Genomic DNA, 70,282 nt, shown 5'->3' on the forward strand with positions numbered 1-70,282 from the left:
CAAAACATGTTACAGATTAAACAGATCTCTGCAACGCCCTTCCCTTTCTTAGCCAAACACACAGACAGAGGCACAGCTACAGAAAAAAACCCTAATAAAACCTTGATACCCCCCTCCGGGCAGGCGAAATGGAGAAGTGAACAAAACCAGCAGCTGAGTCCCCCGGGCCGCAGTTAATCAACAGTTTTTATGCAAAACTACTACGAATCAGTGGCAAACGCAAAGGAGAAGCGATGTTGGTGGAGGGGGAGGAGGGGCCGAAGCTGTAGGTAAAAACCAGAACAGGAAAATGAAAAGCGAGCAATAACCCGGGCAGGCCAAAACGCACACCTCAAGCCCCCAAAACAAGTCAATATGATCGATCGGTTGCTTGATTAAACCTAATTGAAAACGAAAATGCACAACGCAAACAGAGAGGGAGAGCAACAAGAAAGAGAACTACAAAGCGAAAGGTAGAAAGAGAGAGAGAGAGAGAGAGAGAGAGAGCGAAACAGCAACTGGATCGTTCGATACGATACGATCCGCTGTCATGATCACTTGCTGCTGCCCCATGCTGCATGCACACGATCCCCGACCCGTCCCACGACCGATCCCATCCCATACGGCATGCCGTACCGTTCCGACATGTCCCATCTTGTCCGGTCCGCATCGGTTCGGTTCGGATATCGCTTCGTTTCGGCGCGCGGCCCGGTCCGGTTCGGTCAGATCTGCCCAAAGCCAATACAGAGAGAGAGACAGAACAGAAACCCGCCAGACGAGCTGCCACTACCACTACTACGACAACAGCGGCCACACGAACGACGTTACTACTCGCATAAGAATTTTGAAATCAAAACAAAAACGTAAAAGATCAACGCACAACGGAGGGAGTGAGAGCAAAGCTGATTTTTGGCGGGAGACTACTGTACCCCCGAACGAGGGCCCGAATCAGATGAACAAAACAAAACCAGCAAAAACCGTCGTGTGCACTGCCTGCACGCTTGTATGGGTGTATGGCGTGTGTAGAAGCACGAGAAGAACAACAAAATCAAAAAAGTGACCAAGAGAGAGAGAGAGAGAGAGCGCAGCAGCAAAGAGAGCGCACAGATTTGTTAACTAAGAGCAAGCAGCGAAAGAGAGCGTAAGAGTGATCGCAAGCAGTGTTACTGTGCTGCAAAGAGACGACACGATTTCATGCGATTTTGTAATGGATTTGAATTAGGAAGAACTTTGACAGAGGGGATTGGGAAGATCTTCGCGGTTAGGAAGCTATAGAACGGCGGGGAAGGGACTACAGAGGGTAAGGGCTATAAGGGTTTCATTTTAATATATGGCATCCTTGTCATAAAACAAATGCAAGATCGGTTAACAACCCTTTACTGTCAAGGCTTTAACAGAATCTACTGTCGCTCTACCGGTTCCATTCTTCCACTCTGTTGGCTAAGAAAAAAGCGCGCCAAAAAGTTGTTTTCCACTCTGAAGTCATAGTCCTTACAGGAAAATACAACGCAGATGGAGTGGACCCAAAGCAAGGTTTGCGCTGCCCTTCCCTGCCCCTCAGCGAGTGTAATAACCTCAAACGGGCTTGCAATCTCCTGCGCTCTCTCTCTGTCTCTCTGGCAGAATAAATTTCAGAGCAGAAACGAAAAGAGGAAATCGAAAAGCAGAAGAGCAAAACGAGGAGCAGGCGAACGTTACTTGTTTCTTGAAGGGTCCCCACGATCGCCCCACGACGTCAATTTGCAAGTTCTCCTTGGAGCCCAGGGACAGGGCCAGCACAAGCGAGACCCAAACTGCAACTGCGACAGAGAGAAACCAGTCAACTGATTCGCGATTTCGAGGGGGGTTCGAGCAGTAATCAATCGATTGGATGAGAGGTGAAAACTTTTGGACCTGCAGATGAACAAGGGTTAAACCAGTGTCACTGCACAACCGGAAGTATTGGTAGCTAAAAAGATCTTTGAAGAAACCTTCTAAGTAGCCAATTGAAGACTCCACCCTCGCAGCGTGCGAGCACCATTTGGTGGCAGAGAGTTTTATGGTAGTATGGCAGTACGTAAGACCGTGTCCCTCTGTGTTTTGATTTTACGGCACAGATGTTTTATTTGCCTCCAATATGCAGCAAGGAGAGCGATGCACAACGAAGGGAGAGGGCGATAGAGCAATCTCATGTTTACCCTGTCTCAGGCAGTCTCAGAGGAGCCTCCTTCTTCGTGTCTTTTAATGCCTTTAATCCTAGCAAATAAAATACAAAAGAGACAGAACGAAAGAGAGGGAGAGATAGAGAGAGAGAGAGAGAACGCTAGGACAAGTGTATGAAGGAATAAAGAAACAGAAAAGAAGAAGAGGAGAAAAACCAACGAAGAAAAGTGGCAGAGTCAGTCAGGGGCCCAACCTGGGGACGTGTCTCAGGCATAAAACAGAAAGTGTGCAACACACGCTCGAAGCCAAGCAAAAGACTCGGCGGAGGGATCGCCAGGAGGGTAGTGCAGCAGGAGGTGGAGTAGGTGGAGGCAGAGGATAGACCCATGTGGTGGTTGTGGTGGTACCCGAGACTGCGATTGCAATGAACTTCTAGCTGAAAGTCAATGAACTTATCCTGGGAGCAGCCTGGGTCTCGCTATGGCTATGGCTATGGCTATGGCTATGGGTCTGGGCCGGGGCCCGGGTCTCGCTGACTCTCAACAGTCGACTACGACTGCAACTCCAACTCCTACCATGATATCAACAGAGTGATCATCATGATTGTCTTCCTCTTGCACTGTACGTCATAATGAGCGTGGTTCGTGGCACACACCGAACACCGAACACCACACACCACACACCACACACTACACAGTGATGTGGCTTTGTGCCTAGCTGTACCACAGTCGGACGGCGACTCCTTCGTGGACATAATGAACTCGGTTTTGGGGTCTTGCTTGATACGTACGCAATTTTCAAATCGTGTTTGCCTCATGATCGTGGTCTCCCTCCCTCTCTCACTCTGTGTGTGCAGAATTCTAGCTGGTAAAGTTCCGCTTCCCAGTAAACGTAAAGTCTAGGGGTATATTGGGGCAAGCAGTGGGTACAAATAAATGATAGGAAGTGGTTATCAGATATTAAATTAGTTTTATTTATATATATTTAGAACTTATGGAACCACTGCCAGTTGCAGTCAGAGAATCATCCACTAAGACCCATTGGTCCTAGGTGATCCCCTAGTCGTTGTCCCTCACCCATCTTACTTACTAGTTTTCTATTTGATTTTGCAATTCGCTTGCCCATTGTCGTACATATATATACATTCTATATACATATATGATAATGATGTTGGTGATCGTGCCACTTTAGCAATGCTTTAGCTACGTACCCAGAGTTGAAGAACCTTTTGATTGGTTAACCATACACGACTAGTACGAGTAGCTGTGCAGGGCAGGGCAGCTCCATGGGCAATCCTGAAGTGCGGTGCGGCATGGTCGGAGCATTTAACTGTGCCATGTTCTGATCCTCCACAAACAGCACAAAACTCTGTTGCTTTTTGGGGCAGGGGCAGCGCTTGCATGCATAATATTGCCAAGATTTATGCAAAAAAAATTGATGGCAATTAGTCGTCGTCTTTTTCTCGGTTTCTTTATCTGTCTTCTTGGCTTCTTTCTCTTTACTCTCTGTATATATTTGTGCATAATGATTTTCGGTATCAAATTACATTGGTTAGGGGGGTTTTTAGTATGTATTTTATTTGCTGTTTGCTCTTGTCGACGCTGCTGCTGCTGCTGCTGCTGCTGCTGATGCTGCCTCCTCCTTCCTGCTTAATTTGATGCGCTCGTGCCGTCGTCTTCCTCTGCGTTTGTCCGTCCATAACCAGTCCATTCTGTCCCATGTTGTCCATGAACTGACTGTGCTCTGGTTGCTCTCTCGCACAACTTTGGCTTTCCTCTGCATCAGATTTAATAGCTCTTGACCGAAACGAAATTATTTACTAGGCCCATACAGTTCATAATGAGCGTTAATTCTTTAAGCTTGTTTGTGTGCTGCGAATCGGGGAATCGCAATGGGTTAGGGTTTAAGGGGTAGGGAGTGAGGAGTGAGGAGCAGTCCTGATCTAAGCTCAGTTAATGAGGATATTTGTCAGGGAATTAATCGAAATGATCTTTAGGAACGAAGACAATCGCTTAAGTTACTGGGTTTAAGCACAATGAAAGTACATATGAAGAATTTTGTTAGATATTTTAGTATAATTCCCCAATTCCCCTTCTTTTTGTACTTTCAAAAGTCCTTAACCCTGGATAATCATGATTAAGGGTTACAAATCCACAACCCTCGAAAATTTCACGCTGCAGCAATCCTCAAAGACTTATTCCAATGACCATCGATGGTTTTCTGAACCACTCTAAAGTTCCACCAAAGTTCCAATTGCATAACCCAAAATGTTCCAAACTTTATGTAACCCTGTCAAACCCCTTTCATATCTAAACGATCCACTCAAAAACCAACTAAAGAAGCAATCCTATACCATTTAGGCGACACGGGACTCATTATGCTGATGTTATTGTCACTCTACGGTTGCTGAAGGGGCTGCCGGAAGGGGGGCCATAATTCAAATGTGCGTTCGTACAGGTGTTCAATATTAACGGAAAACAACATCCACACACAAATAAACAAAGAAAGACACGCACACGCACGCACGTCTGCGTAGATAAAGGCACAGCCAAAGCAAACCCAAAGACAAAGCCAAAGCAACGCAAAGCAAAGACAAAGTAAACGCAGCGAGCAGCAATGTGTTGTTGCTGTTGTTGTTGTGCCAAGCAGCCCACAATACAAACAAACACACACACGCACAGGCACGCTCAACTGTGAATAAATCGAAGCCAGGCTCTGCGCTCTCTTCCGCTCTTGCTCTCTTGCTCTTTGCATTTGGCAGCGCTTCGGCATCGACTGCGCTCGGCGGGCATCGTTTTTGGTTGTCCGCTTAAGCCGTTTGCTGTGATTTAATACTTCGGCTTATCAGCTTTATTTTATATCCCCCACGCACTCTGTCTTGATCGCCTGCTTGTCCCTTGCTTAAATCCTTGAAGCCCACTACCCAACAGACGACAGTGTTGCCTCTTGGAAGGTGTGGTGGGACTGGAGTGCGAAAATTGCTTAGCGAAGAACTAAATTCACTTTTGCGGCAGTTCTAGTCTAATGTCTGTATTGGAACGCTTTCTCTGCCATCTCCCTTTTCTCTGCCTTAGGCACTCTCCCTCCGGCCAACTGTCGTCGCTGAAAGAGAAGTCCCAGAGAGCTGTAGTTCCCCACAGCTGAGGTTTACAAAACACGTCCATACGTCCAGCTGTTGTGGGTAGAGGTAGGGACTGGGTCTGGGTCTGGGACTGCAACTGGCATAGGGATAGGGGAATGGGTCGTCGTCGCTGTCTCTCGGTCGGACGTCGTAAGCGTGTATGACATGTGAGTTGCACGTTTTGTCGATTTTCAAATTGAGGCAACGTCTCTCCATCTCTCTTTTTTGTCTCTCACACTCTCTTTGGTTCTGTACGTCGCCGTCGCGACTGACTCGTGCAATCAAATTGAGGAGTTTCAGCTGGGCCCCGAGCTCCGTCCGTCCGTCGTATGTCCGGGGACCTGGCCCCGTCCGTGCAAGACCTATGGGTACCTGTCAGTCAAAATGCGTTTTACAACAGTTTTTCTTCTTTTTTTTTTGTGTCTTCTCTTTCTTCTCCTTCTTTTCCCCTCAACGTTTCGTTGCCCATTTGGTAACCCGTATCGTTGTTGTTGTTGTTGTAACACGATTTTATTTTCGTTTTCAATGTTTCCCTTTTTTTCCTACCTCTAAATCTATGAGCAATCTATCTTTTGAGTGCACCAACAACAACATCAATTTCGATTTTTTCCTTGTTGTTGTTGTCACTTTTGTTGTCTACTTTTGAGGTTTAATGTGGCGAACAGCAAGGAAGATTCAACAACTCCTACTGTATGGTAATCCCCCCTCCCCAACCGACAGGTTACAGGTTCCAGAAGATCTTTATTGTGATCTATGGGTATTTTTTGCCAGGTGTTTTGTGAAAATGGGACAGGAACTGGGAGATGGCAGTCTTAAAATTAGATAGATTCTGAGGATAACTCCCGTGATCCTCTTAGGATATCTTACACATTTTTGTAGTATCTATTGCTATAATTCTTGATCATCAAATTAAATTCAAAATTCTCCACTCTCTATTTATTTTTGATGCTTAATAAGTTTCCGTAACTAAATATAGACATGAATATCAATATTAAGATAGCATCTTCCACCAAAAGACAGCATCAAATGATCCTCCAGCCAATCGATTAAATCAAGATTGTTTTTTCCACAAACATAATCCTTCTTTAGGGTAATTCAATGGGCCCTTGTTCGGGCCTAAACAGTGCACCACAACAGCAGACGATCATCCACATGAAGCGATCGCCAGTTTGGTTCCACATTCGCTTTTGCCACACAATAAAATGTCATAAATTATACGCTCAAAACAGAGCACAACGCATGGTCATCATAAAAAAAATGAATATATACAGATACAGATATGAGTATGAGAAGCAACAATAAAGAGCCAACAACAAATGCAACAACAGACGACGACTGATCATTAATTAATGAACATGATCAGAACAGAACAGAACATAACAGAACAGAGGCTGAACGATGATGCTGGAGTGGGTTGTGTGGACTGTGGGGCACAGATGAGTTGTGGTCCAGGCCATTAGAATGCAACATGTCGTCGTGGTCGTGTTCGTGTTCGATTGCTTCCAACGCACACAGATCTATACATCCATCCATCTATCTATCCATCTATCCAAGTTTATTGTGCCTTATGTGTATGTCGAATTTTCTCTTTGTTTGGAAAACAAAATGTAAACAAAACTTTGTGTTCTACTCGTATCCATGGCAAGCTTCACACAAATCAAGCAATGAAGGAAAATAAAAGGGCAGCAGAATCTGGGGCAACCAAGCTGGGGGCCTTTCAGCTATGGCTACTGCATGTGTTCCAGTGTGTGTGCTTGCATAAGCAGCAACAACACACACAACAAATTATATAGAAAACAAATCGGTTGAGGGGCCACCAACAAAATATTGGGCCAAAGAACCATCGAGGAAGAGCCATTGATCGACGCTGGAAATACTCTGGCAGAAAATGATGCAAAATGTTTCAAGAATTTTGACTAGGAAAGAGCTTTTTTAGGCATTTTTAAGCATAAAGTTTTACTAACTTCTAGATATTATTCTCTCCCAAGATTTTCGCTCAAGTTAGAGTATCCATTGAAAAGTCTTTCCCATCCAAATCACTCTTGCTGCTGCTGCTGCTGCCTTTTGATTGACAGCTGTTGCAGCTTTGCTCTACCCGAAGAGTGTGCCTTACTTTGTCTTTTGTTTTGTTTTGTTTTTTATCTGTAAAGTTGCCTCGAAATGCTTCTAATGACATTCACTTTTCGGGTTGCTGCTGCTGCTGCTGCTGCTGCCTTTCTTTTTTGGGTCAATCATTATCGCCATGTCAAGTTGCTTTGCACGCAGTTTGCACGTTCCTCTAAGCTCTCTCAGGCATGTACGATCATGCACGATTCTCGAGAAGATTTCACTTTCAATGCCTGGGTGAAAGAGGATTGGGGTTATGGGGCTGCCGCCGCGCCTGTGGCATATCAGTTTACCAAGTCTGGCCAGAGGTCAAGACACACCTACTAGTCGAATGTTTGGGTAACCCTATTGGATTACCTATACACCGCTTGTGTGTGTCTGTCTGGCCCATTATCTAGTCAAACAAATGTTCTCCAAAGCAATAGAAACGTCAACCCCTCAGAAGAAGAAGTAAGAGGACAACCCCCAACCACTGGACCAGGGCCAGTGTTCTGTCCGTTGCGGTCCATGATAGATCACCCCATGGACAAATACAGACAGGTGAAACTTGTCAGTCAGTCGGTCCATCAGGGCAGGGACTAAGGCCGGAGCAGACCAGCAAAAAGGGTCCAAGTACTACGCCAACAAGCAAACAGAAAAAAAAAAATATCTAAAACAGACCTGCGAGACCACGGAAAAACACTGAGAAAAGTGCGCCTAAGGGTCTTGTGTGTTCCCTCTTTTGGGTTTTGCTTATCTCACACTATAAAAACAAAGACACTCGGGGGAAAGAAAAAGGGATCATGTGAGCTCGGAGCACAGTGAACTCCCCATCGATAGGCTACCAGCGACACACTTGCAGAGTGTGCTGGGCACAAGTGTGAGTGCAACTGCAACTGCAACTGGAACTGGAACTAGAACTAGAGTGCCCGGGGTTTCGACAATTATGGGGTGACTGGCAACGTGTCTTCGTCTCACTCATTTCATGTTAATTTCCCGGTCTTTCCATTTGCCTTTGCCAGTGCATTTATCACACGCTGTCCTCAGTTTAACGATCCTCATCGTACGATTGTCACCTCTTCGGTTGGATTCGCAGCTCCCTTTTTGGCTGCCTCTCTGTTCCTTTTGTCAGTTTTAATATCTCCATAAAATGATTCTCTTTGGACGCTACAGAATATTTTACGAGCTATCGGCTACCATATAGAGCATTGCCCGCTAAAGTTATGATTCATTGGGCGATGCGGAACACCTGCCAACACACACAACAAAATATCAACCACTCAAGTGTGACCCCATGGGCTAATGAGTGAGGGGAAAACTAAACCGGATTAGGAGCATCATACAACGAGGGCGCAACACACATAAATATGGGCAGAAACTGATCAAAGATAAGGGTCAGGGGCAGCTTGCATCGGGAAGGAAATCAGTTGTTAAGGCTGCAGATTTTGTGATTGCAAACGAAAAAGTTATCGCTGCGATCAGCAAACATTCCGCTCTAAGGGACTGCAAAGGGAAACGAAAATGAGATCGATTTGCGAATTTGTAAACGAATCTCAGAGGAACGCATAAAGTTGGCTTCTTTGTTTCAGCTTCTCCCATAAACATTTTGTCGCACAATTTGCAGTTAGCCTTTTTAGGTGGAGAAGCCAAAAAAGAGTTCTTCGTGTGGGTTGAATTTGATCATTTAACTGCGGAGATAATTTGCGCAGACATGATTTAAGCATTAAGCCCCAAACGTTTTGCTGCAGCAGCTCCAGCGGATCATTTAACATCCAGGTGTCAATTGGTCAGGCCAACAAGAACCACAGCGAGCAGGGGAGCAGGGGAGCGGTACTATGGGAATGCCAAGCGAATGGGCAACTTGTCACATTAACAAGAAAACCAAAAGTGGCCACACAATCGGCGTTCGCGCAAAAGTAAAAGTGAGCACTGCTCCCCGTCAGTACAGTCGATCGAGTCCCGTGCCGTCCCCTTGCCATATTTACATTCCCAGCAACTTGACTTACTAACTGACTGATCGACTGGGTCAATAGAGAGAGAGAGGAGCATGGACAGCGCTCTCTGGATCTGGCTAGTTATAATTTGTTGCTGCTGTTGGCTGCTTGGCTCAACAAGTTCCGCGCGACTGCTTCCAATTATGGCGAGGATCTGCTTGCAACATACCTTGCTGCCTGCTGCCTGCTGCTGCTACGCCAAAAAGTCAACTGCTTTGGAGTCTGGTTGGGGCTGGGACGGGTTGGCCTACTGGTCTTAGACAGACTGGCGGCCAAAGACAATGCGTGTTACATCTGGGCACAACTCCCCATGGTATCATATCGACTCGCTCAAATGTTTCAACATAAAGCGAAAAAAGGTTTATTGACTTGGCAATGCCCTGACATTTTGTGGCAAATTTCAACAGAAGAAATTTTTACTTTAAGCTTACTTTTTTGTTTATTTTATGCCCCGAATAATTCGAATATTTGTATCAAAAATAAGAGTATTCCCCTAGCTTAAGATTTGTTTTTTCCTTTTTTTGTTAGTTGCTACTAACTCATACATTACGCTTAATTATAGTTGATTTGTTTAATAAACCAACTTTCGGTTGTTTCTGGCCCGGTCCTGGGCCTCTATATGATTTGAATTTTGCGCTTTAAGTTTTCGCAGCTTTTCCACCTTTTTTTCTGGCTGGTTTTTGTTGTCTTTCGTGGCTGCACTTTAATTAAATTGTTATGCAAAAGTTCCACTTGTTGCTGCTGTATAATTTGTTTGGTTATTTGTTTCAAGCAGCCAGTGGAAATTTTCAGTGGCTTATTTGGGATAAGCTAAAAAGTGTTTTTCATGTGTAGATAATTGAGCTAAAGGATCGAAGATAAAAATGTAGTTGAGAAAATATTGGATTAGATATTTAATTAAATAAGTAACTAGATTTGTGAATCTAAGGAAAAACAGTATAAAAAATAAACTAAATCTCCATCTTGCCTACCAGTTTTTCCCTGCACTTGATCCATCATCGAAGCCCCACCGAATGGCTCTTAATCTTGAAGTTTTTCAGTTTTTATATGCGGGTTTTGTTGCTCTCGGGCTCTTCTGGCCTCGAATTGGGTCAAGCGTTTGGTGTTCATCTTGAGTTTCTGGCGGGCTTCAATTATCTAATTTTCAAATTAACAGCTGAAACTGCGCCTCAAGCTGGAAAACTCGGGAAAGCCACATACACCAGACACTTAAGTGACTTCTGGTCCCCACAAAAAAATAAACATTTCCTCTGATTTGAACTTTGGCTGGGCCTTTGGAACTTTTACTGATAACTTATAATTGGATTTTGATTGTAATTCGAGGCGAAAGTCAAGCGATAAGTCTCGCTGATAAGTCACCCCACGAAAATGTCTGTACAAATTCCACATTCCACAAAGATCTATGGCCCATAAAAGTACACAAATAATGGAAAAGCTAGGGAGGGGGAAAGAAACAAACTATTTACATGGACAGCTGCAACAAATTGTGTTGCTTTGAGTCGCTGGGCCCACCTGCGTTTCAAATTTCGCACCTCTTTCAGCCCAAATGCGTGAATCACACACGAAACCAACGGCCAACAAGTGCATTAGTCATCATTGGTGAAAAATTGCACTAGAAAATGGTGGCAAGATCTCAAGATCTCAAGAAATTCCTGAGGCATAAATCGACTGGCCAGACAGCCAACAATCAGCGGTGAGAATTTCTGGACTTGCCGTTGAGCAACGAATTGGAAATGCTCTCTTAACAAAAGGGGTACATAGGGGTCACTAGAGTTAAGAATTAAATGTACACAATTCGGCTAAATGTTTGCAACTTTCACGCGTCATGCAGCACCGCCCCTCGGTAGGCTTTTGCTGGCTTCGTGCTGGCTGGCGGCTTGTTATCGCTTGGGTCATTAAATTGCAAGTCAAAGCACCAAAAAATATAATCATAATTTTTAAATAATAATAAAAACATAGACTGTTCCAAAAGTTCCAACGTTCCGCAATGCACATGAAAAATGTACACCAAAAATTTGCTTTTTAAGAGTTATTGATAGTACCTATGACTATAATAAGGCTGTAACTATTTCTCCGCTAAAATACACAGTGTGTACAGCCTGAACATTAACCAGACAAAAAGTGCCCAAAAAGTCAGTGTCTCCGTGTAAGAGCTGTGCCTACTGTTTGCTGCTCACTCCATCTAAGATGGGCCCTCGCGTGAAAGCAAGACGTTAAGTAAAGAGAGAGCGAGAGAGAGAGAGAGAGGCATGCTCTCATGGCTCAAGTTGAAGTGCAGCCGAATGCTGCGGCGCATGCGCATCGGCTTCGACGCTGACGCCGACGACGACGTCGGCTTATTTATGGCCTTTGGTTTGGGGCTTTGGTTCTTTATATTCCGTTTTTTCATCTTCATCTTCTTCTTATTCTCTCTTTTCTTTTTCTTTTTTGTGTTTTATTTTTTGCTCTTTAGGTTCATTGGCTCTTCTGGGGTCTGTCTTTTGTTGAAAATGCATTTATGGTCCTATTCTGTGGTACTTCTTCATTCCCGTGCGTCTGTGTGTTTACTCTGCTTATTAGTATGTGTGTGTGTGTGCGTACCAGTGGAGGAAAGAGAATTTCACAAGCGTCGCCAGCCTGTCTGGCGCGTCTGGGCAGCGTTGGTTCGGCGCGCCGAAACTGCGCTTGGTTTATCTTTTCCATCTCCCTTGACTCGCTCTCTCTCTCTCTCTCTCTCTCTCTCTGTCTCACTCTGTCCTTCTGCTGCTGTTGGTTTTTGTTCGGTTTTTTTTTTTTGAGGAGTAACAATTCTTTGCTTACCTTCGTCATTTTCTCTTCATCTGCATGATCGCTCCAGAGTTTACTGCCCCCCCCCCCCACTACAGCCGCCTTCTACCGTCGTTTTGCAACGTTACAGATTCCATTTTGCCTGAGCCTCTGTTTTTGACGCTGCTTGAGTTCTTTCTTTCGTTTACACTGCAACAATATTTCATTGAATTATGTGTTCCAAAATCACATTTAAAAACTTGACACAAGCTGCAAAATGTTGTATTGAAAAAGTGAGACATGGATTTGTTACCTTGACCTATAAACATTCTGGTCACACCAGTCGATAGTCCGAATTTTGATTCCCATCGTAAGCTTGTGCAAGCAAAATGGACGTCACAAATTTACTCCAATTGCCATTTGAAACTTTAAACGTTATCTTTGGTAGACTATGTCTGGCGGATCAATTAACGTTGGCGGAGTCGCATCCTACGCTGCTGGCTGTATTTTTACACCGTTGCCATGTGTCTCCAGACCCCTTTAATAATGGCATTGAAATAACACTTCAACCAGCTACCAACAATAACGATTGAGAGCTTAAACAACTAAATAACAAGTATGTACTTGTGTCTAATTATTGCTAAAAGTATCTTAAATTATGATTATTTTTAATTGCAGACTGCCTTAATGGGAAATCGTTTGAATAAACATATTTTATTAAATTAAACCGAATCATCATTTGTTCATTCGTTAGTCAATCAGTCTTAAAAAGTCCATTTCACCGGACATAGGGACGCTCACATATAATAATATTGCTTTTCTGGATGAGCAATAAATTGTTATTCGGATCCGAAAGACATAAAGCGAACATTCAGAACCAGTGGATCATCCGGCTGAACGTCAAAGCTGCTGCTTTAGAATCTTTAAGAGTGGAGCCACAACATTCTTGTTGACTCTCCTACAGCCAGAGACATCGAGCGATCGGAGGTTCTTGCAGCCACGGAGCATGCGTAGGATTCCGGAGTTGGTTACGTTATTGGATGACTGGAGGATCACCATCTGCAGTTGATCCAACTTGATGAATTGCAAATATGTATTATTCATATCGGAGCAGATCAGACTTTTTAGTGATTTTAGTTGTCCGATGGTCTTGGTTATCTCATCGCTGGCATCTCTTGGCATAGTCCGAAATCGATCTGCCAAATAGCTCGCATAATTCCATATCGGGGCTGAATGTAACGTGCAGTGTTTCCAGACTCGGCAAGTACGGCATTTCGGTTCGAAAATCTTCGATACCGATGCTCAGAAGCTTCAGCTTGGGGCACAGCGGCTCCCATTTTGCTAGGGGAATATCTACATTTGAAAACAAACTCCATTTGCACTGCTGTAAGCTCAGAATTGCGAGCACAGTTCGCACAGGTTCACCGCGCAGTCATTCTTGATGAATAAATTCTGCAGTTGGGGCAAATGTTTGATTGGCATTACTGAAATATATGCCTCACGAAGTACTGGATGAGTTTGTGCCAGACTTTGTTTATCTTTCGTGTCCACAATAAATTTATATATTGAGCTCAGCTGCTTCAGCGGCAGATTCACAATGTTCAACGGGTTGCGGGTTTCTATTTTGCAGCATCAAAATAAAATACAATACCTACAAAAACGAGAAGGGACGTGTGCAACGCTTCTTACGCATCAAAACTTTTATACCCGGTACTCAGTAGATCATCTGTACCTTAACGGGTTTTTTTCAAATTGTACATTTTACATTTTTTCTACATATTTTATCAACATCTACATAACATCTCACGCCAACACGCTCCTTTAGCTCGCCCCCCTTCCCTAGAACCCCACAATGAAGAAGCAGAGTGTGAATGTTTAGCCACTGAAAATTAATTGCTTCATTGTGGCTATAATAATGAACCAATCGGATCCCAATTTGGTGTCTGATAGATATGGTCATTTCCTACGGAATGGCGTTTTTAGTTTTCTTTTATCTTCCCAATTGTAGATTTGGGAGGTTTTCGCCCTTTTGCGGAGGCGGAAGACATGAGCCCCGCCGCCTTTTTAAATACACTTGTAACAGTGTGAGCGTACAGAAGTCTGGATGCAAAATTTGGTGGCTCTAACTCTTATAGTCTCTGAGTACTAGGCGCTCATCAGGACAGACGGACGGACATACAGATATGGCTCAATCGACTCGGCTGTTGATGCTGATCAAGAATATATATACTTTATGGGGTCGGAAACGCTTCCTTCTGTGCGTTACATACAACCGTTATTCCCCACAAATACAATATACCCTATTTACTCTTCGAGTACCGGGTATAAAAACCTCGGTAAACATCGATAGACATACATAATTAATCTGTACAATATATCGAGGGACTCTGCATATTACCATCTCTGATAATTATTTACATACATCTGTGCTGTTTCCGTTTCCGGTTTAAGTGTCGCTATTAAAATGCTTTCCAATTTACCGATTGAGATTCTAGATAAGATTTATGGATGTTTGAGTTTAAAAGATAAACTTCAACTGGCTCAAGTCAACGAAATCCTTGGCCAGGCATTTTCCTACCATAGTAAATTGTTTTGTACACATTTGGACTGCTATGTTTTTACAAATGATATATTGAGAGTTTTTCTGCCGCTTTGCGGAGCGAGTGTGGTCCACATGAAAACGACTGAAAACACATTCGAGAAGCCAATTGTGGAGCTAATATTAAAGCACTGCACCAACTTGAAATCTACCAGTTCGGAGATTCCAACTGATCATTTGAAGGAGTTCAAGGCATTTATAGGCATTAAAAGCCTAAGAAAAATTGAATATTTTAATAAATTTAGGTGTAATCATATAATCGAATGCATTAATACAGATTGTAAGGAGTTGAAAGTATTTCACATAAGGAATGGACAGGGTATGGACTTAAAATTAATCAAAATGAATCTATTTTTTGAATATATTGGTTTATACTGCTTTCAGCACAACACATTCGAAGATTGAAAAACTTGGAAAAACTGTACCTCATTTGGCCTGAGAGAAAAAATTTATTAAATATTTTTGAAATAGCCTCACACTTAAAAAAACTTCGCAGCTTGGTGGTTATGTACAATAGCGTTTCATTGTGCCAGAAACTAGATTTTTTATTACCGGAATTGGAAGAACTTGAGTTAGTGCATTGCAGAATTAGTCTGTCGGTAATGCCAACATGTCCAAAGCTCAAATCGTTAAAATTTGCGAGCACAGAAACTCTCAATATCGTTCAAATTGTTTCAAAATACGCCAATACCCTGGAGCGTTTATATCTATACTCAATCAGTTATCTTCCAAAAGATTTACTTGAAATTATCAGCAAATGTAAAAAGTTGCAGTTGATTCATACAAAACTTTCCGTAATTAACACTGTGTTTTCCGATTCTCTGAATTCCTTTGATAACATTTTGAGGGAAAATGGTTTCAACGAACAAAGGCGTCTTGTTTGGGAAGTTAATGAACGTAATTCGGAAGATGGGATGCGATTATTGGTATGTTTATTGATCGGAAATGATAATTTTCAATATTTTAAAACAATTTTTTATTATAGATGCAAAAATACACACAATCGCAAATGCGGAAACTAATAGAAGTGAATGTAACTGATAAGAGTAAGCGAATTGCGAGTTATCATTATTAAAATATTTATACAAACATTAATTAACTTCTCAGTACGAAGAACCCGTGTAACAAATCTACGAGCTGCATATCCACTTGAGCGGTCCATTTTGAAGTATGTCAATGGTTAAATTATAACGCAATAAGTTTTTAGAAATATTTTTCTACTTGAAGAAAATCATACAAAACCCATTTGAATGCATAGGCTTTTGATTTTAATTAATATTTTCTAAATGGAAATCCATCGAAATATAGATTACAAATTATAAAAGCTGATTAAATATTCATAATAAATATAAAACAGATCTTCAAATGTAGATACGGAATATTCATACTTAATATAGTTGTTACTAATCTCATAAACATTTGTTAAGTATTATTATTTACATTTTATATTCATATTATTTACTATTAAAATATTTTGCATCCGATTTTCTGTTCTCTTCATTTGCTAGCTTCACTTCTCTCTCGCATGCAAAAATAAACCTTCTCGCAATTCTCCTTCTATCCTTTGTTCTATTGCTCTCTCAGCAGCAACAACAACAACAAAGCTGCACTCTCGCTCGCTCTCTAGCTATGCTCTCAGCAAAATGCTAAACACTTTCGAGAAGCAGAAGCAACAACCAACGGGACTTTGCGGTTGCTGCGTTCTCTTATTGTCTCTTATTGTGCACAAAATATCTACCTATTGGTATACAATTTTTGAATTAATTAATTAATTGGATGTTTACACAGAGATGTGTCGAAATGAAATCAGTGTTTTACTGGAACATTTCACTTCTTAAATCGATTAACAAATCTAAGGATTTTCCTGGCCGTCTTGGCCAGCTGCCCCATTCCGCTTGAAATTTAGCATCCAGAGTGTCGCCTCCTCGCGGTACAAGCTCAGTGTCACTCCCGAGCGGCTTGTGGGCACCACATTTGTTTCTGGTCTCTTGTGATTGTTATTAATGATGAAAAGTAACACAATATGTTAACCGAAAAGTTATACAGACGGACAGATAGACAGCCAGGGCGACCGACCAGTCAATTATGCCAATTGCTGGCCCCACTTGGGCAACCTGTGTATGTGTGCGAGCCCGAACTAATCCAATTTTACGCAGCATTGATCACCCTAGAGCTAGACGCAACCCCGATTCACTTTGGCAAAAGGCCCCCATGAATTTCTCACGTTCGATAGAGTGGGTGCGTCTGAAGGAAAGGGTTATCATAGCCGATCGTCAGGGGGTATATCATTTTCACACGCCTCTATTTTGCATGCGTTCTGCTTTCGCGCCTACTGCCAATTACAATCGTGCAACTGTCAGGCTCCGTCCTCTGACAATGACAATGACAGCTAAGGATTTAAGCCAGGGTACGCCCTTCAGCGCTCCACACGATCGTTGATGTGTACTGTATCAGACGTATCAGAATCTATGCAGGCTTACACTTTGCGAATATTGAATTGAATAACCTAATGCGTTTCGACAGCAGCTGCAGATCGTTTGGATGATCGTTTCGCATTTTTGTTCAGTGTAAACAAATGGAGATCACTCCAACTCCACACAAATCTGCATAGGTTGCAACGCCCCTCGACACACTCACACACAGATTCGGGGACAGGTTATCCTGGACCATGTAATGATCGTGCCCGAGATTTGCTTTTGTGCCTCACGCAATTTTTATGCGAAGGATCCGTGCAACGATCACCGAGCATTGCTATCAATTGCCCTGACCCCTAATAACGAATTCGTGCCCAACTTAATTGCAGACATATTGATGAGAGGGGATTATCCCCAGTCGAGGGAAACGAAACCTTTTTCTCATTCCCTTATGTTCAGTGATTTTTGTTGTTGCTGTTGTTTTTATCTTTTGCCATTTGCGTGTCATTTTCTAAGTAAAATTGGCATTTTCTTTCATCCACGAAAAAAGATCAGATCAGATATCAGAAAAGGTCCGTCGTCCTCTTTTTTTTTTGCTGCCTTGGCATCAATCAGCAACAACAATTGAGAGTAAAAGTAAAATGTTGTTGATCTTCCCCTGTCCCGTCCTACTGCACAATGGACACAGATCGTGATCACTTGTTTGTATAAGTTCTTAGCAGGTTCATCGATGCCATCGAAAATGTTTCTGGTTCGTTTGGCTCAACAAAAATATGAAAAATCCTCCACATCCCTTTTTTGTTTTGTGTGCCCCTAACAGGTGGAGGATCCACACACAAACACATACACATACACATACACATACAATCTGTGTGCTAATTGGATTATGTATTGCTTAATGATCCCTAGAAGCGTTCCTTTCCGAATACCAAAAGGGAGTGCCATCCATGCATTTCATGCATTCTGCGGTCGTGCGATTAACAACACCGAAAAAAAGGGAAAGTTGGCCTAAATCGAGTAGAGTACTTGTACATCCCTTGCGGTTTGCCCTACATGACAAACAAAGCCCGAAATTTGAATGATACTAAAGGATCTCTCGATCAATATTTATTCTGTATTCTGCTTTTACTGTAAGAACATCATTAAAATCTCAAAAATTAATGCTCACCAATTTCGATTTTGTGCATAATGATTTTTTAGTTACGAACGAGTGAGTTTTTTAATTAATAAACAAGACAGTGAAGAACTCTATAAAAATTCCCACGCACTGCACCAGAGCAGACATCAACTATTAAGTGATCTAAATGGTGACCAAAGTACAAGTTGCCCTCAAGTTGGTTGACCACTGAAGCCTAACCCAGTGGTGCAATCGAGCAAGACGAAAGAAGACACACAGAAGGAGCCCATGGGGAGAGCGTTAAAGACATCAAAAATTCTCATTTTATATCCATCTTTTGCACAAAGTCAAAAACTCTGCGGTTAAGCACACCCAAAAAAAAGAAGACAGAACATAAATAAAGAACCTTGAATCATTCAGCCATGACAATGAGCAAATTAATTTGTTTGAAGTGTCTTTCTTACCTTTTTCTTTAACTCTGTGTACCCTGGCCCGTTGTGCAGTCGATTGTTAAATGTTAAGAGAACTTACCCACCAAAGTACAAGCGTTTTCACGCCATTCTGAGCACTTCTGCGTGGGAGGGTTCCCCACCATATCGAAGCAGTTCTTCAAGAAGCGATCCACTCCGCCGCACCTAGCAGAACTTTTTTTTCGTATTGTTTGTTTAAGAAAATGTGGAAAAATCAGCAAATGTGTGAGAATGAAATTGCTTAACAAATTGTACAAATATCGATAGCTGCGAGGGGGGTTCAAGATTTTGTTTTGTGTGAACTCCGAGCATTGTCTTGGCTTGGCTAGCTTCCGGCCATTTGGCATGTAGACGGGGTAGTCAGTTTCTTTTGAGTGTTCAAGTCAGGCTGGTTCTGTCTTTATGTAGACATTGACAACATGAACACATCTTGGGGTTTTAGACATAGAAAATAGTTTCGAATAATGCATATAATATTTATTGCAGCTCAAATGTTTATGGTTAAATAAATGAAATACAAGTGGAAAATAATTAGTTTTTAGTTATTAATTGTTAATTTGATTAACTGCATTTGGGGTCTCAGCCATCTGCAAATAGTTGGAATAAAATAAAATAGTGTTTAAGTGCGTCCCAAAAAGTATTCGCGAAATACTCACCAGATGTTTGAGCTTGACATTCTTCACTTTCTTCTGGACGTTCACTTTGAACTGCAAAGGCTTGTCCGGTGTCACACCATTTTCCTTCAAAATGCCCGTTATGGTGGCTAGAAGTTCCTTAGTGATCTGCAAATTTTTGAGCTCTATGACAAGGAAACGGAGCTTCTTGCAGCCCCTGAGCATTTCTACAACATGTTGTAGATTTTGGTGTGGCTCTGACGCCAATCCGCAGCCTAACGGTTGTCTGCTCTTTGAGGCTTTCAAGCAGCGACTTGAGGCCAGCGCAATTTGCATCCTTTATCTCAAAGTTCACGACTTGAAGATTGGGACAATGCAGCTCTATGATTTTCAGTTGATAATCGGCCAGAGCATGCCTGTTGACTATTTCGACCACACTGGCGCCACATATGGCCAAAACGTCTGCCCATGGGATACGACGTTCGTTTTCGTACGATAAATGCATTCGTTTGTATATACGTCGAGTGTGAGAGGCATATGCCTCGGCAAGCACACGATCAGATTGGGCCAAATGCAATTTGTCGCTGTGATTAAGCAACTGGAACACCATCTCGAGCACATGCAAAGGCAAATCGATAATGCTACGTTGAACTTCCCTTTTTTCCAGGACGACGCAATAAACGCACGACTTTCCAGAAGAGAGCGCAGCCCGAACTAAACTTTGTGCTTTGCCACCCGTGCGGTTTCCAGCGAGAAGAGAGAGTTCTGCAAAGAGAGACTCAACGAGCGTCAAGCTCGCTCGCTCTCTCTCTTATTTTGTAGCAATGCAGTTCCATGCGATGAATATGATATTAAGAGCAGAGAGAGAGCAGAGCTTATTAGCAAAAACATAGCTGTAAAAATGTGGAGAGCAGCTCATGGCGGTAAGTGCAAATAAAGAAAATAAATTGTTGATTAAATATTTAACAATTAAATATACTCTTTGAATTCTTATCTTAATATTATTTTAATTTTTGTTCTTAATATTTCCGTGTTAAATTTCATGAGTCCCATTTCACCCACTTGAGCCTGTCATATGCCATCAACATTTGGAATAGTTTTATGGTTTTTTAACTGAAGGAAAATATTCCAAGAACGCACGTGTTGCCCAAGTGTTTAAAATTCAGTTGTGGAAAATAAATTAGGACGGGGGGAAACAGCAGGAATCGTCACCCAAGTTGAAACTAATTTTATGCATGACTTTTTACACATTCCTGCCAAGAATCCAGCAAATGACAGCCAGCCACTCCAGCAGGCATATTCGGTACTTGAGAATTTTTCACCAGAGAGCCACAGAATTCCAGCGGTTCTGTTTTCCCTTGGTTTTTTTTTTTTTTTGTTTGTATTCTGGGGTGTTCGTTATTTTCGTGCATTTTATGCACAGTTAAGTTAATCTGCCGCCCTAAGCGAGCGCACTGTGCAATCCGCTGGCATGTGTCATCCTCTCACACTCTCCCTCTCTCCCTCTCTCATTCTCTCTCGGTCTAGGCATGTGACACATGAGATGCGCGTCTGGTGCGATGTTGGTCCGTGCCACACCAATGGCCACTTGAGGGAACAGGAATGCCATTAGGCATCTTTTAGAGGTTATCGAGTTTTGGCATATGTTTTCTAGGGCAGCCAATCCGTTGGTCGCAGCAGGTGGCAAGTAAGACTAAGCAACTTTGTGATCCCTTCAGCCTGTTCCAGAGTCATATTCTAGCTGAGAATAAATCAGAATTTCTATATGCAGAATTACATTACTTTTATTTTTCATATTCTAAATATTTCTCTGGCACTCGGATGGATATGTTTAACGATTTAACTTGATTTCATTTCGTTTTTTTATACACAATTTAATTGCACGCATCCCCCGGGCTGGGACAACTTATTTTAGCTTTGTTAGGGTCCGCGTCTTGGGGCCCGTTCTTCTTCCACTTCTTTTGTAATAAATTACCTTTCGAAGTGCAGTAGTAATAGCGAGGCAAAGGCATCTCAATGCCGTCTTTCCACCTGATTACTGCACGGGCATCCCAACTAATGACACATAAATATTTATCGTAAACCCTCAACCCCACCCTCTGACAGACAGTCTTTTCGACGGTTTTGGAGTACACTTTCCTCAAGGAGGGTTTAAAAAGGGTTTACAATCTGTAATATTCCAAGTCAATGTTTTAGTTGAAAAATATTTAAAAAGCCAAGTCCTATGTATGTGATATTATACATATTTTTGTACATAAATAGCACGCTTAAGGGTATCTGGCTTTGCACAATATCTTTGTGTGATTTATTTATGCCTATGGCCTGTCGTTGTTCGTTTTTGTCTTCTGTAATCTGGCTGAGCCTCGGCTACTTGACTTACACACGCAGCAGAACATACTCGCAAGAGAACCAGTTCGGCGGGGCATTGAGTAATTACACGACAGAGTGAGAGCGTGAGAGAGAGCGGTAGAGTGGGAGAGCGGGAAACGAACCTTTTGTCGTGTCGTGCGTTGGCCGTGTGTGTGTGTGTGGGTTGTGTGTCGACGAGATCTGTCTGTTAATTGCGTAAGGCAGGTGGCAGGTTGCTGCCAGCGAAGAGAATAAGACACGGTCACAGACAGGCCACTCTGAAGTTGGTGATTAGTGCCGGGCCTCTTCCAGCTCTCCTACCCCACCCAAAACAACAAAAAAAAAACAAAAAAAACCAGAAACGGTAGCCAGTGCTTTCCATTATTGCCAAGTGTCAAATTAAGTGCTCACATGATTAATATTTGGGGCCCCGACGGGCATTGGCAAGGGCATTGTGCTGCCCTGCCATGCAATTTTCCTTTGCTGATCAACCGTGTCGCCTGACCATTAACTTTTAATTGTCGGCCTGTGTCTGCGTCTGTGTCCTATTCCTTAAAGTAGTTCCAGGACCATAAAGTCCAATTGATGTATCTGCTGACATGGCCTCTGCGAATGTTTTACGATGTCCTGGAACGGATTACCAGAAAGGAAATTGCCTCGCATAGTTGTCCAGTGAGTCAGTCCAGCGGCTGGAATTTATACTTTGATTCCTTTTTTTTGCAATTTCGAAATATTTGTTTTGTTTGTCGCCACAAAGGCCAAAGGCAACTGCCTGACAAACCCAATGACCCCCACAAATGTTGTTCCATGTGGCCGGTGGCGATACATGATTAAAGTTGAACAAAGATTCTTTGTATTTTTGGCTCAAAAAGTCATTGGAAATAGGTTTTGTTTTAGGCAAAAGTTTCCAATTAAAATAGTTGGAAAATAATTATAAAAGGACATAAAAGGCTTTGAAAGGAATTTATGTTCTTTAATATATTTATAAAGCACACTACAACTCAGCTAACACCTTAAATTTCGTGAAATGTAAGTTCACATTTTTAAACACTTTCATTTCGTCACATTTCCTGCGTTCTCTTCCTGTTCGTGAGTAATTTTATATGGGCAAAAACTTTCGTTTTTTCAGCTCAGTTAATTAATGCGATAATTAATCTTACTGACTGTCCGCCCTGGCGTATGACTCCGTTTTGGTGTGTTTTTATTTTTTGTTTGCTTATTATAAATCAGCTAACCGAACTGTCAGAATTTTACAGTTTAAAGTGTTGCAACAGAAAAAAATTGGGTCAATGTGAAATGAGTTGTTCCCACAATGAATCAGGTCAGGAGTGTGGAGTCAGTATTTTTGAGTCAAAAAGTGTGCCAAAAACTGCTAAAATAAATGCAAATAAATGAAGTTTTAGTGCGCAAGGAAACCTCTTGGCAAAATAGTTGAAAAATTCAACTAAATATTATTTGTGTTCCTGGTTACTGTACCTTTTCCCTTCCCTTTTTCAGTACCATCAATTGTTTTCTTCCTGTACTTATTACACCCAAAAAATTAACAATCAACTTCCCTTTGTCCGTTGTCTAGTAAATAAGAATTACATTTACTTTGAGTCTAAGTTCTCACACACTCCCTCCGAGATGTCTAAGATTCTAATGCACTTTGCGAGTGGGTAATAATCGAGAAAAGCCTTTATTATAATCTTTGGGCTAGAACTGGTTTTCTTCGTTTTCGGTTCAGACACAATTTGAAAACGTTAATTTATGATGCAGACTGCGACTGTATCTGTAAGAGATCTCGATACGAAGTCGCAGCTACTGCGACTTGGACCTGATGCACACCTGCAATCTACCTTGCCCGCCGTGTTGCTGTTTCTCTCGCTCTCGCTCTTTCTATTTTATTTTTATTTTTTGTTATTGGTGTTAAAATTATGGGTTACGCCAGCCTCCCTGCTCTCTGGTGGGTACGGCGTGGGGTGAGGTGTGGTTGACAAGCCGTAGACGGAGCTGGAGACTGAAGACGGAGACTGTGGCACTGAGATCGGGAGAGTCGTATCCCGTGTGTATCTGTGTAAGACGGGTAGCACTTCCCTAGGCTCCCGAGTAACCAGTAACCAGTCCCCGGTAACCAGTTCCTCCTGGCAGCGTAGCTCCCTCTATGCGTGTTCAGGCCTCGTCATGCCCAAGCCCTGGGTTCTGACTCTCTCTGGATCGGTGGGGACTCTGTCTATGGTTGCCTGTCGTCGTGTCTGAAAACTGTTCCAAGGGTCATAAATTGTGTCGGCTGGGAGGATGGGGAGACGGACCACAATATGTTCAACACGGGTAGCCAAATAATCTGGCTTAATACTCTTTCCCACTGGAGTGTTGGGTTTGGGACAATAAAGCAGCTGCAGAGATTGAACTGGACTGCTAACTGCAGGTTCATTTGCCTTTCCAGGCAGCCCAATCAATTACAGATACCCAAAGATGAGCCTCATTATATGTCTCATTACTTTCATAAGCAATTGCAGTTGATTACTGTCCGGATCTCATTAGGAACTTCGCTTGGGTTCCTACCAATTGGCGAGCGTGCCAAAAGGGTTTAATGCTTTGATTAAGACACAATTTTCTAACCAGAGTCAGAGTCAGTTACAGTTGCAGGTGTTGGCTGTAGAGATCTCTGATTTGTGGCGTAAATCTTTAATTTTCCATGACTCTCCAGTCAGAAGTTTTCTTCTGCTTAATCTTGCCGCAGGCATCGGGCTGAACATTTTGATTGGCAGTCGGGGAGTTGCTTTTTTTTTATGGCTTCACTTCGTTTTTGGGCTAGACAATGGGGGTAAAACCTTGACCGATTAGCGACAAGCTAAACCCTTTGTGCAGCATCTGCGTTTGACCCAGCGTCGTAAATTAATCAGTGGCATGGCCCCAAAAAAAAAAGAAGAAAAACAGAGACCGAGTCGAAACAGAGTCATCAAACGGTGGCAGGCAACCAACACCTGAGACTCCAACACACACAGAAACACAAACAAGTTGATTTTCCAGCACAAATGCCCCCAAAACGCAACCCAACCCAAAGCCCAAACCAATCTGAGCCGTGCGGAGCACTCAACCCAAGCCCATTGTATGTCATTTTTCAAAAAAACCAGAAATGAAACGAAACCAAACCAAACCAAACCAAACCAAACGAAATGAAGCTGGGGAGTTGGCTCTGAGTCGCTGACTCTGTCTTTGGCTTTGGTTGCTGCGCACGTGCCAGGCTTTTGCGCAGGCGCACAGCCAGAAGGCCCCAGACCCACTCAAGCCAGCAGCAGCCACTCTACGATGCCTGATCCCAGTGATGATGATGACGATGATGACGACGCCCAAAACATTTGTGGCACAGTTGTACTTCGTTCGCTGCTCTTGCTGTGTTTATGGCTGGTGCCTCTCGTGGGGCACCTTCTTGGGGCATACGCCCAGTTGGGGCTGCCAAACCCAGACAAGAGCAGACAAGAGAGCAAAATGCGACTCAAAGCGTTTGCTGGTTACTCTTTTCAAACAGTGAAACTTTCTTTGTTTTTACAATTAGACTCCATAAAATCATAAAGGAAAAGGATATTTTTAGAAGTATTTAAACATCTGCTCGTCAGGGTTTTTGAATTGTTTATATCTGCTGGAGTTCAGGGAACGTGAGGATTATAATTTACATACAAGAAGAGCTTTTGTAATTGAAAAATAATTGAAATTAATGAGAAAAAAAAAAATAATAATAATTTTTAGTGGTTTTTATTCTCACAAAAATAATTCAAATTTTTGAAATGCATTTTCGTTCATAGAAAATAATTATTTGCTTCATAGATTTCGATTTTAAAAAGAAAAACTCAATTATTTGTTCAACTTCTGTTACAAAAATTACAAAATATTGTTCCAAAAAAATGTATTTCCAACAAAAGTTTGCCTGTAAAAGGTTGCCTCTTAAATTTACTTATTTGCCACTTTGATTTTTGTTAACTTTCTTGTAACAGTTACATGAGATCCACGCTACAGAGTAGAGACAAACCCAAACCCATCTGTCCAAAGACAGAGGAATCAGAGAGCAGCTTGGACCATGACTTGTTCGATTGTGAAAAGAGTTGGAGAGTACAAAAAAAAGAAGCTTTTACCTCTGCAGAGTAAAAGTAATTTATTTTGTTTTGGGTTTGTCGGACAGTTGAAGCTCTCTTCTCTTTTAATTAAAAAAAGCGAAGCAAGAGAAACAAAATACTCTCGCCTCTTGAAATGTTTTGGGCTCGTGCCTGCCCGTGGCCCTTGGGCCATTGCTGTACATACATAATGTATGTCTAGGCCTGCCCACGAGTTTGGAGGTGCCCAAAGTGGGCGTTACCTCTGGGGGACGGACAGAAGAGCTTCTGCCACAGACACAGACATTGTAATTGCTGTTGAAGGTGGCTGCTGATCATGATGGTTGGTTTCTTGGATGATTCAGCTGATTCGCCCCTGTCCCGGTATTATTTATGGCTCGTGCCAACTGTCGTCTCTGGTTAACTGGAAGACAGGAGCAGCAGCAGCTTCCACTGTAACTGCAGCTTCAGGGAATATTTCAAGAGCTTCTTCATGTATCTCTGCGAAGATAATGGAAATTTGTTTCCATATTTCCAATGAAATTAAATTTGTTTTGTGTCTAGAGCAAAAGCACGTGCTCTCCCTCCATTGGCATGGCGCAGGTGTTTCTCCCTCTTGTGGATAATTTCTAGGTCTTTTTTTTCTGTTTGCTTACTGATCTTTGACTGCTTGGCAGCGCCCACGCCAAAGGCCCCCATGTCGCGGTTGCCGTTGCTGTCACTGTCTGTTGTCGAGCCAACTGTGTCAGCAATTAGTTGCGGTCTTTATTTATGGTCTCCATTTTCCATTTGCCTGTTAAATTAATTAAACAAAAGCCACAAGCGTACCATTGCTGTCCGTAAATTGGAAAATGGCGTTGACATTCAAGGTCTTTTGGAGGTTTTAGGAGGTTTCAGGCGAAAGGACACACAACAAACCAATGGGAAGTAGATAGCTTGGCCTCTGAGATAGGGGTGATTTATGTGAGGATCTAATATCCCAGATTGGCAGATATCTTGCCAATAAAAGTCAAGAATAAAAGCAGAAAAGTGTCAAAATATTCCACATAACTAAAATATTTGATATTTTAATTTTAATCAAATACAAAAACTTTCCAAATAAATATAATAAATGAAATTGTTTGAAAAAATATGTATAAAAATCTAAAAATTTGAATACTTATAATTTATAGAGGAAATAATAAAATATATTTAATTTAAACGTAAATTATTTGCATTTTAGCCATAAAACTATTTTTTTATCGTTGCAAATATTTGTTTAAATTATTTAAATATTTATTTTAATTATGAAACAAATATTTTAATTTTAATTTAATTTAGTTTACAAATCCACTCTTGGTGCAAAATATATTTGCAAAATGTTGTATGTCCAAGCATAAATATTAAATATATTTAATTAATTATTAAATTCTCTCAAATTCTGCCCCATTTGCCAATCATTATTGAGCATTATTGCCGCCACTCAAAAGCATTCCAAGCCAAGTGTCAACGACCAGTTCAAAGTGTTTATAACTATCTTTTCAACAACAAAGAGATCGCATGGAAAAACAACAAAGAAAATTCATTACCAAAGAGGCCGGCCGACCCGGCGACATTAGTCATCTGCGAGGGGGGACACACGGACCGACACGAACCATGAAAACGAGCAAACCAATCGGCTGCAATAAACTTATCGCGCCTATAAAATCAATCAACTTTTCATAAAAACGAGCGAGCAACACAACAAAAGAGAGGGAGAGGGAGAGGGAGAAAAAAAAACAGCGCCAAGAATAATAACAATAATAAAATGCTGCTGAAAAAGGAGTTCGATTTCCGCACATGTGGAGCAGAGATCGAATCGTGTGAGTCATCGGCGGCTATGGCAAGTGGTCAAGTCGGGAACTGAAGCCCAAACCCAAACCCATAAATAAGCTCAAATATAAATACTTTTTCTTCCAATACCTCGCTGTCTCTCGCTGCTTATTTGCCCATTTCAGCGCTGTTTGTACAATAAATCTACCTGGAAAAAGCCGCTCTGCAAAATCTAATAGAGTGACCACCGGATGGGTGGCTCACAGCAGCCACAGAACCGAAACTGGCAATACCCTGGAAGCAGAGCTTCTGCGAACATTTTAAAATATGTATAAAGAGCATTTTCTTGGCCATAAAGGGTATGCATAAAAACAAAGATGACTCGAACTCTGTCTAGGCACCGCGACTGGGCGGCACAACTACCTGCAGTCCATGAGTCATACAACAATTTGTGGCAGGGGCAAATCTTCAAGTTCGCCACAAAGTTAAATGTTCCAACAATTTGAAGTCAGATATGAGATTAGCAAAGTCTGCGCCAATGCAGTCTCCGATCGTTCAGGTAGTTTTTGGAGCCACGACCCTGAGCCCTGTCTGGCGGTCTGTGTGCCCCCAAAAAGCTACCATGTACACTTCACACATTGAAGCTGGGATCGTGCCTTCAACTGTCCGTTGTCTGGAGCGGAGCGTCTGCCAGCAGTACGTGGAGCATGACTCATCCAACGATCGCTTCAGCGCAGACCAGACCAGACCAGAGCTCTCCCATCGCAACGTCTGGGGGCTACTTTTGGTTACACGACAACGACGTCGGCACCGCCTCTACTCTGGGTTATATATTTTTGTTGTTTTAATGCGAAACTTATGTTTCCTTTTGTTTGCGATTGCCGAGACTCTGACAACGGACTTTAGTCCGAAATGGACAAATTATGAGCTTGATTACTGGCACTGGGGTGGGGAATGGGCCCCAGTAGTCGCTGAAATTTCTTAATTAAATTGCGGCGTTGGGAAGACTCTATAAAATTGTATAAATTATTGGAGCAGTAAAATTTGCTTTAACTTTTAGCTGGATAAATGCAGAACAGGTTGGAGTTTCGTGCAGCAGCTCATTAAAGGGGTTTATATATTTTTAGATATTTTTTGCATTGATAGATTCATGGAGAAAGCGCTTTCTGTCCAAATTAAAGCTTGAACCAATAGCTTGATTTTTGTTATTTTTAGCGGGTTGTTTGCTTATTTTTTTCAGTTCGTTTGCAGCGTTGCATTTTATGCAAAAATCTGAAATAGAAATATTTTATATTGCATCGAAGCATCATCGGGTAGGTGTGAATTGTTTGCACAAAGAGCGGAGGCGTGGCACCATCAGAATGTGCCGGCAACATATTGCCAAAAACGTGTTTGCTTGCCCCTCTCTTTGTCAGCCGCGTGTGCACACTGTACGGCTTTTTAATCAATTTTTCCTGGCCAGACATCGTTTTGGGTTTTAGGTTTACCATTCAAAAGTGAACGAAATTTAATTGTGGCAGATAAAGCATTCAAGTGTATGTAAATACTATTTACATTTGTATAGAGATCCAACCCTGCACACAAACTCAACTCACAGTCATCTCTCACACGCAAACTTCCTAAATATTCTCAGCTTTATTTACTTTTTAAATAATTTACTTTAATTCATTTTAAATTCTTTTTTTTATAAATCACAAAAATAGAAAAACAAACACAATAAACCGAAGAACACTTCCAGGGCTGGACGAGTTTTGTTTACATAATTCGAATCTATCGATAAGTCAGGGCTGCCAGTCAAAGTCAAAGTAGCAAAACTTTTGTGCAAAATTAATTTGGTTTCCACAGTTCTCAGAATAAATTAAATATATTTATTTGAGCTCCACAGACAGCTTATTTATTTTATTAATATTTATTTCTCTTACAACTCTAAGCTCTCCCATTCATTGTCCTGATTTTTCCACACCAATTAGAGTAACTGTTAATAAAATTGGCAACCTTCAATCAGCTGTGCCACATCATACATAATTCAAAGCGCGATAAGCCAAGAGCACTTCGATTGGCGGTTTGTCTGCTGCGAGTATTTGTCAATATTTAATTTGCCACACAGCTTGGTCAACTCTCAAAACTGATGGCGAAAATCGAAGAGTCGCGACTGCAAATCGAAATTAAAGCCCACATGCCAAGGATGTCAACTTCTTGCAGCAGCTGAGCGACTGCAGCCCGAGTGTTTGCTTTTTGGCCAGGTATTTTGTTTTGGCAACCCAGAAACCAGTTGTACAATTATCAAATCACTCGGCGACTGTTCATCGACTGGCGCTATCATCACTGAACCCCACACAAAAAAAAAAAGTGCCCCTATAATAATTCCACCAATCAATTACAGCAATTAGTTTTGCTCTCTGTTGGCACATAAAAATCGCATCAATTGCATTTAGATTTGCGCCTTCGATTGTATTTTATTGTCTGTGCCTGGGTTTATTTGTTATTGCAGGGATTGTGCCATAAAGATGGGTTAATGGAGCTCCGCCATAACAATGAACTAGGCGAGATTTATTGGTTTAGTGAACTCTTCTCTCTCGGGTGTTCAGTTCAGTTTAATTTATTTAATTATTTGCTGATCTTTTATGGCTTGTTCTCTCTAATGCCAGATTTTGATCACCAAGCGATCTCCACTGTGTTGATGCCACATTCTCGCACTGGCAAACTATTTATAATTTCTATAATCTGACCAATTCCAATGCACACTTTGTGTGGCGACGTTGTTCCCACATTCATTCAGAATGTGCCTTCATGAGGCTATATTCTGGCCGACTGCCAAGTGGCCACCGCTTGGAATAAGTTTATAAATAAACTGCCTGGCCTGCGCATCATCCAGGGTTTTCCATCATTTGACTCATGTGAATGGTTCAACGCCAAATGTAAATTAATAAACCAAAGAAATAGTAGGACCATTGGCAGCAGCGAGAACCCATTAAAAAGGGATTTCTCATACGGTTAATTGAATTTTATTTTGATTAAAGCCAGCTTCCCGCAATTAATGTGACACTTTCTCGCAACGAATTTGTGACATACTTTATTGTGTCTCAACCCAAGCACCTACATATATTTGACCTTATTTTGGGACTTGCCAGCGGGTGGGCCCGACAGATTGGATTTTTAATTTTGACTGCTAATTGTTTTGCAATGTCCTGAAATGTTCTTCAAATGCAGCGCCGATGTCTCGACCTTGTCTCGTAAATTAAACCCAAAACGAATTGGCTGACTGGCAACTGTTTGCCTTTTGTTTCAGCTGCCTTGTTGTGTGTGGGTGATCCAGACAGAGATCGCAGCGATCTCCTGCAGCGGAAGTATTCCCGTATTTTCTTTTTTTTTTTTGTGGCTCTCTTTTGTTGTTTTCACTCTGTCGCGGATGAGCGATGCGCCGCGTTGCGTGCTGTCCACTTTTGTTCAATAATTCTCTCTGTGTGTCATCGAAAGTGGGTTCCCATTCCCAATCACATTCTTCCCGCTCTGTTCCGGAGACAGTGAAAGTGGGTCAATGAATGGCAGCCCTAGTGGCCTTGTTGGGGTAGGCATTGTAGGTGGTTGTGGGTGGTTTCTGTTTCTGTTTCTTTCAAATCTATCTCAAAGTACCTAAGGGATTTATTCTCCATTCTTCACACCCATTAATCTCTCATCAACCACACACAGCAACAAAAAAGTAGCAGCAAATCCGTGCCGCAGTTCGATTCCATTGGCCCCACTCATCATCAACTTCCACGGACTGTGCGAATGATTTGCTTAAGCACCCTTATGTTATCGCCTCTCAAGATCTTTAGCTGCAGCTACAGGGAAGTCTTTCCCTGCATTTGCATTCTGCGGTTGCTGCCTGTCGATTTATGTGCGCTGCTGCCTGGCTGGCGTGTCTGTCAATAAAGCGTTAAGCAAAAAATATAAGGCCCTAAAGGAAGTTGAATCGTGCAGATCTGTTGGCCATGGGCAGCTTTGATCGCTCTGCAACAATTTATTAATTATGCAGCAATGGCAAACAAAATTAACAGAGACTCTTGAGTGGGGATGATGAAAGGAACTAACGCGAGGGACTAAGACTGCACAGAGATCTTTGCCAAAAGGGGAGGTAATCTCTTTTGGTCGGATAAACTTTGTGGTTTGTGGGCTAATTTATTTTAAAGGCATATTCATATTCATATTCATATATTGAACAAATCAAAACCAGCTAGAACTGCGCGAAATGTTTATTTTATTTGATTTATTCGCACTATTTAACATTTTATTATTTCTAGCTATTAATAGTATATTATTATTAATTTTTGTATTTATTTCAGACGGAGTTGCATTTCAATTTGCCAAATAATAATTACAAGGTAAGTGGCAGAAGATTCAAAAAAATACTTTACGAAACAAGCTCTGCATTTGCATGTATGTTCGAGAATTTTTATAACTTAAAAACAAAAGCTTTTAGGCTCTCTGTCTGTCGATCGGGTCTCAAGAATAACTTCCCGACAGGAATATTAAAATTAAAATAATAAATGAAAAGTAAATATTAATAAAAACTGAAATATGAGCGAGCGCCTGTAAAAATTGACAGATAGCTGTACGAAATACAAGAACAGCTGAGCATCGTGCATGAATATTAAAATACTTAGCCACAAAAAATATAAAGTGAAGTAAAGTCGAGTGCCAATAATATTCCCTCGTTTTGCCTCCCTGTAATATTAATCATAAAAATCCATGGAAATCGCCAAAGATCTGTATCTTTTGCACACATTGCAATTAATTAATTATGCGAAGCTCGAAAAAAAATCCGGACAGTTGAGTAAAAGTGCGGAGAACAGAGAAACGACTGAGAGCAGGCGGCGGGAAAGTTCAAAAAGCTATCAACGGACGGACGAACGGACAGACGTTCTGTTCTGGGTGCGGACAGATGTCAGTTTCGCGTTGCCCCTTCGCCTTTTACAGTTACAGACACACAGAGTGGGGGCAGTTTTTTTATTATAGCCTGGCCAAAAGTGAGGCTAAGCTGACAAAATGCATTTCAACTGGAATCACCTTAAAAGGCGCACAGCACAACACATCTTTTCTCTGTTTTGAGATTTTTTATGGACTCTTTTGCTGGTACCCCAAAAAGTTGTTCACCAGAAGCCATTTGACTTGGGCCACAAAGTTCTTTATTCCACCTCGTAAATTATTATCAAAATTAAAGAAGACTAAATATAAAGGAATAAATAGAAGACCATTTCTAGGTCTTCGATGTCCGCGAAACCTCGAATCTGTTTCAACGGCTAGCTACCTGCGGCTGCCTCTAACGCTAACTGCCCAAAACAGATCCTCATACTGCCATGTGTTTTCGAGTGCTCCAACGCCATTTTTTTCCATGTTTCGGATCCCTCTTTTCCTTCGTAAAGTTTTAAATTTCTTGGAAATAAAAGCCTGGCCATTAGTTTTCGTCCTTCCCTTTTCTATCGCTCTACGCTCGGCTGCCCCTTTTTATTATTTGGGTTTCTCTTCTTCTTTTTGTTTTGTTTTTGGGTTGCGGGACAGGCCAAAATTTTGCAGCTACCTAAGCAACCAGACGAGAAGTGAGATAAATAGATGTGGTGCAGTGGAGTGAGGAGTGGGAGAGGCTAAGGAAAATCTAAGGAGCGTTACGCTTGCCTTGTCTTCTCGATATACCCTTTGTTGAGGTTGAGGATCGTAAATTTAATATGCGGTTGGTCGGGCAGTAAAATTTGTTACAAAAATACGCTAGGGCTATTCTGGATGGCTGAAGAGAGGAATATTAGGGAAAACAAATGGTTGCGTAACTACAATTTTAGGGTTTTAAAATAAAAATTTTGGTGTGGAGGACATATTTTGTAAGGCTTTTTTCTTCAGTAGTTTTCAAAGGCATATTTTCTCCTATTTTTAAACCATATTTCTACACATGTAAAACCATTTTGTATGGTAGAAAATATTATCTCTGAAAGTACCATATCTAAAAATTGTATAATAATTAATTTTCTGAAAGTAAAATCAAGGAAAGTGAATTAAATAATTAATTTCATTTAAGGTAAAAACATTATACATTTTTAAAATTAGTTTTTGAGTATTTTTTATTTATTTCCACGAATTAGCTGCTCATTTATCGATGAAAACCAGCAGTGTGACCCTGGGCATTGGGAATTGGCTCACAAACAAAAGAAAAATGACAAAGAGTGACCGTTCTTTTAGCAGATACTTACACGGCCACACTTGACTGTTTGTTTACATTTCTTGGGCCTCGAAAATAGAAATTGTTGAGGATTTAAGTCTGCTGTTTAAATTTTGTTAGCTCTTAGGTGATCAGAAAACCTGAATGTAATTCAGTATATAAAATGGGACAGTCACCGACATATTTAAGGGCAGCTAATATTCGACTAGAATCTGGAACCCTCTTGCTCTCCTTCTTGTTCTTCCCTCTGCGTTATCTGCGCTCGCTTAACCATCAACGCGGCGACGCTCTTCGGGCACAGCGCTCTGCCCTCTGTCCGTACGTTTATTTAATTTTTTTCGGGCTTCACTTGTGCCCCCACCCCTGCTCATGCATACACCTCGTGTGGTTGTTGTTGTTGTTGTTGTTGTTGTTGCTGCGATACGAAACCGTGCAGGTGTCCAATATTTTCTTTTATACCGCGTCATCGGGTAAAAGACGAACACACAGACCAAACAGAGAGAAGAAAAAAAAGAGAGAGAGAGAAATAAAAAATACAAAAAAACTAGTTCTAGATTTACAGCCGAGCCGCGACTCACTGCAGCACCTATCCTCCTCCTACTCCACCGACTTCTACTCCTACTCCACCGACTCCTCAGACGTCGCTATATTTCGCCCATATTTTCGATTCGATTGCGTATAACAAGTTTGGCTGTCTCGCTCCCGCGTTGCCCCCATGGAACCGTTCTCCGGACTTGATATAAAGTGCTTTGCATCCATGCAACGTCGTCCATTTGGTGCCCCAACCCCAGGCCCCAGTCCGAGTCTCAGACCCAGAACTCAGTCCCTCGCCTCTTGCCAGCCTAATGCCTTTTCCTCTTCATATTCTTGTTCGTTTTTTAATTTTTGTTTTGATTCTCGATGTGGTTTCTCCCCGTTTGAGCTTGTTCTTTTGTGATTTTGATTAATATTTTATACATGTTGGTTCGGACCCCATGGAGAGTGCTGCAACCCCCCAAACCCCAAACCCCAGACCCAAAGCCGTGTAATTACCCAAATTTGACGTCACTTGCCGTTAAAGGTCTCTGGGTGGAGTGTGTGTTGGAGGATAGCCAACGAACGGTAAAGTGGAATTAAGATTTATTTATGGAGCTGGGTCTAACGATGTCTTAAAAGGTTCGTACAGAGGGTGGGGTTGATCAAAGATAGAAATGGACTTGGTCTAACGTCTGGAAATCGTAAGCGTAGAGGTCTTTAGTGTCGTAGGAATGTGATCGGTAGAGTTGAGATGATATAGCAAACGGATCAGCAGTCCTATGACCTGATAGGGAATGGATCTACACTTCAACTAATGGAAGAAAAGGTCTTAGTAAGTTAGGATCACTTTTAATATATTTTTATTCACAAAAAATCTAGAAACAAATCTTCCAAGATCATTGATAAACTCTTCAGGAACATTGTTAGTCCTTCCTATAGAGGACACACGTTCAACCGCTACGATCTTACCATTAGAACTCCAAAGATCAGAAGATCTTTATTTATTCATGGCGAAAACGATCCACATGATTGATCTCCACAGGCTGCCAGAAGGTGTGATCTCCCCATAGATGCAACGCCTCATCCTCCGCCTCCAAATAACGCTCGAAGGGGTAGCCCAAGGGTAGCTCGTCCCAGCGGCTAACCCCCTTGCTGAAGTCACAGTTCAGTTCGTTGGCCTGCCTGGCCTTGAAGTCGTAGACCGTGGCCACGATCAGTAGGCGCAGACGCAGGGCCTGCCCCTGACCACCTCGGGGCAATATCAAACGCCTGGGAAAGCCGCAATTTGGTGTGGAAATATTCAGGGGGAAATCAAACTCCTCCTGCTCGGCCAGCCTCACATACTGATGGAGTTCGGTGAGTGAGATGTGATCACCGATCAGGCCACTGATCTGTCGAGAATCTCGGGTAATTCGGTTCACACCTTCATAGAGCACCGTCAGAAAGGAGTCCAACTGATAGAAGGGCTCTCGATTGACAGCACCAGAGCCACTCTCTGCGGTAGTGAGAAACGAACGCAAGACGATCGATTGGGTCTTGTTGCTGGTGATTTGAAGACTGAAGCTAAAGGGCTCATGCTGCAGTCGGAACTGTCGTTGCTGCAGGGTAAAGGGCCACATAAAGTGTCCATCGAAGTGAAAATGCCGGGCGTGCAGCAGATTGCTTAGATCCACATCCACCGGTTCGTCGTAGGTGATCAGTGGAGTGATGTCCATTGAATCAATCCTTAGTTCGGTGGGTCTGAAAGAAGTCTTGGGTGTGGGCTGCAGAACCTGGCGATATCTTCTATAAGAACGGAGCAACCGCTCAGCGTAGTAATAGAACTCAGGCGAACGCAGCGAAGTGCGCAGGTCGAGCAGCAATTGGGGCTCGTTGGCCGACTCCAGCTGCAGTTGTGTCAGGTCAAAGGGAAAGAGTTCCCTTAAGCCCAGCAGCCAGTTATCAGCTGCTGCCAAATCGATGTTAGATCCATTGCTCAGCATAAATCTACGCGTGGAAATTGCATCGGCAACATTTGTCTCTAAGTTTTGCAGTGCTTGGGTCACCTTTTTCGTGGTGGACGGGGTCACCAGTTGAAAGCGTTGGTTTAGCCAGGTCAAGAGGTGCGGTGTCAATGCCTGGAGGGTCAATCGTTTGTATGACAGCTGCTGGCCATAGCGTTCCAGCTTGTAGCGTGCCAGAAGCTGACCCAACTGGTTGTACCACCACTCCTGGAGCTCCTGCGAGCTGTTCTCCGTCTGGGCTATGCCCATATTGATGTAGTACCAATAGGACTGCCAGCCAATGTCCTCGATGAGATGCTGCAGGCGGTGCAGTCCACGCTGATGTTCCTTGAGTCTAAGTATATGCACGTCAGCCATGGCCTCGAACCACTTGGGGGAGCTACGCAGATCTCCCTCCAGCCGGATGGGTTGCAGCTCTTGGGGCAGAATCAGCTGCACCTCCAGCGGCTGACTGGTGAAAGTGTCTTGCTGTCGTATCCAATTGGCAAAGTTGAAATTCCGTGCACTCCTCACGGTCACCTCATTGTGAAACGCTTCGGGCCACAGCTCATAAATCTTGGGCATGACCAGCGCCTGATAGTCCTCCCGCTTGAGCAGCACCTGGCTCAAAGCCTGCAGGAACATTCCCGGATTCACATGCACCCGTGCCCAGCAAATGTTCTGCCATAAGGTAATCCAGTCCCGAGTGTGATAGAAAAAGTAATAGAGCCCCAAAGACTGCTGATAATGCTCGGGGTACTGCGGATTGTAGTACACCTCGCGGGGCACAAGTCTGCCATGGGCAAAGGTCTCAAAGAAGTCGGTCATTTGTTCATTGTACACCTAAGAGAAGTGGCAAATTGTGTGTATTAAATTGGTTATAGATTTTTGGTTTTTACCTACCACATATTGGCTTTTATCGCTGACCAAATGTTCACCCAACGAACGCCACTGATCGTTCAGCAGCGGTTCGTGGACATGATGGAGTATCTCCAGCAGAAAGCGTTGCTTCTCCAGGTAGTAACGATTAGCTGGAGGGAGTTTATTTAGCGTTAGACTTGAATTGGAACTGCTTGCACCTACCTATTCCACCAGCGGAGACAGGTTTTAGGTACAGCAAAAAGCTGAGCGATAAGAGGCATAGCAATTTCATGGCACTTGTTTTCGTCAGGCAGCTCAGCATCAAACTGAGCTTCAGCATTGGCATTGCATTTTGATTAGATGCTAAGTATAGCGGCGACCTATGAGCGGTGGGTTAAGCCCAATCATTTGGCATTATCTTTGGGTGTTCTCTTGATATTTCGTGTGCCCCAGAGGCACTCCACAGCGCGCCTTCCTTTTTTGCTATTAGTCACCGCAAAAAATGTAAAATGATTTTCGTTAAGTGGCTGGCAGCTACACCGAGAGCTCCAGCGCGATACTTTCCGCAAATGTGCGGACATTAAAAGTTGCCAACTCAGACCGTGTCTCGTCAGACAAAAAAAGGGCAAAATTATAATGCGAAAAATGTTAATTACAGTCAGCGCTACCGCTACGTATCTGGCCCATTGTTTTGCACTGTCGACATTCGGTAGACGACACGAAATTGGCGCATTAATGTAAATCGCCAGCGAGGCATGACGGATTATAGGAGGCTACTTACCCAAAGAGCTAGCTGCACAGATGCAGGCCCGGCAAACTGAACGTCCAGTTATGTGTGTGTTCGTTGAGTATTGTATGGCAGGAAGGAAGGCTCTTTGTTTGCGTCGTTGACAAAACGTTTCGCTTGGAGAACTTAATGAGTTGGAACCGAAAAAACAGAAGATACCAATACCAGTAACAGTACCAGTTCCAGCGACTTCCTATGCCTCTCCACAGTCTGTGCCTCTGTCTTTGTGTTGATTGATTCTTATTGATGATGGTGAGAAGTCGGTCGCATGATAAGCTTGTTACGCACCCGTTACGGCTCAAAGCAATTGCAGCCTCATGAAAACTGATTACCGCCCATGGATTTTTCGACATCTTTTCACCTAACGAAACGTGACAAACTGTTGTTAAATCTTGTCTAATCATTGCCACTGAATATCAAGTAGAAACCCATTTAAGACAGGGTCTGCAATGATCGCATTTGGAACCCCTGGTGTGCCGTCTGCGATCACGCGTACTTTGCATAATATTAGCGACAGATCTGAGGGCATATCTGGCACTGCTTTGCCATCATCAAAAGCCCATAAATCGTTTTTTTTTTGTTTGTTTCACTCCCAAGAACCCTTTGGGGTCCTCGCCTTCTTTTAAATGTCATCATCGCCACTCTTTTTTTTGTTGTGCTGTTGCTGTTTTCCCCTGTGATCCTTGGCCCCTGTGTAGGCTTATAAAATGCAAATTACATTTCAATAGCTAGAGCCTCGCTTCGCTCTCTCTCTTCTTTGTCGTCGCACTGCTCGGCAGATTGTCCCCTTTTTAGCGCTTTGGAATCGTATTTAAAAAGTCATTATCGGTAGGCGCATCAATCATTACGCCTTTTGTCAACGTTCTATCTGTTTTTTATTCTTTGTGTTGTGAACTGCTACTGGTTGTCTGGAGTCTAGGAGTTTTAGTTGGGTTAAACGTGCCGCCAAACTGATTTATTCTTGGGGTTTTTCTTGAGATTTTTTGATGTTTTATGTGTATTTAAGGTACCCTTAAAGGGTCTTAGGAGTGTTAGTTGAACTTTTCAGTCGATTTTTATTTATTTAAGACAATCCTTTGAGGCCTTCTCTTGGCTTATGTGAGACATTGGTGGTTGAGTTAATTATTTCGAGTGTCCCAATCGAAATCGAAGTACTTTCAGGAGAGATTTACTGAACCATCAATCTATTCCCACACTCGGGAAATTGCATAGCGATCAAGGAATCTCCTCTCTGGCGCTCTTGACTCTCTGGGACACTCTTTCCCCACAGCTTTCCCTCTGCTAATGGCCACTTCTGGGCCTTTTGGCATTACACAATATTTAAGTTTCATTTTACCTTCTACCCTGCAAAGTATTTTCACTTACTGAAGCATTTCCCAACCTACACCAGCTCTCGTTTGCTTGCTCTTGTTTTGTTGTTGTATGTAAAAATGTTTTAGGTCTGACGCATACGCTGGAACTGAGACTGAGACTGAGACGGAGACCCATGGAATGGAATGGCATGCCCCGACAACACCTCGGGCCGCGTCTGTCAATGGCAGAATGTGTAACCAAGCAGAAATGAATCATCGAACCCACAAGAGCTGGCCAAAGGCAAAGCCAGACCGCTGGGCCCCGGTTCGGTAGTCGGATGATTTTAATAAGGCATGCGACAGCTCCACACAGAAATTGGGTCAAGTGAGATAAATAAGTTGACAAACAATACATATATACCCGAAAAGGGGAGCTTCGGTATTTCGGTGTGTTCTTCTTGTTCGAAATTTAATACACAATGGCTGGGCTTTCATGCGAACTGTCAACTTGTCACGACAATTAAGCAAGTCGATGGCTATCTGGCTATCTATCGAGTCAAAGGAAGGGAGTCAAATGCAAACCCCACCAATAAATGGCACCCACGCATGTCGAGCCTCCTGCCTGCCCGCCTTAAGCGTTAAGCAAATTAAATTTCTCATCAAAAGCACAGAGCCCCAAAAGAGTTACTGAAATGCGACACCGGACCGATCAGAGTGGATGCATCAGGTAGAAGCCGATGACCCAATTCGTTCTCTCTCTCTCTCTCTCTCTCGGCACTTGCGCGACAATTTTGGTAAACAGAAAAGAACCGAACGAAGCCCCCAAGACTGAAGGCTCCCTGCCTTTACCGACTTTCAATATTTGTCTACCATTTAGTTTATTATGCGCTGTGCGGCTTGGTTCTGCTTTATTTGATTGCCCTTATTGGGGGGGGGGGGGGGTTTGGGCTCTGTTTGCATCGTCGTCGATGGGTGTCGGTGTCTTGTTGTGGTAATTTTCAATTCAAGTTATGATTATTATATGTTGGGAAAGTCAAATAACGGCTCCACAGTGCACTCTCTTCAATTGTTGTAGCATATATAAACGCATCGGTATACAAAGTGCATTCAAGGAACTGCAATTGTCGTTGATAATTTCCATTTGACGAGTTTTCAATTGGCCTTTCCAATGGGTTTATTGATCTTCTGCTAGGTGTCTTGGGCAGGCCAAATGCTTCACAAATATCATACATTAATACCGTTTTGTGTTTGAAATCTCTGGGAACTGAGTTGTCGGTGGGTTTGGGAATATCTTCTAATTGATGACTGGGTATGGAAGCTTTAGAAGGTTTGATATTCACATTTTGGTGGTCAAATAAATGGGGAATGGGACTGGGGAGTTTTCTAAGAGCGAATGTATTTTTTTTACCCAAACGAAAGGTACTGAAAACTCGCAAGAGTTTTAGACCTATGTAGGTCAAAATATTCCTTCGCTGTTTCAATTCCAATGTTCCATTAAATTATGTTAGGGGAACCTGAGCAGAAATGATTCCTAATTGATGGTAAAACAAATGTAAAACGTACCTCAAATGTTCTCATAGTAATTCTTATCCGAAATGCTTGTAATTACTTATATAAAAAGGAAGGAAACTCTTAAATATAAAATAGATAACCGAATGACAGAATATTTCTCCATTTTCGCTGTTCCGCACTCTAATCTAGGAAACTTTAGCGGCCAAAAATCAAATATCATATTTTATATCTGTATTTACGAAAAATTAAATTAAATTTCTATTGCTTTGTGGCCATCCCATTGCCTACTGGTCCCCAGTGTTTCCTGGCATCGTCCAGACCTCATCCAGGCCACTTCCCAGTTAAACTTTCCGATCCCTTGCCAATGAAAGCGCCAAATCATCGCCTGGATTAACACCATCCAAGAGACAGAGAAAGAACAGCCACAGCCCACCTGAAATATTCCCATCGTTCACACGTGATTTGTTCTGTGTCAGTTTCCTTTTCAGCGTGTGACAAATTTACGCCGAGTGACTTTTCGTAAACGGTTTTCATTTTTATTTGGAAATGCTTAATCATGCCCCAGGCCATAAACGGGGGCATTGATGAATGATTAAGAAGCGAGATTATTGGGTTCTTCGGCTGCGAGATTTTAGTTATAATGAAAATTAAATCTGTATATCAAAATTCAGCAAGATCTCGCGACAAGTCTCCCTGCTGTCTACCATGGCAAAAATTCTAAAAATAATACAAAAAAAAACTGCAAAATTGTAAACAAAAATTGTCTCTCCCCTTGCAGCAGAATAAAAAGAGAATTCCTTTTAGTTTATAAATAAAACTGCCGCACAATTGTCAAAGTTGACAATTTATTTTTAATCAACAATGTGAAGTGTGTGCAGATGCAGATCCCAGCACTGGAGACAAGCAATATTCTCCCTCGAGATACCAGTGCAACAAAATAAAGGGGGAGATAGCCAAACTATTATCTTACGGGAAATAAGGGAACTGCTTTGAAGTGATACGGAAATAGAAAGTTCATTCTGGTATATAACATACAGAAGACTTTATTTTTTATCTTATCTGTAAGATTTATATTTTATCAAAGTAATTTATCAGCTATGTGTATACATATATTTATTGTTTTGTTCTTAGCAGTGAGTTCCCTGAGGACAGACGTGTTTTTGCGTGTAAAAAAACTATAAATTCAAAATGAATATTCTAGACTTGCCCTTTGAGGTTTTAGCTCTAATATTCAAAGACCTTGACAGCGAGAAAGATAAGTTGCACTTTGCTTTGGTCCATCCGCTGCTTGGCAAAGCATTTTCCCATCACAGTCGCAAGAAATATCAAATTATTGACCCACTTTGGGTGCCACTAAGCCACTGGCCAGTCATTTTGCCACTCTGCGGCTCCACTGTCAACGAATTTAAAGGCTACCTCAACGATTGGGGCTGTTCTGTGCTAAAACTAATAGAAGACAATTGCCCCAACTTGGAAACAATTTCGCTAGAGGTAACCCAATCGAATTGGCATGGTGTCAGGTCCTTGCTGTCCCGAATGAGGTCCCTGCGTTCGGTTGAAGTGGGTTTGGATTGCAGGGCGTGTTCCGGATATCGTGAATTTCTGCAGGAATTTAAGAGTCTACAAAAACTCATCCTGAAAAGCTGCCCAAAGGAAGAGAGTAGGGTTTGCAGATGCTAAAGTGTTTTCTTCATTTATTCATTATTTTGTATGCTTTCAGTTGATTGGCTAAAAAAATTACTAAACTTGGAAGAGTTAGCCGTAACGCCGCTCTCTGACAGCGAACCCATTGACATTCTTGAGGTGTGTTCTGCCTTGCCGCAACTACGCTCCCTGACAGTCACAGAGATGAATGTAATTATCCCTCATGGGTTTATTGTGCCGCCATGTCCCTGCCTGGAGACTCTTCTTGTGGTTAACTGTCGGATACCAACGGTTTGGCCACACTTTCCTCAACTGAAAAACTTGAGGATAAGGCATACACGCATAGCCACTCGGCAATTCCTTAACCAATGGGTGCTGCAACACTCCGGCACATTGGAGCATCTAGAGTTGCTGTACCTTGAGGAACCCCTAGAGGAAACGGATGTTCTCCAAGTGATCAAGCGCTGTGTGAAGCTACAATTTCTATCCATAGTTTTGGGTGATTCAAAGCTAAGCGAAACATTTGTCAGCTCCATTTTGGACATGCTGCAGGAGAATGGTTTTAAGTCAGAGCAACCCTTTGAACTGAAAGTGTTTAAGCTTGACAAATTTTTGGAGGTGCGTAAACTGGTGAGTTTACTGGAAGTTCCGTCAAAGTATTGTACTTTAAATTCCCATTTGCAGTTGGCTAAGTGTCAAAATGCGGGAATGCTGAAGGTAACAACGGATTACCCAGCCAATCCATTTGATTGGAAGCCACCTAAGCAAGTGCCTTCTAGGACAGTTTTTGACCCGAAATAAAGATGTTTTTCCTATCTCTAGCCTGTCTTCCATATTTGTAGTTGCTTGCCCTGACCCTGTGGCTGAGCTTAGCTCCAGTTAGCACTGACCCAGAGTCGCCACCAGCCAAGCGAGACATTTGCTCTAGAGAAACTCCAGTCTCGCCCTGCTCACTGGGCGGCGCTTGAAACTCATTTCTTTGATGCCCAGCGAGAGAGTTTTGAGAACTTACTGGAGCATGGGGACTGGACATGATAGTTTCGCTTTCATTTTGAGCATCGATTTCAGTGGAAGTTTCGCTGGAGGGAGCAGAAATAGGAGCATGATTGCAGATCACCTTTTTGGCCAGTGCTGGCGGGGGGCAATTACAGTAATTCCAATTAATACGCGGCAGTCGGCAGTCGGCAGTCGTATCCCTCGATGTATCTCTGCCACTTATCTGTGGATGGTGTGTGGCGCGTGCTGCATGCTACAAAGTATCTAGTATCTGCCACGATGTACGATGTACGAGTGCCCGCATCGCACTTATTATGCTCCATCTATTTGTCTCTGATCAATCTCAGCCGCAGTTGGAGTTGGAGTTGTAGTTGAAGTTAGAGTTGCAGTTGCAGTTGCAAGCTGCAACCAGTAGCTGAAAATAAAAAAAGAGTGTCTTAGGCCCGCAATTATAAATGGCCCGGCAGCAACCTGGGGAGCTCCACCACATATATAATTGCCCCAAAGGGGAAATCAGCAACAGCAACAATAAGCACTTTGTGGCAGGCACACGCCAACTGGGCAGCAGAGCGAGCGACCAAAAAAAAGACTGCTTATGAGACGTTCTAAAGCTTTTATCGTACAGTTCTAACTCCAGGCGATGCCATGATGAGGGTAATCTACTGGCAACTGTATCTCGGAGTGGCCATTTCCACACATTGCCACAGATGCCAGATGTGCATTAGATGGGGTTTCGAGGAGTGACTCTTTGCTCTATCTCATTAACCCATATAGGCGTTGTCCGTAGTGTCCGTTATTCTTTCACTACCATCTCCCATGGGTTGACATTCAGCTGGGGCACATAAATACAGTGCTCCTTGCTCTATGACTTTGTATCCTTGCAAACCTTAAGCACTCCTTTTACCACAGACGAAGACCCAGTAAACATTCTGAAAATCAATGCGCACATGGCCAAATCGATCGAGCCCACTTAAATATGGGTTTTGTGCTGTTGGCCTCGAATCCGGGGCCGGGGTCTCCCTTTTATTTTTTTCTCCTTGGGTCTTGGGCAAGCTCAGGCGTATAATTTCGTTGACGCGCAGAATAAATGATAAATGCAATCATTATAAGAAACACAGGAACAGCGCAACAGCGAGAGCAAACGAAAACTTGGCGAACACGAACGCATGATTAAAACTTTTGCCCAGAGACCCAGTGGTTGGGACATTGGATGGTGTGGATGGGGTCGGTCCGCATTCTGAGGCGTTGATGCAGAGCTCAAGATACCGAAGTGGTTCGGTGCGGTACCCATCCAATGCGTGTGCCCAGTCGTATTCGAGGGGTTCCGCAACTGCTGCGATCGTGATACGCTGACCGAGTCCAGCCAGAATGTTTTATGGCCGGTCCCGACCGGGCTGGGCATAATTTGTTAGCCTGGCCGACTGGCGTGGATCGAAGATGCTGTGTGCCTGCCTGCCTGGACCCTGCCTGCCTGCCTGTCCGCCTTCATGCACAGAAGCTGCTCGGCCCCACTCGATTGCGTATAATTTTTTTTCTCTCTTCTCTGTTCTGTTTTTTTTTTTTTTTTTTTTTTTTTTTTTTTATTTTGATTTTGGGCTTTTGCTTCTTCATTGCCATCATTTGCCTGCGGGGCATAATTTTTGATGGGCTTTTGTCTGCTTCTTTGGAACCAAAAACCCAAAAGAGATATTGTAGCGCATCGAGTGTGTGGCGGTACGGGAGTTACTTTGGGGTAGTTGGGTTCCTCACTGGTTGGATAGGAGCTGCTTTAGGTAATTTTTATATTTATTAAGAAACGCACAAATATTTATTTAAAGCAAATAAATGCAAGTATCGTTCCAGGTCAGGGCAGGTGATCCTCGGGTTTGCTTTGCCGAAACCCTCTCCGACCGAACCCTAAACGTCTGCTCTTCCACAGCCTCGTCCTCGTCTCGCACTCATCTTCAGGTTCTGCCTCAGCTCCAGTCCAGTCTTCAATCGTGGACACTGCGCATTTGCGTACCCTACCCTACCCCACCCTCCCTTGCATATCATCTGGAACTGGAAATATGCTACACATTTTCACTTTATGAAGTCCTCTCTACCCTCTCCAACCCTTGAGGCACCACAGGAGCAGGCAACAGCAGCGCAGAGACAGCGATCGACCCTCGGGCCTGCGCACAGCATGCATATTTTATTTGGCAAAAAGGCTCGAGGGGTACACAAGCCGGCCGAACGAGCTGAGGAGCTGTGAAGGGAGTGTGGGTTTCTGGGTCTTGTCTGTCATGGGCCGAGGGGGCGCTGATGAACGTCGACGACGGCGACGACGTGCTTCGTGTCTGGCATCTTTAAGTTCTTCTCTTAATACCCTTCAGGATGAGGGCATGCGTAGTTTAAGCAGATGTTGGCAAAGCAGAGAAAGAACGTGTAGCCGTGTAGGACGTGCTGTTAGCATAATTAATCGGGGTCACCAAACGAGTAAAGAACTACACAAGGAGAACTGGCAGAAGAAAGTACCGTTCCAAGATCGCTAGCCTAACCTAAGAGCGTGGCCAGCAAGGGTATCAAACGTTTCCATCTGCGTTGAGAGAGCTTTCGTTTCATCTTCTTCTTTTTGGGTTCGATTTTGCTGTTGTTTCTGCTACACGCTGTTTGAAGTTTTTACCTTACCTTTCCTTCCCCTCGCCGCATCGCTGCAATGTATTTTATGCTCATTTAATCTCGCTGCGCGTTTTTAACACATTTAAGGAAGCGCAGCGAGCAGCAGAGAGGGGAGGCATAGGCCACTACCAAGGTGTGTTAAGTGAAGGTAACACACATGCAACGACCGTAGTTTACAGTTTTCGCTTACTTTGTGACAGCGAATGCAGACGAAGAGCGTATCCTAAGAGAGGCAGATGCAGTGCCAACCATGAAGAGGGGCAATGCCTCACCTCTTCAAAACTCCACCTTGATCGATTATGTGGATTTTTTCCGTTTCGTTTCGTTTTGCTGTGTCTCTCCCGTCGTCTGTCTCTGCCTCTGTCCGTGGGCTGCTCTGACGATCATCGCTTTTTTTTTGTTTAACTGCGCACTTTTCTTGGACTAAGGGAGGGGGTATATGCTGGCTGCGGTGTGGGGAAGCAGACAATGGCCGAGACGAGACGAGCGGTGACTCTGCTGCTACCTGTCTTACACAAAATAAATGCACCTCCCTCTGGACCCCCCCTCTCTCTCGCTCATCTCTCACTCTTACTGTGTTTTTTTCATGGTTTCTTTGGCTTTGTAACATATTTTTTGTATTTACTCCACTCTACTCTGTCTTTTTATCTGTGTCTCTTGCTGTTTGCTTGTGCCTTCAGTTTCGAAAAACCCTTTGGGCGTTGATTTTCAGCTGGGGTTCTCTTTGCTTATTTTTCTGTATGAAAAACCAGATAAAAAGCGACAGAAAACTAACAAAAAACTCTCGGGAGATACTGCCAATATGATTTCATATTGTAAATCATGACATTTTGTTACTTTTTGTGTTCTCCCTGGCTACTGTTTGGATTTCATTTAGACAACTTTTGCGGCTACTGTTTGGTTTCGAGTGTAACAACGTTGCGGGATCGGTTTTGGATCCACCAATAATTATCAAAGAAGTGTATGGAAAGGTGTGTATATTCTGCTCTTTGGTAGATTCTATATCATTCATTTAATGGTACTACTACATACATCCGATATGGCTTAAAGTGCTATCTCTTCCAGATCGTAGTCGCATGGTCTGGCTTACCCTCATTATATGGGATTACCCATGCTCAATTGATCAGCTCTAAAGAGGACAAGAACCAGGTCCAGCCTTATATCTCCTTTAGAGCTACTTAACGTCGACCCTCGCTAAACACGAATTACCCCAATTCAGGTTCCGCACATAAGTCTCCTCCATTAGGTTTCCTTCCGTAACCCATACACTTTTCGTCTCCGTCCCTACTCCTTACCACATTCGGCACCCTTCGACACCCCCTTTAAACAGCAGCTCCCTCCGTAACCCTCCTCTTATCGACAGCATTTTTAGAGGGGAAAGAACCTGAAACAAAATGTAAATAAAATTGCCACAAAAAATGTTGCTGTTGCCTTTGGCAAAGTTTCTCTGCGCCACTTTGACACCTAAAGTGTGCGCACATACGCCTCCACATCCCTTACACACCTTCCGTCGCATACCCCCCGACAATCATTCGCCCGCGCCGCGCCCCTCCAACACTGCACTGCCCTTGATGCGCTTGTTTTTGTTGGGTTTATATGGGAAAGGGTGCGGGGAAGGGGTTGCCCTGTTCGTTTATTTTAATTTTTTGTTCGCCTGCGCTTTCATTTTTATGCAGCAGTGCAAGACAGAGAGAGTAATAGAGGGGAGTAGAGCAATAGGAAGGGCGAAGGAGAGCAGCGTAGGAAGGAGCGCGCGCGAGAGGAGTTCTTACGACCCCTTTAGTGTTTTTGTTTTGTATGATACATACCCTTGCAGAGGGTATGATGATTTAAGCTCTCACTCTCACTCTTCACTCTCTTTCCATCTCTCCACACAAAGCACTCAGCTGAAAGGCAGTTCTCTCCACTGAGATCCAAGCATAGAGTATCTCTAGTTCGACTCCAGCATTCTCCATCGCTGTTTCTGTTTTGGCTTTGGTTTCTTTCAGTCAACAGGCAACATTTGCTGGCACATTTGCCAACCTCCCTCCCCCTCTTTCATGGGCGCTCGCTCCCACACGCTGCTCTGCTCTGGTTATGCCTCTTTCCTCCTGTGCCTGTGGATGTGCTCTAGCTCTGCCTCAGTCGCTGCTCTCCCATTTGGTTGCGTGCTGCTCAATAGGTCTTGCGCTTGATAGGTCAGTGACCCAGTGGGATGCTGATGATGACGTTGCGCTAGGGCAGTGTCAGCAGCAGGAGCAGTAGCAACAGCAGCAGCAGCGAGGGTTGACAGAAAGCTTTTCCAATGTTTAGTTAATTTTTCTGAAAATCAAAGTCAACGGGGGACAGGCAAGGCACCTTCTTCCCCTTCCCAAAAACAGCTGCCTGTGCACACACTGCGGTTGTCCTGTCCGCAGCCTGTCCCTCCCCATTCCTCACTCGTTCAGCTAACAGCGGCACAAGCATCATCATCATCGTGTTCGTTCTCTTCTTCTTCTTCTGCTTCTGCTTCGTTTTCTTTTACTTTTTTTCCCTCGATTTCTTTTTTGCCTTTTCCACAAAGTCAACGTTCTTGACGTTTTCGCAGCTGCCTTTGGCAGTGAGAGGGAAATGGTCTCTGTGACTGCGAGAGTAGGGCCTATGCTGGGGGGAGTGTATCCATCCCAGTTTCTGTGCGTTTGTGTGTGAGATTGCAGCACATGTGACGCTTTGGTCGCGTGCTGCTTCGCTCTTTGCTCTTCCTCTGCCCGCGGTGCAGCCCTGGTCCCAAAGGGCTCGCTTCATTTGCTGCTTCTGCTGCTGCAATTGGCATGGTGGGGGTTAGGCAAGGGCATGTGCAAAAGGAGTGAGTAAGCAGAGGCATGGGCATGGGCATGGGCATGGACACGGTCATATGCAAAGGGTGATTGGGGGTAGAGGCAGCTGTTCTTATCAAGAGCAGGTCATCGAGATGCCAGATGCTGATTGCGGGAGGGGAAATACAGAAAGCCTAAGAAGTTGCCTCAGAAAGTGTAATTGGGCAAGGGGGGTGTACAACATGGGGGTTCAGCGATATCCACATCCTGCAGAAAAATCTGCGATGGGCGTGCTGCCAAAGGTATAACGCGATTTATAATAGCTTGTATAACACTTTACGGACAGGCCAGCAGAGTGGGAGAGCCTCATGCACATATGTATGTACATATATTTATGCGCCTCCCGCACACTTTTCCCATCTCTCTCTCTCTCTTTTAGTGGGTAAGTGATGAAACGGCAAGCGCTTAATTTAACGGTAATTTGTGTAGAACAGGCAGGCCTACTCTCTCCCCTCCGCCATCATCACTCCTACGCTCTGCCATGCTCTCTGCTGCTTCTATGCATTTGTCGTTCGCATTGCGTTGCGTCGCTGTTGGCGCTGCACAGGCGCACAATTTACAGTTGTTTAGCCGCTCTCCGCCTAATTGATTGCTCTCGTTGTTGCTCTTGTTGTTGTTGCTTCTCTGCTTATGAATTATTATTTATTTTTATTGAAGCAGGCGTCGGCAGTGGTAGCGGCAGCGAATGCAGCCAAAACAAGAGAGAACAGGACGGTCGAGTCACTCGACAAGGGGATACCCTGTATTTGGATGCGAAATTTGTGCCTTGGTATCGTTGGTTAAAATCTTAATAATAATTTATTATTCCGCCAAACCTCAGTTAAAATCGGAACACCCTCTGGTAGGGTATTGTAAAACGAACAACAAAATGCAATGCAGAAATTTATTTGTTTTCATTGTTGTTGCTGCAGAAATTGTGTAATAAATAATTTACGCTCGCTTTTGCAGCGTGCCACATAATCATATTCAATAATAATAAAAAAGCAGCAACAGCAGTAGCAGCATGGGCGGGGCCGCTCAGATAGGTTTGGGGGCGGAGGAGTGCAAGTCGCTGACCCAGAAATGTCAAACGGGGAAGTCGTTTTTAATTTTACTCTTTATTTGTTGGGTCTCCTTCTCTCTCTCTCTCTCTCCCTATTTCTATCTGTGTCTCTGTTATTTGTTTATGGGGCTTGTGATATGATTTTCAGTGTTTCATTTTGCCTCTTGGGATTTGTTAGTATTCTTTATTCATTGGATATCCATAGAACACTATATTTGGTTATCAGAATGCCTTAAATTCATTGTTTAAGCATTATATTTATTTAAAATGTGTTTCAATAGTGAAAAAATTAAAGGGACCTTTGATTTCGACTCAAAACAACTTCTCTCATGACTCAATGAATTTCATCATATCTACGAATATTTCTCCCCACCATATCTTTGTCATTGATGTTTAATGTCGTCCCATCTCTTATCCAAGTTTTATTTTCATATTCTTTTTGTTGTCCAATTCGACGGGACTTCCACTCATATTTTGCTTAATCAGTGCCACTCGGATATCAACAGGCAAGTGCCCATTCTCATAACCCACTCCATCCATCCTTGATGCAACCCTCTAGAAATTAGAGTCCCCAAATGAAAAAGCTTCGAGCTGCAAAAACACAAACCAAAGCTAAAAACATACAAATCGAGCCCCTTTTTCTGTTCCTTTGCTCTGGCAAATCCCCCCACTCTTCGTATAGAACCTCTTTTCTCCTCTTTGCTTTGGACTTCTTCGCTTCTTGCATGCTCGTTCATGTTCATGTTGCGCTGCTTTAGAGCGAGAGTATTTTTTTATGAATTTCATCATATGGGGCAATCCCTGCATAATGCATCGTAAGGGTTTCTTATCGGCGATTATAAATGGGCAATATTTGACCTTCTTTGAACCCATTTTGAAGGGAAATATAGACATTAATTACATTATATAGCTAACCTTTTATTTGGATGAGGTTTCAGTAAAAATGAAAAAAATAATCAATAAGAGAATTTGTATTGGTTTTGCGACATTTCCTTTTAGGTAATCATTAAAAGCATTCCAATTTCCAATACTCAAATATCAAAGGAATAATTAAATATTATTTCGTAATTCCTTCGATTTTCTTAATCTTTATATTTTCGCGCGCAAATTTGATTGTGCTGAGTACCCAAGAGAGTGGGAGGGGAGGTGGAGCATAAGCCTGTTTATGGTGGGCCCGAAAGCAAAAACAGGTTTGAAGTCAATTTCTATAAAATTGTATGATGAAATTTATCAAAAAGTAACATAAATTCAATATTTAATATAAAACCAATCAAGTCAAGTTGTGGAAAGGCATAACCACTCTTTGGAATAGCTCTACTTATTCTTATAGGCAGTTTTCCTACATTTTCCTACCATTTTGAGACATTTTTCGTTCCACTAATACTCCTATTTCTACTACTCTTTTTAGGCTCTTAAAAAACGCTCTGCTCTGCCTGGTTCTCTGCAGCACTAGAAAAAAAAGAGAGCCAGTCAAGGGTCCCAAGAGCAGAGCGCTGCACAATCGTACTTTTTGTTTTGCTTTAACGTTCGCTGGGCAGCGCTGCTCCCCGTGCTGTTACTGCGCTGCCGCCTGTTACCTGCTCAACAAGATCTTTGTGCACTCTCTCACAGCACAAAACACACACAGACACAAACACATGCTCGCACAAGAGCCGCCAGCCTGCCTGTCCTGCCCTGCCCTGCCCACTCACTCTCATTTGGAAGAGATTTTTTATACTCTTTGCGCGCCCCCTCCAGCTACCTGCTTGCATGTGCATGTGCAAGAGCAAGAGAGGGAGAGCGAGAACACAGCACAGTGCACTGGCTCCCTGCGCCTACTCAGCGCTGCTCTGCCTCGCAAAGCGTCGCGTCGCCTCGCTGCCGCCTAGCCGCTGAGCCGACTCTGCCGACTGTAGTTTGAGGCGCCTGCCGCCGCCACAAATACTTTTTAGCCGCGGAGCCAGTAAGACGTGTTCACTCCCCAGCCCGAAGACAGTTTCCAGATCTCTGGAAGCGTTCTCTCTTGAGTCTGCGACACACGAACACACACACACGTTTTAAGTTCTTCGACGAAATAAGATAAACCGAATCCCCCATCCCGATATATTGTTTGTGTTTTTAAATAAGTTCTCGTAAAAAGTTCTTTATGAAAAATGCAAAAGAATTGAAAGCAACAAAACATGCAAAAAAACTAATGCACATAAAATAACCAACTCTGAGTGAAATCCAAAAAGAAAACTGCACAAAAAATGCAAAAGTTTCTAATATTCAAAATCTTGCACAAGAAATACAAAATAAATTGAGTGAAAATCGCCAAAAGAAAAACGAGCAAAATAACAACCAAAACGAACGAAGAACAATAACAAAGGGTCAGCCAACAAAAAAAAAGAAACGGACAGCAGGAAGAGGAAAGAAGAGCCAGGCAAAAGCAGAAAGCGCAGGACACCCATCCCCACCTTCCCCAAAAATTCTCAGACTCACACACACACACGGACAATGGCCGTGCCCTTTTATCTGCCTGAGGGCGGAGCCGATGACATTGCCGCGTCGGGCGCCTCGGGCTCCTCTTCGGGGGCATCCTCATCGGGTGCCTCCACCTCATCGGCAGGTTCCTCGGACGGCGCCAGCAGCATTGCCTCACAGTCTCCCAACACCACCACTTCGGCCACGCAGACGCCGATGCAGTCGCCACTGCCCACGGACCAGGTGCTCTACGCCCTCTGCGAGTGGGTGCGCCTCTATCACAGCCACAGCCAACAGAACAACAGCGGTAAGTCCACAAAGATCTTTAGCATTAATTACTCCCTATCGATGGAATCAACGTAAAGTTATTCCCTACTTTGGGGAATATTTTGGAAAAAAAAGCTAAAGTTTGATAGATTTCTGAAGATTTCTTAGGAAATCTGACTTCAAGCTGCATTTTAAACTTACAATCTTTTGGTGTTGAAGCTAAAAATAATGGTGCAGAGATTTTTAAAAATTGTATTTATTATTTAAATGAATTAGAATAGCTATAGGGATTTTCAATTACCTATAAGCATAAACACAATCAGTTCTTCCTCATGCTAAAGTCTTAAAAAAAAGAATCTCTTGTCCGCAAAACTGTCCGCTTCAGCTGGTTTTTGTTTTGCATATCGAAATGGGTCAGCAATTAGCCAAGTTAATCGTCGACTGCTTCAGTTCCGCTTGTTCAAGTTTCACTTTTCAAGGCTGAGATTGTTGACTCATCAGCCAGGTTTTTCTTGTTTTTTGGGTATGGTCAGGTCAGAATTTTGTCAGAGAAAGAGAGCTGGAGAGGGGGAACATGAAATTTGCATTAAATTACAATCGATTACACACGAAAAGAGGCCGCAAGCAAACCGAAATTTTGTAATTGTAATTCAATAAAAATTAATCGAACAAGTGTTCAAAGAGGGAGAAAATTGAGAAGTTATTGAAAGGTTTCCGCTTGGGGGGAGCTAACCGAATAAATGGGAAGACACAGAAATGCAGGGTAAATAAAAAGGAACAAGGGTTGAAGGCCCAGATCCAATTTCATTGGACTTACAAGATAATTCTTTATTGCATTAAGAAAAATAAGTAGATGTCAGGGAAACCTTATCATATCAACTCTTTGGATAAATATTTAACTGAATTTATGTTAAGCTAAAGCTTAAATGAGCCACTCATGTCCATGCGATAATTTGCATACAATTTCCATGCAATAAAACTCATAAATAAACCATAAGAAGCCGCGCACAAATCGCTCCCCAATCACACAAAATTCAACTGAATGCTCGGCCAATTCACAGCCAGAGACGTGTGCTGGGGTGCTGCCAACTTTTTGCCTGACATGCAATATTGTTTTGAGCCACAAAAAAAAAAAAACGAAGTTGGGCGTGTGCTGGACCAGAAGCAGGCAAAAGAAAAACACAAAGAGCGAACAACTCTAAGCCACGTTTAATTGGCACGCGCCAAACTCCGAGTCGAATGTCTTATTCCAGTATCTGGCTATATATCGACCCGATATGTATCTCAATCTCTTAACCTGGCCCCCAGTATCTGTTACTGTTCCACCGCCAGCCAGCTAGTCAGGCAGTCAGCCAACCAGCCAGAGTCGTAACCCAAATTATTAAACGCCATTTGACCTTAGGCAACTAGTTTTCCAGCGGAAAAGTCGGGTCGGAAAAGAGCGGGGGGCGTACCAGTAGGGGTGTGGGCCATTTGCAAAGTGTTTGGCTTAACGGTGGTTTAAGTAGCTTTTGTGTGTAGCCCGCGACTCGGGCGTTGAGTGCGGTCAGTTTTTGTGTTCATGTTTGCTTTGCGGTTTTTTCTTGCTGCCTTTTTTTCCCCTTGGATTTTCTTGCTGTTTATTTTTGTTCGCCTTTTGCATAATAGATTTTTGTTGCTGTGGCCGTCGCTGATTGCCAGCTGCGGTGCAGCTCGGGTGGAGCGGTATTGTACATTTCTGTAGCTGGACAATACATTTTGTACATTATTTTATTTTTGCATCTGTCAGCAACAGTTGGTCCAGCTCAAAAAGAGAGTTCCCGCCCGTCTTAAGGTGTTCGTATGAGTCACCGTTGAGGGTTTATTAATTTATTAATTTTTGAACCATGTCAGATTTAATTTTCTTTGCTAATTGTAATTAAATATAGCTTCTAAGTGGCTTGCGTTTGAACAAAAGACCTTTTAGAACAGCAAAAAGTGCCCCTTCGTTACGTTAACCCCAAGTTTAAAGCAGCGAAGGGGTTGGGTTTGCTCCCCTAATGCGGTACTGTGTGTTGGTTATCCACTCAAGTGGATAATTTATCTAATAGTGACACATCCACGAACTAGTTGAACAATGCTTTAAGCACTCGAAACAAGAACCAAGTTAAACTCCCGTTAACCAATTTTTTTAGCCGTTCAAAATGGGGGGAAAAAGCCTCTACTCTAAGGCCACTAAGATGCGCTTAGTCATCGTCGTCACCGTCGTAGGCTGAACCCACCCTAAAGGACCTAAAAATACCCGAGCAAACAACCCCAAAACCGAAACTCCTAAATACCAGAAGAGCTTCTCTCCCAACAGCAGAATTTCTATGCAGAGTGTCGGTGGGGTGGCGGACCCTTTGTTCGGGCGAGGCTTAAGCGGCGCCCATGTGGACCGAGGAGGAGGCCCAACAAAAGGTGCAATGACAGCAGCATCCTGCTGCGGCATATCCTCTCTTCCCTCCTCATATTCCTAACCTCAATTCACGGCCTCTCGCTTTTGCCCTGACAATTCGCATCATTCGCTGGCTCCGCTTTGGCTCGCTGCTTCGCTGTTGCCAACAGCTGTTGCTGCTAGGCGTTGTTTTCGCTGCCGGCGTCGCAGCCGCACTTGACATTTTCAACCATTTTGTTTTGCTCAGCAACTTCGTGGCAGCTTTGGCAGCACCAAAAGAAATGGGAAGAGAGAGAGAGAGAGAGCGGGACAGCTAACGGTAATGGCGGCAAATATGGCGACCCGTAGGCTCCGCTTCCTGCCTGGCAACACGCGACAGCTGACTCCTGGCGGGATTTTGCGCACAGAAACAGAGAGAAAGAGAGTGAATAGAGAGTGGTTTGGGTCTCCGATTAACCGCAAGTTTTTACACTCATTTTTTGTACAGCCTAACCCAAGGGAAGGAGGACGAGCTGGAGGAGGTGGCATGCATCTGCATTTTGCATCTCGATTTTTATGGCCTGTTGCCAGGCTGATTTATATACCACAGTTTTGTATCTGTGGAGCTGTTTCTGTATCTGTTTCTCTTCGTTTTTCTTTCGCGTCTCTCTGTCGGCTTTCAGCGATTTTTTGTTGTTTTTCTTGTGGCTTTACATTGACCGTGAATTCGTTTCTCTCTTGCTGTTTTCCTTCCTTCCTTCTCTCTGTTATGCAAATTGTTTTTATTGTAAGTATTCTCTTTTGGATTCGTTTTTTTTTTGTCTTTTGTTTGTTTGTAATTGTTTCATTTCATTTAAGTTTATTCGCCTTTTTCCTGCATTTTTTTCTGAATTTTTTGTGCCTTTTTGTGCTTGGGGTTTAATGCCTTCATAAATTTCCCATAAACATTTTTGATGATCTGCTAAAAATTCTGGACGGCACCAAAGCAGCTGCGACACGAATCGAACCAAAAGTTCTTTTAGCCAAATGTTATTTGACCATAAAATCGGAAAGTAGTTTGCTGCAAAACACTTTTTGCCAGCAGCTGTGACGGGAATTTCTCCCTAAGAGTAAAGGATTTTGATGAAGTTTCCGAAGTTTTGATGGAAATTATGTGGATTTATGGAGGGGAATCAAAATGCAACGAGAGTTCAAGATGTATTGTGAGAATAGGTTGGAATTATAAAGATTTTTCTCAGAAAAAATGCCACTGCAATAATTACCATAAATATTATAATATTATAAATTACTCTCTTGGGTTTTAGCTATTAAAATACTTGTAAATTGAAGTATATTTCTATTTTTAAAGCCACAAACTCTTATTTAACATTTTTTGTTAAGACTTTTCCAACTATTTTTTCTCTTAAAACATAATATCCCTTTCATGGCGCAAGTTTGTTTACTTTTCACACCATTCAGCGCAATGAACTTTGTACATTTTTCAAGTTTAAATGCCCGCCAGGCACTTTGACTAATAAGAAAAAAAGTCAACTAAAACCTGACACTTTTCGAGTCAGTTGCAACTTGCAAGCAACACTAAGAAAAGGAGCCACTAAAGCGACATGATATCACGCGGCGTAGACACTGTCTGTCTGTGCCGTTGCCTAAGTTGGCTTTTGATTAAGTCTCCGGTGAGGCCGTGCTAAATTGTTTGCATTGAAGCGTTCGGGTTAAGTTGTGGGGGCTCTGGTGGGCGGGCTATAGTCTCGCCTTTGCTGCTGAAAACGTGCTCAAGTTTTTGTTATGAAATTGAGCCTAGACAAGCCATCCATCCATCCAAGGATCCATCCCAGCAGCTCTGCCTGGCTGCCTGACTGTCCTTGTCAACTCCGAACTCCTTTTCATAGAACAGACTCAGGCAAGCGTGTTGGCTAGGGACAAAAGAACTTGTGCTCAACGCTCAGGGCCAGAAGTGGAAAAGGATATGTATCAAAAGGCGGAAAACTAAGAACAGGATATGCTCTCACACACACAAGTAGCTGCTGCTGCTGCCGTCTGCTACTTGTTATAATTGGCAAAAGGTGGCAAATGATGAGACATGAGAGACAGAAGTTCACTTTAAAATGTTTTCTCTAAAAGGAAACAAACCCAGAGGAACATTCAAGCCAAGAAAGTCATGGAAAATGTTCTCTGAAGACTCTCTCTCTAGAGGCATCGATAATAGAGTTTTGCTATAGAGATTGGAGGTACCATAAATGAGTAAATTTCCATAGAAAACGTTGCACATCGTCTTCCTAATTCTCTCCATAAATTTATTCATACGAAAATTGCCCTTCCGTTGAAGCCACAATTTGCCTTGCACTTGAGCAGCGTGAACAAATGCAAAGGCGATTACTAAAATGTGCAATTAAATCAACAAATAAGAAGCTCATGTAATTGTAGACACCCCCCATGTGGGGTGACAGCGGGTTGCTCGTAGAGATTACCCTTTGGCCACGCCACCTATGAGTGGTCCGTGTGAATGACGCAGCGAAGACACAGAGTCTGGCCGATCCGCTACGAGTCGCGGGTGCCACTCGCAACTGCCGTTGCCATTCATTTATTAATAAACTTTTTTACTGTTGTTTGTTGTTGCTGTTAAGACGTGCAGTTTGTCGATTTTTTGCGGCCGTAGTTGTTGTTTTTCTTTGCTTTTTTAATTATTTTAATTGCGTTTCATCTGATCGAATGCTGGCCTGGCCGCACAACTTTATTTATTGTTTAATTGTGATTTTTCGCATTTACGTTGTTAATTGCGGCATGGAGTCGCCTGTGACGGGGTTGCGGAGCGGAGGAGTAGGCTTCCGCCTAAGAGCTTCGTTTTAATCAACTGTTAAATGCTTTTTGCTCGTTTGAAAGAAATAAATGTTTGGGTTAAATGGAAAAAGGGGAAAGACATTTATGGTAGAAGTTGCAGTGAAACATTAAATGCAATTAACATGAGCTAGAAGTTGCGGCAAATTTACTTCTAAATATAATAAACATAAATTTTGGCATAAAATAAATAAATTATACATTTGCTGGAGGTAGAACTTTTTTATTTAGATGGGAAACTTCTTGATTATTATTTTTTAAGTATTTTTTGGTCTTTATGCGTTGTATTTCTGTATATTTTTTACTACTTTTCGCTAAGCCAATCGAGCTTTAAAGCTGATTCAGCCAGTTATATTTTAGTGTTCGCTCTCCCCGCCATATCCTCAAATGTCCTGTATGCAGGCATGCAAGGAACACATGCTGCATGCTCCTTGGATGTGCCTTTTACCAGCCAATCCTCCATCAAAATATGCAAACAACTGCTTGGCAGTCTTGTGTTTCGCACAGTTTCCTGTCAATCGATGTGCAACGCGTCGTATGCATCGTTTTCTGGATTTTCTTTTGGCTTTTTATAGCCTTTTAAGCTGTTCTCCCCTTTGTTGTGTGTGCTGGAAGGAAATTGAAAAATTGCATTTGTCTGTCGTTGATAAAATATTGAGCAGAGCTACTCCTACTCCATCTGGTGTGCTCGTGATAAGCGTTTGAGCTATTTCCCAGGAAAACTGCTGCCAACAAAAAACACAAATAGAAAAAAGAAACTGTAAAGAAAGGCTCCTTGGGAAAATGTTTGAGAGAATTCGCATTGAGCTGTCGGTTTGGTTTCCTCATTCTTGAAGGCAACGCAACGGCATATCCATTCCTAAAATATTTCATTAAATTATGCGCTAGATTTTGCTTTATTTTGCTGGCCCCGCATCTCATGCTCTGACCTTGCAACAAGCTGGGAATCGCGAATTGCGAACTGCGGCTCTGAAAGATCATTTAAAAAATTCTTTTATCGGGCATTCGCTTATATTTATAGACTTGAATGGGCATTGCCGCCGTTTTATGCTTTTAATTTAATGTGCTTGGCCTTATGGGTTTATTATCAGCAAATAGCTGCGACTGAGGGGAACCGCCGCATGACACGTGTAAGGGAAAAAGTGACGTAAATGCAGTTAGCAGTTAGGAAATTCTTGGGTATATAGCTCAAAAATATATACAACTCGGAATGACAAACGAATCAAATATTTATCAAAGGAATTTTGTGTAATCATCATCATTGTGTAACAAAAGAACTTTCTCTTTGTTACGCAAGTAAATCAAATGATCTTCAACCGTTTTTTTTTGCCAGAACTTTCTCCTTCAGCGGAGAAGGAAGACGAATGATTCACTTGAGACTTTCCCAAATTCGCTGAGAACTTCCGCATGCCCAGCAGGTGGTGGGGGGACATGGCATTCGTCTGGCATCGAATTGCTCGATCTGTAGATCGACACCTGATTGACATTCAAAAAACAAGCAAACAGCAGCAGCAAAACAAATACTTGATCGAATTGTCGGCCCCAAAATGGCAATCTTTTTGTTAGATTTGTTAGCTTCTATATAAAGAACATGCCAGTTGGGAGCTTAGAGCCATATCTTAATGCAGTGCATAGCACATAATTATTTCCCGAAAAACCGTACAAAGATATGTGCCCCCCCCCGCCAAGATGCCGTTAATTAGTCACCTGTTTGTACCGTTCATCATGATCATCAGCAGCTGCTGCTGTTGCTGCCTCTGCTGTTGCCTAATTAAAACGAGGACAGACATCCGATCCGCGCCGTAATGTGACCAAATTGGTAATCTCTCTCTCTCTCTCGCCGCATCGTCGTGACACTCGCGACAAATCGCCTTAAATGTAATTTTTGTGGTAAATGTTATGTTCCCCGTCTCGTGTTTTCCGTTTCGTATTTATCCTCGTCTTGTGTGGGCGTTTGCCGTGTTAACTGTAAAAAATGTATCTCTGTCTTTTTTTTTTTTTGGGGGGGGATTTTGTGAGTTATTCAGGTCTCGCATGTTGTAATCTTGAGAGGGACAACGAGCACGGATCTCTCTCGCTTTTTGGAGTACATTTGCGCATTCCTTTGTTCTGTCATCTCGAGCTTGTTTCTTTGGGCTTTCGTTTCGTTTCGTTTCGTTTCGGTTCTTTTCAAATTAAATATTCATCAATAAATGTCAATGTCAAGTGGCAGATTTCGATGGAAGAGATATTGCACTTTGCTGAAAACGTTAACGGCTTGAGGAGGGATCATCAATATGAGAGTTTGTACAGGTAATCCACATGAGAGGTGGTTCATGTTTGAACTGCAAAAATTACACACATTAGCTGTAGGTTCCTTCCTCTGTCCACATCCGATCCACATCCAAACCACTTGTCCATTTCCCATTCCGTTCCATTCCTTTGACCAACATCGAACAAACACTCGTTTCGATTCTAAGATTCTTATTCTGATTCTTGTGCCGATTCCAATTCCATTTCTGATTCGAGTGTGAAGTGCGACGCAGTTTTGTTGGATACTCGAGTGTGTGTACTCGAAAACTTATTCATGAGACTTGTAGTATATATTGGCCCCACACTCCACCCCAACCCCCCGATCGCTTACACTTAGCTTCAAGGTTATAATGAGCAACATATGCTGCGGGTCTATCCGCTGTCGGTCTGCAATCAGCTGCGAAAATGCACAACTAAAAATGCACTTCAACGACTTTAGCAGCAACAGCAGCAGCAGCAGCCACAACTAAAGCGAAACATTTTTCACGTTTCACGTTTTTCCGCTGCCTGGGTTCTCTCCTCTAGAGTTGTTCTTGAGCTGTTTTGAGGCGTTCTGCTTGCCTGTGCTGCCTGGCCTGATTGATGTTTGTCAGCTGTGGCTGCTGTCAGCCTGTGTGGCTGCTGCCCAGCGGCCTTAGAAATTGTTGCAACAGCATAGCATAGAACACAGAACAGAAAATTCAAGTAAATTATACACATAATTGCTGCCTTTTTGTGTCCAAGGCGTTGCACAGATGCTGCACTCTGTAGACCTTCTCCTCTCCATTGATTCGAAACAACACTCGTAATTCAATAAAACATTTTGCACATATTGTCGCCCATAAAAAACTATAAAAGAATGCAGAAAGAACAAAAAAAACAATGCACAGGCAGCCCAGCAATTGGTCACGTTTCGTAAAGTTCCACAACGACAAATGCATCGCCCGCATAGACTTGGGATCATAAAAAATAGCTTTGAGTGCCGGTAAACGATTGCACAAAATGATCAGCAGGCAATGGAGTAGAGAGAGAGCAGCTCCACAGAGGTGGGAATGTGTGCGAGAAGGTGACTTTTTTGCTGGGAAAACTGTGACTGGGGAAGCACTAGTTGAAGAGGAAGGAAAAACAAATATTTGTAACACATTTTACAGATAAAAGAACACAGAGAAACTTAGACAAAAAATATATAGAATATTTGCAATAGAAAACTATAAAATATTCGTTCCTAATCTTTACAGATTTTCGCAATAAATTAGACTTTAAAATAAATGGCATTACATTACATATTTTGTTAGACTTTGGAAACGTGTTTTGTGCTCACTCAATTGGCGATTAAATCACAGGCTAGAGAGCCAGCGAGCTAGGGTTTAAATCACAGTTTAGTAAGCCATTAAGCGATTGATATCGGGGGGGGGGAGGGGAACAACAAAAAGATTTATATGGTTAGAGGAGCACTTGATCAGCACTGGAATAGGGAGGGAATATCTCTCATATGCAAATTGGCAAAACAAAACGAAATGTGTGGTGTGGTGTAGTCTGGTAAATAATTTTCCACACAATTTGCAATTAGTAATAACATTTTTATCGGTCTCTCTCTCTCTCTCTCTCTCTGACTGGGCTCAGACTGTAGCTGGTCGTTGTTCAGTTTCATCATAAAGGCAACCAGCAGAATCATTTGCACTGACTTGGCATGGTATTATGGCGTATGGTGTATGGTATTATGGTGTTCTATGGCATGGCTAGTTATATAAACTGTGGCCAGCAGCACTGTCAGCACTCGGTAGTAATGATGCCTGACGCTGTGCTGCCTATGCCTTTGCCTTTGGCTTCGGTGTTGCTTGTAGCTTGTAGCTGGCAGATTTTTCAAGGTTAAAACAGCAACGATGGCGCGCGGTGGAGCGCACGTGAGCGCCTGGCCCCAGAGGCAGGCCTCAGCTGCTCGGCTGCTCGGCTGCTCAGCAAACTGCAAACTAGTTTCAAATGGCATAAAGTATCTGTAAGATACAGACACACAAAATCAGACTGCAAGGAGTGGCCTGGCTCGCAATTAACTGCAGATTTTTGTTTCGCTCTTGCTGCAACTGCAACTGCAACTGCCACAACGAACAGCGAACAGCGAACAGCTGGTGGGCTCGTTTCGATTCGTTTCGAGTTCAAGGCTATTGGGTCAAATTGCAAATTAGTCGCCCGCAGGTTGTATGACGTTGAATGACATTATTCCGTGTGGTATAACTGCATTTGAGGCTACTTTAAGTGGACAAACGAGCAGTGACCAGCGTCTCCATTGGGACTATAATTATTTGATTTTTCTGCTCGGCTTTCTGCCTCGAGTGATTTGTATAAACTTTGCATTACAATCAATCATTTGTCGCGAGCGGGCCAATAGCTTTTTAAGTAAATAAACATTAAGAAGTCATAGCCATAGTCGTCTCGTATGGCGAACCATCTAATGCCCCGTCAGAGTGTGGCAAGGGGCACAATTTATGCGCATATCAAGTGGCAGTGGCAGCGACAGCGACGTACTTACCTATCAACGCTTTTGTTGTCGATTTGCATGAAATTGCAGTAAGAAAAAATAAGTAAAAAAAGAGAAACAGATTGAAATGCAGCTGAGAGTCGGGGCAGAAGATACATGCATAAATGATGTTAAGATACACAGATACTTTTCAAGTACATTTGCTACGATATGTTTGCTAGAGATACTTGGGCACTTGCAGATGTTTGCCTAAAGGTTAGTGTGCACACAGAAGTCGATCCAGAATGCGTACTTTTATTTACAACTCTCCCGAAAGGGTGTGCCAACAAGTTGCTCCATCCGAGAGTATCATTCATTAATACATAATATTCCCTAATTGAGATATATGCTGTAATTAAAACCAATCTATAAGGTTTAACTATCTTTAAGCTTCCTTTAACTGCATTCAGCGTATCTTAAATACAGCATTTGGTGGTTTTTTCTGAGATACTTTTGCTGCATTTATTCGTGTTTTATGTGCACTGGGCAGGGCGGGCTACCTGATCATTTTATGGGCGTTTTTTATGATCAGCAAAAAGCACGGAGAAGCGAAGAGGACTTGCCATAATTATAGCTGATTTTTACAGTCAGTCGGCTAAGTGGCAGTTGGGTAAACAATAAGACAGACAATGCCCCGACCTTAGACACTTCCCTACATTGTCACTGCACTCGAGTCGACTCGTCCAATGCCGCCTTTGTCTGCCCCTTTTGCATTGTGTTGCAATCCGTATTGTAATTCCATTCTCCTACCTTTCATTTGCAGCCCCGCAGATATTCCAGTATCCACCGCCACCGAGTCCCTCCTGCAACTATACGGGCGGCGATGTCTTCTTCCCCCATGGGCCACCGACAGTGCCGCCGCGGACACCGCACACCAGCGGCAGCTATGCCGCCGGCGAGGAGTACAACTTCTTCCGGCAGCAGACACAGCCGCCATATCCGGCGCCGTCCACGCCGCAGCCAATGCCACCGCAGCCGCCGCAGTCGGCGCCACCGATGCACTACAGCCACAGCTTCCCGCAGCAGTCGCCGCACTTGCTGCAGCACCATCATCCCGCCTCCGTTTACGGCATGGGCCAGCAGCATCAGCCGGGTCCCGGCTCCTACTATGCCACCTACACGCCACCCCCCACACCGAACACGGCCAATGCCGGCACCTCGACCTCATCGGCGGCCTTCGGCTGGCACAGCCATGGCCCCCAGCTGGCATCGACGCCACTGTCGGCGCCAATGGGCTCCAAGATGCGGCTGCAGCGCAGCCAGTCGGATGCAGCCAGACGGTGAGTGAAAGTCAAATGATTATTTCGGTGCTGGAATATCAATAAGCGAGAAGGATGCCAATTTGCTGAAAGATGATACAATTTAAGGCCTATTCCCTTATTATTTTATGGGAAGACTTTAAATTGAATGATTAATCCATCGAATCTGTTCCAAGCAACTGTACAAAAATGACGGCTAGCAAAAAGCGAAGCTTACTGATAGCACAAATTCGATTATCTGTAGTGAACGTAAATTCCAAGTGCCTGCCCCCCACCACACCACACCACACATGAATATCAATTCCCATGACACAACGCAATGTTTTTAATTAATGAAAAAGGCAAAGCGCTCGCTGATAATTGCACATGACGTTCCCCCCACCACACTACTACGAGTATTCCAACTAAATATTTATGTCTCTCTCTCTCTCTGTCTCTCTTTGACCATTTATAGCAAGCGATTGACCTCGACGGGCGAGGATGAGCGCGAGTATCAGAGCGATCATGAGACCAGCTGGGATGATGAGTACGATGATCGCTATGACAATTTTACGGCCGGACGGGAGCGTCTGCAGGAGTTCAACGGACGTATACCACCACGAAAGAAGAAGAACGGTCATAACTGCAGCGCCAGCAGCAGCAGCAACAGCAACAACAACAATCCAATCAGCCAAAATAATTTCCAACTCCATTCATCGAATGCAGAGTGCAGCAGCAGCAACAGTGCCAGCCACAGCCACAGCCACAGCAACAACAGCAGCAGCAGCAGCAACACTCAAAGAGAGCGAGAGCGTGAGCGGCTGATGCGAGCGGAGGCTGAGAAGAAGGTAAGCAAAGGGGAACACCTAACATGGGATACCCTATGGGCTAGAGTTTTTAGCACTTTTGTTTTCCCTCTCTTCATTATAATCCGATTCGTCTTCAACCATCTCGCGGCTCGGGCAAGTGCCACAAATATTCCAGATATATTTGCAAGTTGGGGAGTTCATTAACTTGAAGGCGCAACATCTGTTGTTGCTGGTGCCCTACCCCACAGCGCTGTGGCACGTGGCAAACATTTTTCAAAGGCTCAACTAGTTGAAAATGCTGCAGAAAATGCTAAAAATACAAACCCGCAGGAATGACAAATTGCCGCTAGAGCGGGAGGCAGGGTGGGGAGTGCCAGAGTGCGAGCACATGCACATGCACATGCATGCTCGTGCATGCTCGTGCATGTCGCTGCAGGCAAATGTATAACACATATAACACTTTTTTTTTGCACATGCTAAAAGTGTGATAAAAATTAATTGCGCAGTTCCTGGCTCTGGCCCGGGTGGGTGCCTGCTGGAGAGAGTCTTGTCTTGCAGTCTCTCTGCCTCGCTGTCTCGCTGTCTCACTGTCTCTTGTCTCTGCTCGGGCGCTGCTCGTCTCTTGCATTATGTTAATCGTGGCAGGCGCCGTACGCTCCCTCTCTCCCCCTGCCGCGTTTCTAGTCTCTCGCTCTGTACATATCTGGCGTGTAAGTCGGGCCTTTGTGTCGGCCGCTGCTGCTGCTGCTGGCCTCATTAAGCCCCACTTTTTACGCTTTTTTCTTAGTTTTTAGTTTTTGCGTATTCTTTCCTGCGCAATTAAAAGAAATGTAAACTTGAGGAAATTCAATCGCAATCGCATGACACACACACATACTGACTCAGCTGGGTATCAGACCAGCTCCCCTGTTCACTTGAATACCCATTAATTGGCGTGTGGAAGGGTGCACAAAATTGTCAAGGCAAAAATGCAACTGCCAGAAAATAATTTTACAACTTTTAAAGTTAAAAAAAAAGACTCTGGTTGGGATAATGGATACCACATAGTCGGTACATTAACTCTAGCATTCTCTCTCTTATTGCCATTTGATTTTTGTTGTAATTCATGCTCGTCGCTCTGGGCCCCCGCTTATCGCTTAGGCTGTCCACCCTTGGGGGAAGCTGCGAACTGATCTGGAAGCTGTGAAAGCTCCTACAATTTGACCTTATCCGAGCACTCTTTCAGCTGCTAAACGAGAGCGTGTGAAATTCCATAATCTACAAAGTATTATTCATACAAATATATATGTATGTATGCCACAGACATGGATCCTCGATTGTGATTTGACGCATAAAATTGCGTGTATTTTTCCAATGGTTGATAAATGTTAAGCACTGAAGGAATGTTTTAAGAATGGACAAGAATTGTATGACTTGTTTAACGCGTAGTAGCTCCATCCAACATCCAACAACCCCTTCCAAACAGCTAAATTGAATCGAAATTCGAACACATGTTCGATGGCTTTTTCATACCATTAACCGCAAAAAGACAATGCCACAAATGTCCCAACCAAATAGAGCCGAAAATTCGGGGCTAAAATAAGCGAAAAAGTGAATTTGCATAATAAATTTGAGGTCAGTTTTAGTAGGGTTTGGTGGTGGTGGTGGCCGCCATCCACCACTTGGCACCACAAAAATCCATGGCCATGCCATCCACACGTGCCACACTGCGACCATTCAAGCGTGGAATGTTGAACAAATAAATGGTGTAAATTATATAACCATTGATGCGGGTGTGGTAATGTCGCTGGAGGGGGAGAGTCAAGTGTTCTGTATAGAAAAATAATTACACCATTGACCAGACAAAAATTGACCGCCCATTCGGGTCACTTTTGCCAGTCAATAGTTTCGCTTGATTTACGGCTCAAGAGTGCCAGCGAGGGTGGATAGAGTAGAGGGTCACGTGTGCGGTTTTCGTATATTTTATGCCACACAGGGGAGCAGTAAGTTGGAGGGGGAGTGCTTTTGGGGGGATGCTGAAAGGTTACTTTATTGATTTAAATATACATTCAAGTGCACATCAACTATAACTAATCCTAATTAAATTTCTATCCATTTTGTGAATCTTTCAGAAACCACAGAGCTTCACCTGGCCAACCGTTGTGACCGTCTTCGTGCTGGCCATGGGCTGTGGCTTCTTTGCGGCGCGATGAACCATCTGGGGATGCGTGAATATGTGTAAACGAATGATCTATAGTGAAATCAGCTAGTATTTAGGCTATCTAAATCGATCTATGCCTAGATGTAGCGAAACCGTAACTTAAGTGCAACGAATTTATTGAAAGCAGAAAGTCATTAATTCGTAAACCGATTGTTAAATATACATAAATTCATACATACATAATACATAAATTAAGAGGGTTGACGGGACACAAGAACAATATATATTCAATCTGTTTAGGGTAAACTTTTGCATTTGTACATTTGTATCTCCAGAAACAGGAACAGAAATTTCCTCCAAAACTGCTCAAAATAAACTCGAAAACTCTCAGACTGGCAAACAAGTGACTAAGAATTTAGAGCATATTTTTTATTGCGAGTACATAGACACATGTATTTTTGTACAACTTTTTGAACACTTAACTATAACACACAAATTATACAAGTACAAACGAAAAAAGGAAAAACCGACAATTCTTGAGATACACTTTCGATACGATTTTTCGTTTTTGCATTTAGTTATCTGATATTCCACCTGCATTTTCTTCCAACCCGAAGCAATTTCAATGTCTTCGCTTTTGTGATTTCGAATCGCAAGAAAAATGAATTATACATAAATATATTTTAAATATTTGTTTAACTAGTAGAAATTTATAAGCATAAGCAAAAAGATCACACGCCGCCTAGCTTTAATTGTTAAAAAACAAACGCAGAGAAAAAGATCATAAAAAAAAACACCAACAGCAATGTTTAAGTTAGTTCTTTTTTATTTGTATATAGTTTTTATGCCATTTTTGTGATGTTTTGTGTCTACGGTTTATGTCATGTTATTTTAGTTAAATTTCGTATGATTTATGTTTTTTTTTTTGTCATTTGTTCATCATTGTCTTCAAATTGGTCTCACAATTTAGTTACTTAAGCTCCACCAGAGTCCGGTAAATGTCCAGCTCAAGGGGAAATGTCCTCTGAAAAACGGCCATGTCCATTCTCTAACAATCTTTTTTGGACACACACACACACACGCACACAAATGATCTCTCCCAAAATGGAAATTAATGGAAATTGATCTCCTACGATAGCCAAAGTAAAAGAAAAGAAAAAAAAGGAAATCAAATGAAAGAGAAGAATCGGGCCAACCATTTTCAGAGGTTAGTCTTCCGCTTTTGCTGGCATTTTCCGGGCTAGTTTCAATGCTAATTGAATACACAACGTGAACATAAAAGCGAAAATAGTGAAAAAAAAAATCAAAAGAAAAGTAAAAACAATTCCCAAAAATCGCATTGATCTCATGGATTTATACAATACACAGTTTTTACAATGAGAAAAGAAATATAATACAAAATAAGAGAAGAAAAGAGGAAAATGAAAAGTGAAATAGAGAAAAAAAGAGAGAGAAACGGAAAGCAAGAGTTAGAGATGTAAGAAAAGTCTAAGCTTAAGTTCGCCAAGCGTTTTAGTTCTAAATTCTAGAGCGTTTAAGGTAGATATAAGTGAGTTTTTCAAGCGTTTATTTTGTACATAATTATACCTAAAGCAATATTATTCTGTGTAGCCATAAGCGATAGCCCAGACCCCAGATATATCCATGCCCATTTCCAATCTAGCCTTAGATACACACACACACACCTTCAACAAAAAAAATAGAACACACACTTCTCAACTACACACATACATACCATACATATGTACACACCACTTCCAAAAAACCAAATGAAAAAATTATTTTTGTAAATTTGTTGCATCAAATGAACCGGAAACCGGCGGAAGCCTGTCTTCCTCCTCTGGTTCATTGCCAATTAGTTTTCACAATGATCTCGGTAAAGTTTTGTGGCCTCGCATGGCCCAGAAGTCATGATGGAATGATTGATTTTTTGGCCTGCCATGAATACTGGAACAAAAAGTTAAACGAAAGTAGAAGCAGAATCAGAAGCAAAAGCAAACTATATTTTTGACCCGATGCGACTTGATCCGTTTGTATAAATTTAAGTATCTTTACTCGACCCTGTACATAGCGCGCAGTTCGAATCATAGAATCAAATGCCATTTTTGTATAGAATTTTGTTTGGTGCCAAAACAGTGACAGATACAGTTGTCTGCGAACACATTATACACACACACACACACACACACACACATATTATACATACTAGAATTTAGTTATGCTAAGCTTGATCCTAAGTTCAACAATTCAGCAATTTGTCAATTCAATTCAATTTAGCAAATAATTATTCTGTTTTTGTTTCGTGTTCGAAAGAAGCGCAAGACTTCGTTTAATTGTACATTTTACATATTATGCTGTAATATTTTAATATGCATAAATAATATCATTATTGATCTCATGAATATGTTCATAAGACAAATTAAGCATCAAACATTATCTGTATAGAAACGATTACTCGTACATTTGAGTGCATAATATAACATGTAAGATTTACAGAACAAACAAAATACAATCAAAAAAGAAAAATAAAAAAATAAATAAAACATTTTAAAATTAATTTGAAATCAATGTATATTTGGGCCTAGGCATTTAGCTAATCCTTGATCCTTGATCATTGACCCAAAGGACTCTGTCAAATCAGGGACATTATTCTGAACACAGGAAGTGGACGCACGGCTAGATCGGATGAGGAATGACGGAGTTATGGCGGCTTAAAGAAGAATAATAAAAATTGAACAAGTCGATTTTGAAGTATCGTTTGGGGGCTGCTGTTGGGCAAAAAATCATGGCATACTTTCAGGCTGAAGCGATCTCAACTACCAAATTGCGTAAAACTGCCATATCCTTGAGTCCTTGGGGTTCTACAAGGATTCAAACGTTGCAGGAGACTCTCCCGTTCTGTATGGATTCTAGCAGAAAATATCCTTACAGTGGCATTATCCTTAATGTCCTTGCACCCAAGGATTGCAAGCGATCGGGCACATTTTCCCGATTCCGAGGAGGTGTGGCATGTCCTGATCCGACAGGATACAGCCAAGTTATGGCGTGGTAGGGATTCTAGCAGAAAACATCCTTAATATGGCATTATCCTTAATGTCCTTGCATCCGAAAAGATTGCAAGCGATCGGGGACGGTGTCCCCCTTTTCCGAGGAGGTGTGGCTTGATCGTCCTTCAAATAAAGGATAAAACAACAAAACAGTTTTGTCCTGTTGTTGTTGTCGATCTATGTTGTTGTTGTACAACAAAAGATGTTTTTGTTATTGTTGTACAACAACCACTTCGATTGCAGAGTGGCGCCCCAGCGATCAAGACGGCCACTTCTGAAACTAAGAATCCGTGAATCTCTTGAAAATGCTTCACTCAAATGCAAATTTTTAGACCGAGTACCAGGCCAACAGAAATCAGCAGGAAGTAGCTGCTTTAGGTTTTTTCACTGTGTCAAAAGCTGGCGGCTATGAAACCGCAACTTATTGTTTAACAGAAAAGTAGCTAAAAGTATGCTACAGTATTTTTGATGTGCAAATTCTTAATTTACCTTACACAAAAATTACAGTAGTGATCTGTGCCATTTTAGTTCCAGAACTGGCCGTAGTGATAGCGGCAAAGC

At 42.7% G+C, this 70,282-nt stretch overlaps 5 protein-coding genes and 1 long non-coding RNA gene across 6 annotated transcripts; 4 read left to right on the forward strand and 2 right to left on the reverse strand.

Moving 5' to 3' along the window:
• Positions 1-12,317: 12,317 nt before the first annotated feature.
• Positions 12,318-12,798, forward strand: LOC117579770. Its single transcript, XR_004573518.1, has 2 exons — positions 12,318-12,682; positions 12,745-12,798. It is a non-coding gene; the product is annotated as an uncharacterized LOC117579770 (long non-coding RNA).
• Positions 12,799-14,509: 1,711 nt separating this feature from the next.
• On the forward strand, positions 14,510-15,900 carry LOC117579612. Its single transcript, XM_034265547.1, has 4 exons — positions 14,510-14,984; positions 15,050-15,591; positions 15,651-15,711; positions 15,773-15,900. Exons 1-4 carry the CDS (start codon positions 14,531-14,533, stop codon positions 15,847-15,849), a joined length of 1,134 nt encoding a protein of 377 aa, XP_034121438.1. The 5' UTR covers positions 14,510-14,530; the 3' UTR covers positions 15,850-15,900.
• Positions 15,901-19,186: 3,286 nt separating this feature from the next.
• On the reverse strand, positions 19,187-20,073 carry LOC117579609. Its single transcript, XM_034265543.1, has 2 exons — positions 19,323-20,073; positions 19,187-19,253 (listed from the first exon to the last, which is right to left on the reverse strand). The coding sequence occupies exons 1-2, from the start codon at positions 19,614-19,616 to the stop codon at positions 19,212-19,214; spliced, it is 336 nt and encodes a 111-aa protein (XP_034121434.1). The 5' UTR covers positions 19,617-20,073; the 3' UTR covers positions 19,187-19,211.
• A 14,960-nt stretch (positions 20,074-35,033) lies between these two features.
• LOC117579175 (larval serum protein 1 gamma chain) lies at positions 35,034-37,350 on the reverse strand. The gene is made up of 3 exons (XM_034264937.1): positions 37,262-37,350; positions 37,082-37,209; positions 35,034-37,021 (listed from the first exon to the last, which is right to left on the reverse strand). The coding sequence occupies exons 1-3, from the start codon at positions 37,329-37,331 to the stop codon at positions 35,198-35,200; spliced, it is 2,022 nt and encodes a 673-aa protein (XP_034120828.1). The 5' UTR covers positions 37,332-37,350; the 3' UTR covers positions 35,034-35,197.
• Positions 37,351-41,778: 4,428 nt separating this feature from the next.
• Positions 41,779-43,075, forward strand: LOC117580542. Its single transcript, XM_034267136.1, has 3 exons — positions 41,779-42,290; positions 42,351-42,904; positions 42,959-43,075. The coding sequence occupies exons 1-3, from the start codon at positions 41,819-41,821 to the stop codon at positions 43,073-43,075; spliced, it is 1,143 nt and encodes a 380-aa protein (XP_034123027.1). The 5' UTR covers positions 41,779-41,818.
• An 8,623-nt stretch (positions 43,076-51,698) lies between these two features.
• LOC117580368 (cell death protein hid) lies at positions 51,699-68,086 on the forward strand. Its single transcript, XM_034266896.1, has 4 exons — positions 51,699-52,535; positions 63,251-63,767; positions 64,201-64,573; positions 66,646-68,086. Exons 1-4 carry the CDS (start codon positions 52,262-52,264, stop codon positions 66,724-66,726), a joined length of 1,245 nt encoding a protein of 414 aa, XP_034122787.1. The 5' UTR covers positions 51,699-52,261; the 3' UTR covers positions 66,727-68,086.
• The last annotated feature ends 2,196 nt before the right edge of the window (positions 68,087-70,282 follow it).

This window comes from Drosophila guanche, unplaced genomic scaffold (genome assembly GCF_900245975.1).
Source record: "Drosophila guanche unplaced genomic scaffold, DGUA_6, whole genome shotgun sequence".
Classification (NCBI taxonomy): Eukaryota; Metazoa; Arthropoda; class Insecta; order Diptera; family Drosophilidae; genus Drosophila; species Drosophila guanche.

What these genes read in the sequence shown, in the direction of transcription:
- LOC117579612 (XM_034265547.1), top strand. Translation starts at nt 14,531, where the DNA reads ATGCTTTCCAATTTACCGATTGAGATTCTAGATAAGATTTATGGATGT. An exon ending in TCACATAAGGAATGGACAGG is followed by an intron (nt 14,985 to 15,049) that starts GTATGGACTTAA and finishes TACTGCTTTCAG; the next exon opens with CACAACACATTCGAAGATTG. An exon ending in AAGATGGGATGCGATTATTG is followed by an intron (nt 15,592 to 15,650) that starts GTATGTTTATTG and finishes TTTTTATTATAG; the next exon opens with ATGCAAAAATACACACAATC.
- LOC117580368 (XM_034266896.1), top strand. Translation starts at nt 52,262, where the DNA reads ATGGCCGTGCCCTTTTATCTGCCTGAGGGCGGAGCCGATGACATTGCC. An exon ending in CAGTCGGATGCAGCCAGACG is followed by an intron (nt 63,768 to 64,200) that starts GTGAGTGAAAGT and finishes GACCATTTATAG; the next exon opens with CAAGCGATTGACCTCGACGG. An exon ending in GAGCGGAGGCTGAGAAGAAG is followed by an intron (nt 64,574 to 66,645) that starts GTAAGCAAAGGG and finishes TGAATCTTTCAG; the next exon opens with AAACCACAGAGCTTCACCTG.
- LOC117579175 (XM_034264937.1), bottom strand. Translation starts at nt 37,331, where the DNA reads ATGAAATTGCTATGCCTCTTATCGCTCAGCTTTTTGCTGTACCTAAAA. An exon ending in TGTCTCCGCTGGTGGAATAG is followed by an intron (nt 37,210 to 37,261) that starts GTAGGTGCAAGC and finishes AACTCCCTCCAG; the next exon opens with CTAATCGTTACTACCTGGAG. An exon ending in GCGATAAAAGCCAATATGTG is followed by an intron (nt 37,022 to 37,081) that starts GTAGGTAAAAAC and finishes CACTTCTCTTAG; the next exon opens with GTGTACAATGAACAAATGAC.
- LOC117580542 (XM_034267136.1), top strand. Translation starts at nt 41,819, where the DNA reads ATGAATATTCTAGACTTGCCCTTTGAGGTTTTAGCTCTAATATTCAAA. An exon ending in AAGCTGCCCAAAGGAAGAGA is followed by an intron (nt 42,291 to 42,350) that starts GTAGGGTTTGCA and finishes GTATGCTTTCAG; the next exon opens with TTGATTGGCTAAAAAAATTA. An exon ending in TTTTGGAGGTGCGTAAACTG is followed by an intron (nt 42,905 to 42,958) that starts GTGAGTTTACTG and finishes TCCCATTTGCAG; the next exon opens with TTGGCTAAGTGTCAAAATGC.
- LOC117579609 (XM_034265543.1), bottom strand. Translation starts at nt 19,616, where the DNA reads ATGCAAATTGCGCTGGCCTCAAGTCGCTGCTTGAAAGCCTCAAAGAGC. An exon ending in ATGTCAAGCTCAAACATCTG is followed by an intron (nt 19,254 to 19,322) that starts GTGAGTATTTCG and finishes AACTATTTGCAG; the next exon opens with ATGGCTGAGACCCCAAATGC.